Source organism: Phoenix dactylifera, unplaced genomic scaffold, assembly GCF_009389715.1.
Source record: "Phoenix dactylifera cultivar Barhee BC4 unplaced genomic scaffold, palm_55x_up_171113_PBpolish2nd_filt_p 001037F, whole genome shotgun sequence".
NCBI lineage: Eukaryota > Viridiplantae > Streptophyta > Magnoliopsida > Arecales > Arecaceae > Phoenix > Phoenix dactylifera.
In genome coordinates, this window is record NW_024068390.1 from 74,637 (window position 1) to 146,725 (window position 72,089).

Sequence of the window (72,089 nt, forward strand, 5' to 3'; positions counted from 1 at the left end):
ATCGATGCCAATCGGGCTCATCCCCCAAGCCCTAGCGCGTGCGCCAATCGGTATGAGCTCGGATCGAGGTCTAGGTCGATCTTCTCCTTGGTCCAGCCGCATCTCCTCCGGTGGGTTGGGAAGGAGAGGCTCACGAGGAGGGGGTCCCCTCCGTCCTGGTCGTCCACGGGTAGGGGCCGGAGATTCCACCCGGGTCCGACGCGGAGCTCCCCCCGATGGAGTTTCTTGCCGCTGATTTAGCAATAGTTGCAACATCATCTCGATATGGCGTTGCGTGGTATCCATCTTCTCCATCAATTGTTGTTGGCTCTGCTGCATAGTTGTTTGATTCCCACGCAAGAACTCCAAGAGACGATCGGTGGAATCAAGATCGGGTCTCAGGTCCGCCGAGGCCGCGGGTGATCGCGAGCCTTCTTGATGTGGGTCGACGCCCCTTGAAGATGCCGCTTCTTGCTGCTTCGAGGTTGTAGAGCGGGTGTTCACCATCTTCCAAGGCCAAGGATTGAACTGCTCTGATACCAAATTGATGCGATCCGATAGAATTTGATCTGTATCCCAAGATTCTTGACTCTTCTTGATTTCTGAAAGGGTAGTTTCGACCTAATTGCAGACACGATTTCTAAAGATCCGTCCGTTAGATCGATCTCAATTTTGGATATGTTGTAGATCTCCGCGTTAGCTTTCTAGCAGTAGTCGTGGGTCTAGAGAGGACATCAGGATCTTAAGATATCAGCCTCCGACTGATGACTGCGCAGGGAAGGACGGGCTGATAATTCAACGGGATGGAGTTGTTTGTAGAAGCTGGAAGGGATCAAGGAGGAGAGGAAGAAGAGGGAGGAGGTGGCTGGCCTCTCGGGACAGAGGTGGTGCAGCCGGATGAAGGAGGGGGCGGCGGCCTTGGACGGCGGCCTAGGGAGAGGGGGAAGGCGTCGCAAGAAGAGAATAGAGAACGGAAGAGAGCTAGGGCAAAAGCCTTTCAATTTTTGCATACTGAAATAGGTGCTCACCACATCTATTTATAGGTGGCTACCTGACCCCTTAACTTGACTTGATCTAATTGAATTGAAGAAACAACTAAACCCAAAGCGACTCTAATAAAGGCCAAGTCGGCTAACCCGAGCAAGGCTATGCTGAAATAAAATTAACATCAAGGACTCAAAAGCAAAAATAACCAAATGATTAAGTCCGAGGCGGTCTAGTGGATCCAACCGCATCAATCAAGTCGTGGAATGCCATGAGGAGTGCAGTCGATCGAGGAGTAGGCCCCCGCGGCGCATGAGAGGTCCTCCTCGACCTGGGAGCGAGGCTCGTCCAATGTCTCCCCTCCAAAAGTCTGGAAAATATATTTTCCTCCAAGGGTTTGGGAAGTACACTCTCCTCACATCCACCCGGGCAGAGATCCTCATAGAAATCGAGAGTCGCGGCTACCTCCAACCCCTATCAAGGATGCGACCATCAGGGTCGCGGGAGCTCTCGAACAAGTACTGTCGCTTCCATAAAGATCATAGTCATGACACGGAGGACTGCTACCATCTATGTGATATGATCGAGGCACTTATCTATCAGGGTTGGCTGGGTCAGTTTGTCCGTGATCAGGCTGACGGAAAAGAGCCCGAGGGGTAGAGCTCGGAGCCGTGTGACGGGTAGAACGACCACCGTCCCATTACGGGCACCATCAATGCCATAGCCGTGTATCCCACATGTTAGCGGCTCCTTGACCTCGGGGGTAGCGGAGAGGCCTCATCTCCATCAACCCGAGTCTGATGACCCAGGACTCAAGCTGCAACCCTCGGACGAGACTTTAGACCCTCCAAGTTAGGGTTTTAAATTCTAGAATCTGTTATCAATAAAATTATCCTCTGGGACTTCTTGGAAGCATCTATGAAATATCTTAATGGACTCGACATGCCCCGATTGTCTCCACGACATGAGTTACGTAGCGTCGAATCTACAAAGTCGTCCCTTGAGCTCGCCTCGGAACGTCTCGCAGTGTCGATTGCGAGCCAAAGGGCTCTGCAGACTGCAGGATCTAAATCTACAAAGTTATCCCTTGAGCTCGGCTCGGGACGCCTCGCAGTATCGATTGCGAGCTAAAGGGCTCCGCGGACTGCAAAATTTAAATCTACAAAGTCGTCCCTTAAGCTCGGCTCGAGACGCCCTGCAGTGTCGATTGCGATCCAAAGGGCTCTGCAAACTATGGGATCTAATCTACAAAGTCGTCCCTTGAGCTCTGCTCAAGATGCCCCGCAGTGTCGATTACGACCCAAAGAGCTCTGTGAACTGCAGAATCTAAATCTACAAAGTCATCTCTTGAGCTCGGCTCGAAATGCCCCACAGTGTCGATTGCGAGCTAAAGGGCTCTGTGGACTGCGGAATCTAAATCTACAAAGTCGTTCCTTGAGCTCGGCTCGGAACGCCCTACAGTGTCGACTGCAAGCCAAAGGGCTCTGCGAACTGCGAGATTTAAATCTACAAAGTCATCTCTTAAGCTCAGCTCGGGATGCCCCACAGTGTCGATTGCGAGCTAAAGGGCTCTGCGGACTGCGGGATCTAAATCTACAAAGTCGTTCCTTGAGCTCAGCTCGGGACGCCCTGCAGTGTCGAATGCGAGCCAAAGGGCTCTGGGGACTGCGGGATCTAAATCTATAAAGTTGCCCCTTGAGCTCGGATCGAGACATCCTGCAGTGTCGACTGCGAGTCAAAGGGCTATGCGAACTGCGGAATCTAAATCTACAAAGTCGTCCCTTGAGCTCGGCTCGGGATGCCTATAGTGTCGACTGCAAGCCAAAGGGCTCTCGGACTGCGGGATCTAAAGCTACAAAGTCATCTCTTGAGCTCGGCTCGGGACGCCCTGCAGTGTCAACTACGAGCCAAAGGGCTCTGCGAACTGCAGAATCTAAATCTACAAAGTCGTCCCTTGAGTTCGGCTCAAGATGCCCTGCAGTGTCAATTGCAAGCCAAAGGGCTCTGCGGACTGCGGGATCTAAATCTTCAACATTGTCCCTTGAGCTCGGCTCAGGACGCCCTACAGTGTCAACTACAAGCCCAAGGGCTCTGCAAACTGCGGGATCTAAATCTATAAAGTCGTTCCTTGAGCTCGGCTCGGGGCACTCTGCAGTATCGATTGTGAGCCAAAGGGCTCCGCGACTAACAACACCCCGATCTGAGTGGGGGGCGCCCTGCGGCATCAACGGAGAGCCGTTGAAGAGCTACCCCGACCGCAGTAATTTACAAGAATGCTCCTGATCTGAGTGGGAGGGCGCCCTGCGCTGTCAACGGGGAGCCGTTGAAGAGCTCCCCCGACAGTAGTAATTTACAACAACGCCCCTGATTTGAGTGGGGGGCACTCTACGGCATCAATGGGGAGCCGTTGAAAAGCTCCCCTAACTGCAGTAAGCTATGAGTACACCCCTGATCTGAGTGGGAGGCGTATTGCGGCATTGGCGGGGAGCCATTGCAGAGCCCCCCTCCCCCCCCCCCCCCCGACTGCATCAATCTACAAGCACGCCCCTGATCTGAGTAGGAGGCGCCTTAAAGTATCTACAATGACGTCCCTTAAGCTGGGCTCGGGGCACCCTACGTTATGTCGATCACGAGCCAAAGAGCTTCCGCGACTGCAGGTATCTACGATGACGTCCTGGCCTGAGATTGGGGCACCCTACAATGCCGACCAAGAGCCCAAGAGGTCCTATGGACCGTTCGTAGGTATGTTCGCCAACGCGGCCCAATCTGAGTTCGAGGCGCCAAATATCCTCGCCAACGTGCCCCGACCCAAGCTCGGGATGCCAAGTATCGTCAATGACACCCCTTTGAGCCAAGCTTGGGGCTCCAAGTATTCTTCGACAGCACACCCCGACCTAAGGTTGGGGTGCCCTACGTTATGACAATCGCGAGCCAAAAGAGCCCCCATAGCCATTTCTGCTTCGAGCGATATGACAGACATTTGAGCTCGGCTCAAAAAGTCCGTCCTAAAGCCAACCTTGAAGTCGGCACGAATATGAAGGTAAACTACGAAGAAACCTAAGTGACCGACTTTACAAGAATAGAGGATAAGGGGATAGTCGGAGGATGGCTCAGTCAGCTCGAGCGATCTCTGCCCCGACCTCACGAGCTCTTTGCCAACTCAACAGAGCCACATAGCAGCATGGAGGCCAAACTAATACCTAAACTATGTCGTTCGGGCCTTACTAGCTGAGCATAAAGCTCCAAGCTAAATGAGTTCAAACGCCATGCCAGATTTCAAGACACTAAGTGGTGAAGAAAATCCACTTCATTCATGTTGAAAAGCCAAAGGCCGAGTACAAAAATAGCCGACCCTAAGGTCGGGCTGAATACAAAAAGGCCTAAGTGGCCTGTTTAGCAAGAGCGAAAAAGAAAAAGAAAAACAAGTAGAAAAGAACTGTCAGCTTGAGCAATTTCTGATCCGACCACAACGACAATCTCTGCAACATCCCGGACTGTCACCTCGGCGATGAGCCCGCTCGCCCTGGACATCATCCACCCTGGCATCTGTGGGCGTAGACGAATGGAAGCCCTTCGTCATGCTGGTGATGAGGTTCTTCGACCTCTCCTCAGACCGAGCTCCATCCGACGCAACCACCTCGTTGTATCGAGCCATCGGGTTCTTATTACTGAAGACCATCCCTGCAATTTCTCACAGCAAAGATGGCAGCCAGGTAAGAAGATGAAAGTAAAATAAATCGAGTGAAGGCCCTAAGATCCCTTTCCCAAGGTCTTATATAGCCTACCTTGACGGCTCAGATTGGGTCAGCCAAATGCCCAAATAAACGGATCTCGCCATGTGGCATGACCAGAGGCTCCCTTGACGGATCTTCTTGAAGACCGAAATCGTTATGAAAGCTGCTCCGGAGAACGGGCCATTAATGACCGACTCCTCGCGTTCCACTTAGCGATGCCTTGAGAAGGAGCATACACATAACACTTCAAAGAACTCCTGCAGCCGCTTTCGCTTCAATTGACATGGCAGCCTGATTCATTCAAGCTCGGCTTGCAGGACTCGGTGCTTACCTTCGAGCTCATCCCCGAGCTGGTGCTTACCCTCGAGCTCGTCCCTATTTCCGAGTTGGTGCTTCACCTCGAGCTCATCCCTATCCTCGAGCTGGTGCTTACCCTTAAGCTCATCCTTATTCTCAACTGGATTCCATCCTCGAGCTGGTCTCTACCCTCGTGCTGGTTTCCTTTATTCTATGATGCTGCTCCCCGAGTTGACCTTGGGTTGCTCAAATGAAGAGCTACGAGCTCGTTCGGCTGCAAGGATATCTCTAGGTTGGAAGTAAACGCCGAGCACAGAGGCTTGGCAAGATCTTTACACAGGTCATACCATGAGAAGGCTAAGCCAGCACTTAAGCTATACAGCTTGGAGCTTAGTCGAACATAAGAGCCCGATACGAAGTACCAAGTTAGACAAGTCCAAATATTTCATCGGACTCCAAAATGCAAGGCATTGAAATAAAAAATGTGTGTGATTCATTGCTATCGAATAGGGCCAAAGGCCAAGGACAAAAGAAACCGACCTCGAGGTCGGGTTGAATACAAAAGGCCCGAGCGGGCGATTCTAAAAAAAGAAAAATAAAAGCTGGCTCAATCGACTTGCACAACCTCGGCATCGACCTCAGGGGCAGCTTCAGTTTTGACACCAGCCTAGGGAATGGCTTCTGATTCCTTCCCAGTGGCGACTTCGGGGATGATCACTGACCCAACTTCGGTAGTAGCCCTTGCAACACCCCCGTTCTCCATTTAGACAGCCTCACCCAGGTTCGGTTCAAAGCCACTGAGATCGACTCCAAGGCAGAGCCGTTGGGCCTGATCATGACAGTTCTCAAAGCCTCGAATCATAGCACCGGTAGCCCCCTCCGTCAGCTCGTCAAGGTACTCCTGAGATTGGCGAATGTTCTCGACAGCCTCCTGAACGGCCTCCCCCTTGAGTCCTTCAAGTCGATCGGCCTTCAACCTTAGGGCTTTGGCTTCGTCCCGCTAGCTGTTCAGTGCAGCTTCGAGCTCGGAGCTACGACCTTCAGCGGACGAACAAGCCTGGGCGTGCTCGACCTCATATCCTGGATCCGGGCAAGTCCGTGCTTAATCAGAGCTTCGGCCGCCCGTGTTTTCTTCCTAGCCCTTTGATACCACTGCTCAGCGGCCGCCGCCCTCTACTCAATTTCATGTTGCCGCTGCTCGGCGACTGCGGCCCTTTGATCGGCCTCGCGCTGCTGTTGCTCAGCAATCGTCGCCCATTCCTCGGCCTCTTGTTGCCGCTGCGCGGCAGTTATTGCTCGAGATTCAGCCTCCTATCTCCGAAGCACGACGTGCTCCATCCTCGGCAGGAGTACCCTCATCTGTCCTCGGTAGCTCAGCATGCCGGACACTAGCATGTCGATTACATTGAGGAATTGGCACAAAAGATAAAATGTTGGCCGAGGTGGAGCACTTACAAAGAAAATGAATGAGAAGCAGGAGGGCTATGTTACTCACCATGATGCTAGTTGAATAAGCTTGACTGGCGAAGTCGTCAAGGTCCTTCTTCTCCATTAGAGCTCGGTTGTGCGGAAGCATGACACTGCGCACGAGCTCGCGAGCGACGTTGCCAGACTCAAGGTCCATGTTACCCTCAAATACATGACACTGAGGCCGGAACCACCTCCTCTCGGGTTTGGAAGGAACGGAGTCAACCCCAGTGGAGGTCGGAACCTCAGGAGGAATCATAGCCCCAGTAGAGGTCGGAACCTTAGGAGCAATCATGGCCCCAACAGAGGTCAGAACCTCAGGAGGAGTCGTGGCCCCAGCGGAGGTTGGGACCTCGGAGAGAGTAGGGGTCTCAAGCCCACTCTCCGGCTCGAGACCCGACTTGTATAGCAGGGTGGCCTCACGCACCTCCCGGGTTCGGCCAACAGACATGGCCGCCACTTGTTCAGAAGGGCCCCCTCCTGCCGCTGACCCGAGCAAGGCCGACGGCCTCAATCTGAGCGAGCTCACCTCGCTCAATCCTAGAGTTGGGGGCAGCTCTGGCTTTCTTCGACTTCCTCTCGGTCGGAGCTCCGTCCGAGGTAGTCACCCTCTTCCTATACCTGGCCATCAAAGTTTCGGCGCTGAAGATCATCCCTGCGATTTCTGACAGTAAAAAAAAAAACCGTCAGAGTCCGTCATGGGAAAAAGAAAAGAGAACTAGTTGCGCCGCCCTTACTCTCGAGACAAGCCGAGCTCAAGCCGACATTCAATAAGGCCTCCTCGCTGAGCAGGTCGGGAAGCCATGGAGTTCCTTCCAACCCGAGCAAACTGTCTAGAATGCCCTACTCAGACTGTGATAACTGGGGGAGCTTGTTATTCACCGTGGCCCGCGGAAAACCCTAGGTCGGGTTGAACCCCCACGACCACTCGAAGAAATTTATCCTTCCACCCGTGAATGGAGGAAGGAACGCTCTGGAAGAGCTTGCGGCCTCCTCGAAAAGAGAAGTACCACCATCCCTTGTCTGCGGGGTTGCCTTTTAATATAAAGCAACTCCAAAAGATGCTCATCAAGGGGGTTAGACTATGTGCAAGGCAAAGAGCGAGGAAGTCGATTATCATTCTCTATGAGTTCAAAGCGAGCTGTGCGGAGACAAGATGGTAAGCCGTCAAGAGCTCATTCACAAACCCGTGCATAGGAAACCTTAGCCCTGCTCGGAGTGTTTCTATATATACCCTGATCCGACCTATAGGCGGGTCGGCGACTCGAATCCCGGGCTCCGGAAGCTCGAGGATGAACTCAATAGGGAAGAAGAACCGAGCCTGAACCAGGCCCAGCTCCTCTTCACTGATGCTCGAGCTGGTCCCGTACGGACCTTGGCTCACCTCGAGCCCAACCTCCTCCACATCTGAAGAAGCCCTGGTTCGAGATGAACCTGAGCCGAGCATCAGGGCCCTTGTAGGCGATCTTATTGCCTTGATCACAAAATCAGGAAAAATAAACAAGACTAGAAGTTTTCCGAGCGACCGAAAAGGGATAGAATACCTACCCAAGAGTTCGTCGAAGACAATGACCGAGAGAAGGAAGAAATTTTTCAGCAGTGCTACCAACAAAATTTTCAGATTGGGAGAAATTATAGCGTCCTGCCTAGCTAACGGAGGCTAATCAAGTGAAGCAGACACGATGAAAGTTCTCAATGGCAGAGCAATTTAGGAAGTAATATGAAGTTTGGTTTGCACACTTGCCCAAACATGTAATGTTGGGTTTATCTTTTGATGATACGAGATTATTCCAGTTGCTAAAGCGAGCAAGTATTTAGATCACTTCATATTTCAAAACAAGTTAAATCTTCAATAAGGGGACTTTCAAGAGGAAAACGTCACATCCCAATTCACTAAAATTAAAATATTCGTTACGAATAATGCCTCATGCCTGCCAACCCCAGTCTATATATTTAGAAGGATCCACATAAGAAAGGGGCAGAGATAAGATCTATGAAACAAGAAAACCCAAAGCTAGGATTCCAAATTTCAGAATGCATTAACTCCAAATATTCTTGAAGCTTATCTCTAGAGAGCCTATCAACAAGGGCATATCCACAGCTGCGGATACGATTACCGAAGGCTCTCAACCTCTTCATATTTCTAACATTTTGGAAAAAATTATTTGCAGAAGAAGAGAAAAACAATATGCTAACATAATCCAAGATACGGTGGAAAAATATCTCGGCTTTAACATGCGACCATCCGGCAGGAGGAATCCCATGACTCATACCTTACATAGAAATGATAGAATAAACTAAAGTTGTGATACTCGAGAACAAAAGATGGTTCAAGTCTAGGACTGTGGAAAAGAGGAGAGGAGAGAGACAAGAAGGCCCACCTCCTTGTTGCCTTCCCACAATGGAGAATTGAATCTTGCAATGCAAAAAGTGTGTCCAACTTTTTGATCATGTTTACTTTGAGAGCCAAATACTAAAAAAGTAGGTAATTAGTCGACGCTCAGCAAGTAAAACCTCCCTTGCAAAAAGTGCGTCCAACTTTTTGATCATGTTTACTTTGAGAGCCAAACACAAAAAAAGTGGGTAATTAGTCGACGCTCGGCAAGTAAAACCTCCCTTGCAGATATAACCCCCCCTCAATTAATCAAATATAATCCAAGAAGTATGTGGTTGGTCGCTACTTGGCAAGTAAAACCTCCCTGCAAATATAACCCTCCTCAGTTAATCAAAACACTTTCTCAACCAACTCTTGGGAAAATGTACTCCACTAGCCTTATCGTGGAAATGTGACAGATTCGTTGAGTCACCACGAAAAAAATGCCGTATTCATGATGACTCGGATAGTTGGGATCACACCACGGGATTTTCTACTGGGTCCCGGGAGAGGGACGAAATCACTTAGTGAGCTAAGATATCATTTTGATCAAGTCCATTGACCCCTTGCAAAAAACACACACAAACTCCCTCGAGAAAGCGAAATTTAGTGGACAAATATAAATCTACAATTGAGCATCAAGTTTACATGTTGCCGACGCAAACATGCAAAAAGGTTTCAAAAATGAAAGTGTTATCCCATTATAATGGACCTCCGCTGGAATAGTTAATAATTATTTGAAGTTTACGAAAGTTATTTTTTTCTCTGAAAATATCTCATATTGTTATAATCATTATTATAACAATTGCTATAACAGCATTAGAATGGAAGAAATGGAAGTGTTATTTATCTAATTATTGAATATTTTTCTAAATATCGATTTTTGCATGAATACCTTTTCAAAATTGATATTTACATATACATCCTTGTAAAATGCTTGTTTTGCTATTTTATTTTTTTATGCTTATTTTTGCATATGTACCCACGCTATCTAATGCCGTTAAAAAATTAACGGTATCAAACTAAAATGATTACTAAACTATCTTTAATAGATAGATGTGCAAAAAGAAATATTTATAAGGCGATTACAATAAAAGACAAAAAAATAATTTAAAATTTTAATTTTATTTTTAATTAAAATAAATATGATTTTTATTAGCAGTGTTAGAAGAGCTGTTATGTTAAAGGTATCTGTATAAAAACAGAATTTTATGGAAGCACAGAAATAAATATAAATTTTAAAAAAATATTTACATAAATTTAAATTTTTAGAAAGATATTTATATAAATATATTAATTTTGTTTTTTCATGCCATGCCATCTCTTTTGGAGGCAAGCGGGCCGAGATAAATTTTTCTTCCACACTTTCGGTGTTGTTCCCTCACATGACCCCACCTGAAATTGACAGGTGGTGGCAGTTAAGAAGCGGGAAAAAATGTGAAAGAGATGAGCGGCGAAAGAGCGCAAAGCGGAGGGAGGGAACCGAATGGATGAGGGCGTGCTAAATATTAGGAGAAACTAGAAAGAAAGGATTTCGGATTCGAATTCCTTCGCAGTTTTTGGGCTGCGGCTCCGACACGTAGCCCGGTTCACGCACCCAAAAATTATGGCCGAATCCATGAGAGGGATGACGAGTCGCGTTTTCTCAGCCCCACTTTCCTGTCCCTCCCGCAACGGAAGCGATCTGGATCCAATGCAAGACCCGGTCAAAATTGCTCCATCTCCGCTGTAACCTCCCAACTATATAAACAAGTTATATTTTCTCTTGAAAATCATATCAGCAACTTTTTTGGTGCTCATGACAGAGGATTAGGCCTTAGGGATGGGGTTGTATTTTTGGTGTACACAATGAATCGACTGTTGGATTCATCAGTCACCCGTCACTTCGAGATATTTGCAGGTGGATGAACGAGAAAGTTTGGATATTTGCTTTGAGAGTTGCATATTGGTGATCTAATAGTAAACTCGTGCGACAGAAGGTGATAAAATCCTTGTTCTAAGCTTATCATATATCATATATCATATCATGCACTGCATAACGTGCACAACTTTGAATCCACATTTGACATCCTATGAATTAAATCGCATTGCGTCAAAATCAGGCATCGCAATTTGGAGAGATCATGCGATCCACTTTGGATCCCATTTGACATGCATGGAGTAAATCATTTTTATGCAGATTAATTAGAGAATAAATTACATGGAATAAAGAATTTTTACAAAAATCAGAATGGATCCAAATATTTCAATTAAAGCTTCAGCAAGTTCTATTCTTTAGTCAAAACTATAGTACAATCCCAACAAAGGAGATGAATTTTGGCTATGAAGCTGACTTCGCCACCTACTCATCTCGGTTGATCAGCGAAGGCGGCCATGGCTGGCTGACACAACCAACGCATGACTTGGCGAAGCCGCGAAGGCGTCGTTTACCAAGGAAGGTTGGTTCTCGAAAAGAAGGCACCCTTTCTGTCCTACCTTGGTTAGGGTCAGAAGACCAGGTCAAAGGAAAATGTCAGCTTGGTAAGTTGAGGACGAAAGGATTTACATCAAGGATTAGCTGAATCCTCATAAAAGCTTGAACAGCACTACCTAATTGCAGTTTATGGATGCTGTGCCTTTTTGCACTATAGGGACATTTCAAACTGTAAGTCACCTCATATGAAAGAAAAACTAGCAATGAGTGCACTCCAAGATGTGGCACTTTTTGACTTTTTTTTGTTATATTCGTACATGTATGATATTTCCGTTTTTAGCCAAAAAAAAAAAAAAAAAAAAAAAAAAAAGCTGGCAATAAATACTATGCACATCCACCTATGTGATGGGGTAGAGTGCATGGCTCTCTTCATCTAAAGCTGAAAAAGAAGACCAGGCAATAAAAGGCATGATCATTATTAACTTCCGATAAATCCATTATATATATATAGCAACTGCCAGAAGCTACAGCAACACTAGTTGCAGCCAGCGTTCCCATGTTCAGAGGGGAATGCTTCAGAGGACTAAAAAGTTGAGCCAGAAATTAAATGTCATACAACCTAAGAAATATGACTGTCAGATGCTAAAATTGTGGATCACCATAGATGTAAATAGCATGCTAGAAGAGTTCGAGCCATGATAGTGGCACTGCTAGTCCCTTGAGACTCTCCGCAAGCATAGAACGTTTGTAAGACAAACCAAATTATGTTGGAAATTTTCTATTAAAGTTTTGTAAATCTCTTAATTTAATGTTATTATTTTGTCTCAATTATTTAATTAATGGCTTTCCGCGCACACTAATAAAATAAAATATAAGTTATAGACGTTATCCGGTTATATAAGAGAAATAAATATAAAATTAATATTTGTCTTATTTGAGTGTCTAAGATAAAGTTTGATATTTAAGTAGGTTTATATTTAGTTTAATATCTAATGCCGAACTATGCTAAAAATATAAAAAATTTGAATTACATGTTGTTATTAATAAATCAACAGATTACGCGTGAAATTGCTCAAGGAGAATCTTAGGGTTATTTAAGTATCTCATCAAAAAAGAGGTCTTTGAGTGTAGCAAGCATTGGCTCTATATAGTTGAATTCAGACGTCATACAAAGAAAAAGGACCCACCCCACACACAGGAACAGATGAGTTAGGAATCATTAACCTTTGCTCGAACCAATCCATTCAACAGCCACTTCTCTTGACCAAAAACATATGAGAAACGAGTTGTCAAGAACCGATAGAAAACTTATGCGATCGAGATGCTCTTAAGGGAAATGGAGGTGCTTTGTCCTGTTTTGGTAGAAACAAATGGCAAAGATGGAGCTGTAACGCCAATCCAAATAAGACGGAATGAAGCTGGTTCTTTCAAGTAAGTTACATTTCTTCCTTTTGCTACCCATATTGGTGGGTAAATAGCCTAAATGATCTACGGGAAAGAAATGGATTCACAATATATTCAACAAAACAGGAAAAAAAAATATACTGATCAAATTCTTGGCACCAATTTTCATGGGGCAAGTCCAAATATTCCTATGATTTTTTAAATAAGGGATAAATAACAAGATAAAATTGGAACAGAGGACGTGAGTGCCTATACTATTAATGCAATATACAAATTAATCTTTTTATGATTTGAAGTTCGTTGCTTCTGCACGCTGCACACAATTTTTTAATGTATGGAAAAGGTTATATGAAGCATACTTGGCCATAGTCCTGGTGGAGTAATGCATGGCATTATGCTGGAAATTAATTTCACCTGAATTTTAAAAACGGCATCCTACTTGACTTAACATACTTCTTCAAGAAAGGATGTCAGAAAACAAAAAAAAAAAATCTCTACCAAAATTTACAGGGCCATTTATCATGCAAGTAAATTCAGTCGACAAAATTGTGATTCTGGAAGTATATAGATCCCAAAATACACATCACAGCTGTACGCAGAATAAGATTTTTTTTGGTCTCACAGGAGAGACAAGACCATGTCTGTTCATCAGGCAGAAACACTGCAGTTACTGCAAGTCAGCAAAGAGTACTCTAGACCAAGCTTCACCATGTTCGGCAGCCTACTTGCAGAAACTTCCTGTGATTAATAGGTCACAGAAGAACTTGGCGAGGGTTGAAGACATCAATAGACAGCAATAAGTCATTTGCACAACAGGAACTATCAAACTGTAGACTGTCCGGATACTGAGCTCAGTTGATAGCATGAAATTGCCAGGCAAGGGCTTGAAATAAAGTCTCACATAGAGTTAGGCACTTCAGGGACTTGTCCATCACAGACTATAATGGCCATGATTACCAAGCTCCGAAGTCTGAACATCCATTATGCACCCACTCCTCCCCATCAAAGTCATTCACCAAATGAGCTAATTAATGAATCAGTCAAACAAAACCAGGACCAGTCATCTCCTAAAATCATTGCCAAGAGCTCCAAAGAGAACTTACAACAACAATAACTCTTGACGGACAACAGCCAAAAACCTGCATATATCATCATGAAGTTGCTCTTGCCTGCTTTTGCAAACACTAAATGACAGATGTATCTATAAAATTAATCCAACAAGACGGAACAAAGACCCTAATTTGTAATAGTGGCATTTTGGCATTTTGTTTACTTATATAGATGGTATATTGCCGACTCTGGTACACAAAAAGGTGAGTTCCTCAACTGCATGTGACCAACTACGATAGCATGCCAATTAAAAAACGACAAGCAAAATCCATTCATGCATTCAGCTATATTAAAAAGAAGGGACTAGCATAGCATACATGCTAGTTGACTTTTTCTATGAATTTTAATTGGGCCAAGCCCAAACATTCTTGTGAAATTTTCCCAATGGAAGGACAAGCGCAAGACCAAGTAAAAAAAACAAACATGATGCAACTTCTATAGTGTGGACTTGAACTTGTCCGTTTCTCCATAAATTGATGTTCAACGCCGTGAGAATATCCACTCCTGTCATGTACTTAATCATGATATGACATTGCCATGAACTTAAAAAAAAATGGAGAATTGGTTGGCTGTAAGAAAGCATGAAGCATAACTGTGCTCTTCCAAATTTGGTGTCAAACATCTGTCAAAAAAATATATTTCCCATTAGTCTCCTTCTTGCTATAGAAAATTTGGAAAAAAGGGGCAAAAAATACCACAAATATCTCCAAACAGACTGGATCACTTTGTAGGTGATCACAAAGACTAAATATGATATCATCTTACACAATGTAATACATTAGCTCTTGCTGCCAGCATGCTTCATTCTGAACCTGTTAATTAATCATTATTTGGTGGTTCTACAGACCAATCTTGTTCTATTATGTTTACAGTCAGATCAAAGATGTAAAATTATATAGCCAGCAATTCGGCAATTTATTTATAAGACTAAGGGCATGTTTGGTTGGAGAGAGTTGAGCTCCGGAATGGGAATGAGAATAAGCAACTCTCATTCCAGTTGTTTGGTTGGGGGAAGTCCCATTCCCATTCTGATTTCAGAAGGGATAGGAATGCCCCAATTTCCCAAAATCCAATCCAGACTCTCATCTAGTAATCAAATTCCATTCCAGTTCTGATTCCGATTCCAGTCACGAACCAAATGCATCGGGAAATATAACCATCCCGACTCCTGTTCCAACACATTCCCATCCCGATTTCAAGTTGCGAACCAAAAGCACCCTAAGTTCCCTCGAGAAACTATCATTCAACTCAATGGAAGGGGACGAATCAAATTTCCAGGCACAAAAACAAGCAGGACCTTAAAGCACATGCTGCATCAGCAATGGAGGGATGTTCTGACCTCATGCCCTAGATTCTTCCAAGCGTCTACTTAAAAAATCAAATTTCCTAACTGCATCCCGGTTGGTTGCCAGAAATTCATAATATCATTAAGCCTCAGTAACAAAATGATTTAGGAAACAAGATTACATGAAAGATGTGGTAGATGAATTTTTTACATATGGTGCCAGAATGGACCAGGGAATTAAAATACCAAGCTATAATTAACCACCTTCTTTCTATCATTGAAAAATGGAATGATGAAAGGAGAAATCTACCTACCAGACTGCTGAAGTCTATAAAGAATTGGAAAAACAGAATATATTGGGATTCAGAAAAGATCATTCAGACACTATCCGGACCTCTCCTCGGTTTCTGTCAGCAAAAACTGAAAAGATCTTAGGAATCATTATATAGAAGGAATCTAAAAGACAAGAACTTGTTGAACTTTCTATGCCTCTTCATGGTCTAGTGAATATCAAAGCAAGCCCTCTTGATAAAGAAGGTTGACATGGCAGAAGTTCGTCATTTTAGTGTCATCTCACACGCACTCTAACATGAACAAGTCCTGACAAATGATATATAGATAGCAGGAGAGTAATTGTACACTGGTAGCTAGATTTCCCCCCATCTCCCAAAGTTGGTGTATCATCTTCTACATAGCTGTCTAAGACAAGGCAATCTATAAAATAAACACCAGAAGTTTCCCCATAGGCAGCATAGCTACATCAATGCAAATGAAGGCATTTATGGGAAACAAAAGAAAAGCTGCAAGAAAATATTCATTAGCCATGCTATAGGTCTTTATGGATGATAACAAAAGAAACTTGATGGAAGAAATAAAGAATCATATTTGATGATCCGAGTACTATATTAAATTTAATTGTCCAAAAGAACTTTCTGTTTGGCATTCATCCAACAAGCTGCATATGCTGCTTAGAGCCTGGTTCTGTTTGGCATCCAACACTTTGTCGTAGTTATCTTTTCTGTCCTCTTCACTTTGTGTGTTTGAATTAAATAACATCGCAGTTTGTATGGATTTAGGTTTTCTACATAAAGTTCCCCGCCCCCACTTAGTTGTTACCAGAAGTTGCAATTTGAGACCATATTGTCTGCCTTCTTCGAATATTGAATTACACAAATAGAAATAAAAAAGCGAACAGAAAAAATGAAAAGTAGATTATTAAGACAAAAGAGGTAAAACTTGCAGGCAGAATCACTAGTCCAATAACCATAAATCATGATGATAGCAAATCAGCAGAAGTTTTCATGTTCTATGCAAGAATTTCAATATAAATAGTCAATGCAGCAAGCACAAGATGGCTTACTTGAACGAAGTCGTGAAATAGGAATCTCTCGCAATTCACGTCTGATACACAGCCATTCTCCAAGCAAAGACATCAATGCCAATCCGGTAATATTAACAACCCACCATGTGATGGAGGATGGCCACCCTCCATATATGATGCATATAAAGAGATGAACTATATAGAGGGTAGCCGCAAAATCTAAGCATTTTTTGGCTCTCTCGATCAAATAAAGCAAGTAACTTGCCCTGCTCAAGTGGAGGGAAAAGGAGTTTTAAAACATTACAATCTGTAGCCAATATTCACCAAGAACAACTGCTTCAACAGTATCATTCTTACAGGAGAAGACAAAATTAATAAAAACTATCATTAAAAACATGTAAGTGAGCTAACTCCTAGCATGAAAATCCAAATAATACTATGTCCACACTTAGGCCTCCTAAACCTCCACAAACGACATCCAAGATAAGATGAATCTCTTAAAACATGGTTTTTACTCTTCAGGCAGATCCTCTTCACTAACTGCAGTTTTTCTTCTTTTTTTTTTAAAGAACCATTTTTCTATGAAATAAATAAATATAATGAAGCCACAAGCAGCAGTTCTATTTGAGATCTTAGTCTGTAATTAAAAATAATGCATAAAAAAGAACTCAGAATGGTCGACTACTCTCAAATAGTCAAACTGATAAAGTCCAGAGCACTTAACAAGATAACAAGAAGTAATCAAAAATTGAACTCAGTCAAACTAACAAACAAACTCAACACAGTCAACCATGATGATCAATTTTGAATGCGAAGTTTGGCACCTACTCATTTGTACAGATAGGTACTTTCAAACTTGTGGAGAAATTTTTGGCTAAGGGACTTGCATTTGAGCATATTGCAAAAGGTATAGGCATCCATGTCCCCATGCATGCATCACTACAAGATACATAATGTATGTATGGATGCAGCTTATTGCCAAGAAACTTTGAATAATTACGTAGGCTCTCACTAGATGAGAACTCAAGAGGCTAGAGAATTAGGTTTCTTACTAAATAGGATAGGTCCAACACAAATATGTGAAGGAAGCACCATTTAGAGCTTATCAAGTGCTGATGATTCTTATTCATTGATGATGTTAATAACTCTTTTGCCACTGTAACAATAAACCACAGGATTTTCATATTCTATCAAGCAACGGAAATGGCCATAAGTCCAATAATTATTATTTGACACCCCTCCCCCAGAAGTGCAAGAATCTAATTCAAGAGGAAAAAAAAAGAGATTTTGCTAAAGTTTTTTTTTTGCGTAACATCATTTTTTTTTCAAAAAAGAGAAGAATATTTCCAAATTACTTTGCTGAATTTTGAAAATAAGTATGGCATGCATGCTAATGTTCTAATAAGAACATCAGACTTGATGTGGAAGATGAAGTAATTGAAGGCCTTCAAGCACACTGCATGCTTGAATATCCAAACAGTGTATGCAAACATTTGGCATTTGAAGGACTATTGGTTTGAACATCCTTAGTAAACATATCTGTAGTGATCACATAATTCACTCGAACAAGCGCAAAAAGTTTTAAAAACCAAGAACTGTATTTGCAAAGCTTGAAATATTTACATCATATATTAAGTTCCGCTTCCTAAACCTCTATGATGATAACATTTACAGCATTAAATTGTTCAAAAGGCTTTACAAGTTTATGGTGGTATTGCCTGAGTTTTTCAGGAAAAAATGAACTGATAAATTGACAAAATCAGGATATTGATAGGCATGATAAAAGAATATTCATGACAAGTACGGCTTACAAACATATTATCCTTTAGCAGCACATGAGCATGCAAGGGAAACTATGAACATGTGGGAGCGTCCACAGATCATTTCACATTGACAATTTAAGAATACTGAAATAAGAGGTCATAAAGACTACTGTAATATGATTCAACCATATGCTGTTAGAGGAAGGCATTAAGTGAATAAAATTTTGGTCCCAAGCTCATGAGCTACCTGGACGTTCTCATCAAGCTGCTCCAAATTTAGTTTATTCAAGTGCAGCTTCTATGTAGGCAAATAATATCTAGTTGCACTGTCTGTATATGTCAAGTGGGACCATGACGGGTGAAACCTGGACATGGCAAGACAATGCCTATGGTTCAAAAGTGGACTGAACACAATATATAGATCCACTAAACATTCAAAATAATGGCTGCTAGACACATGAGAGAAGACTATAGAGATGAGGAAATGAATGGTAATCCTCAAATTCTAATTGCTGTTACACTTTAGCTGTCACCACAAAGATGTAGATGCTTCAATTTTGAAACCCTTTGACCTCACCACAACCATTGTTTTCACTATTGATTCCCAGAGTAGCCATAGCCCAAGAACGCAAGGTGCAATGATGATCTGCTTTTTCTTCTATGATGGACTCAATTTTGAAAAACACACTTCTAGATGGGTCCACTAAAAGCTTTAACCACAAAACCTGCTTGATTTGATTAATGCAAAAAAGTATAGTGTATCTCCCTAATGTGCTACTTTGAAAAGCATATCAGTAACTACATCACTCACCTCCACTGAATCGCCTTATAAATCCTTCTATTGAATGGCCAAGCAAAGTCAGTCATCCACCAAAAAACACATATACCACTGGCTTGTTTTATAAAATTGTATCATTCTCATCCAATTTGTGAAAGATCTATCCAGTCTCCTAGCTCCAATAGTGGCAATCTAGAGAGTACAAAAAGTGCAAATAAAAAAGGTGGCATTTCAAATCTTTGGTAATTGAATAATATGTGTGCCACCAATCCATAATTGAGGGGCTATTTAGTTGTATGTCAGGTTTCTTAAAACAGATAGTTATAAAATCTGATTTTCTGTAAAACAAATTTTATAAAATGGTGAGAGGACCTGCTCTTTACAGAACTCCTTTGTCAGGTTTTATGATCTATCATAATTGCTTCATGAAAAGAACCACAAGCAAGTTAATCGAATAGCCATGCGGCTCCTCAGTCTCTAAAATACTATTAAACCTAGAAAAAGAAAGATAAGCCATTCACTTACAGCTATCATATCTTGGGTGGCCAATAATCCAATCCATAATTAAGACTCCAACATTCCCACCTCTTGCACTTTTTCGTTCTTAACTGATGAGATTGAAAAGGACATCAACGTTTTTCTAAGCAGAAAATTGTAATAACCAGCAATTTCCTTTTTTTTTTTTGGGCAGGGCGGGGAGATTAGCATGATGTGCTTGTGGATGTCAGCAATAAGGAGGATAGACATGTCACAACTGACAAAATGAGCTAAAGTAAAACTAGGAGGGCCAAAAGTAGAATAAACACAATGAAAGAAGATAGGTGATGGCACTAACTAATAATAGAATGCAGGGAAACCATTTAAGTTTGTTTGAACAAGAGAGTCAAGGGTCAAGCATCTCCTCAACAAGGAAGGTGCCCCTGTTCAAAGTCTCAAAGATTCAATGGTAAGGAAGGAGGTCTTGTCCAAACACAGCTGTATGGATGTAGTCATCATGATATAATGGCAGTTATCCACTCCAGTGACTTAATCTAGAATACGACAGAGACCACATAGCTGACTCCAAATTGATTCATTTGTGTTCGTTTTTATCTTCAAGTGATTGACATTGTTGAATTCGAGGATTTGAAAGGGTAACTCGCCACAATGTAACCATCTTGGTAGAAATTCCTGAAAAGCTCAAGAACAACCCTCAAAAGCACATGGCTGGTATGTATACCATCCCAATATGGAAACAAATGGGCACGAAAATTATGGTAACCTATTTGTGCATATGTAACTACTAACTAGCCATGCATTACATATATGAATTAATTTGAATGCTTAATACTAAATATACCACTATTGAAATTACAAATTTTTACAATCTTGTCAGACAGCGAAAACAAAAGCAAAACAGAAAAAAATCTCGTTAATTTGGGGGAAAATTTGCCATAAACCACTAACTAAACTAACAAATACAAAAGTCAGACATAGGAAATTCCAGTGATAAAGTATTAGCAGAAAAGATAGCGTCAGAGAGCGAAGAATTTTACAAATGAACAAGTAAGCCCAAGTGTTACCCGGCAAGCGAGCTGAGAAGAAATGAAACAATCGCGCACCATCCGGTGACCGTGGAAGCGGTAAGAGTTGAGAAATCGAAGAAATACATGAGGCTCAACCGGGACACGCGAGTGCCAACGAGAATGGCCATGAACAGTCCGAGGGTCAGGTAGTACAAACACTGAAGACAGACGATCTGAGACACGATAAGCCATGGATCCCATACCATCGCCCCGTAAAACATGACTTTTTCGACAGTACAAAAACAACCCACAAAGCCCTAGATTCTGCTCTTACGCCCTCTCTAATTGGAAGCAATTACTCAAAGATTTCGCAATCTGAATCAATCCAATCTATCAAACTAGATCTCCAATTTTTCATCCTGCTTCCAATCAATCATTGAATCAAAACGTCCTAAAGCTTCCAATTCTTCTGCCCAAACATCTAACTCCAAGCAACGGAATTCCAAGATCCCCACAATCTCTCAATTTTCTTGGACAATCGAAATTCGAACGATCCAAATTCGTGAGAAAAGAAAGCAAGCTCTACCAACAAAATTGTCAAAGAATTATCCCGAAAACAAGAAGAATTTAATGGAAACCCTAATCAAAACCTCCCAACCTCGATACTACTCTCTAAAGTGGAACTAAATCTGGCATCCGGGCGGCGGATCTAATCGCCCTCAGCGAAATAAGATCGGCGTTTGCTCTTCCGTCGATGCGAGATGAGAGCGAGATTTGGGATCGGCACAAGGAGAGCAAGCGCAAGGCGGCGATGGGGAGATCTCGAGTCGAACGCTTGGTTGTTGGAGAGATTCAATATCTAGTCTCCGCTTTCTCGCGAAGCGTTCGGCCCCCCCACCATCGCTTCCTGCGACGGCAGTAACACCTCTCTCTTCAGTTTGCAGGCGCCTGCGAACCTGCGAAAGCCTGAGTACCACACGATGGCGCCTCGATGGGATCAAACGGCACAGCGTGATTCTCATTTGCGTGCGCTGCACGCCAGTCGGAAGTCGGCGAGCGGAACGAGAGCCGTTGGGTCTGCAAGATAAGCAGCGTCCGGCGACTCGGACGCCCGTGATCTAAGAACTTGAATGGCGGGTTAAAGTATGTGTGTCTACCGGGCTCGAAGCTCTCCCGGCTGCGCTTAGGATAACGTATTTAGCCCAACGGCCCACGACGGACCAGCCCACGTCTGTTTAGGAATCATCTGGCCTGGAAAGGTATAAAATAAAGCACACAAATCAACCAATCTATCTATCCATATATCTATATTATATTTTTATATATATGAAAACCTATTAAAGTATATTTCTGATTCTTGGCTACTAGGGGTGGCAATTTACTCTATCCCGAGTACCCGACCCTAATGGGATGGATTTTACCCATCGCGCACGGGATCTAGGGCGGATACAAGTAAGGATAAAACCTACCCTGAATCCAATACAGATATATATAACTCTTCACAAATATTCTTTTTAAAATTAAAAAATTAATTTGTATGCTAAAAAATTAATTTCTGTAATTTTATTTGACCCATCCATCCAAGTTGCCTCACCTTGCTCAAAGACTCTACTCGACCCATCCTATCTCGAGGTAAATATGTAATGGGTATGGATAATGGCCTATCTGATTCGTTGCCATTCCTATGTTGGTACTGCTTTTTCACTCATTTTTATTTCATTTTTTTCCTTGGTCATCATTTGTACTATAAGGGGTTGTGGTAATACAAGATACTCATTATCATGGTTGTGTTTTTCTCCATCACATATAACATAATGGAGATCAAAACAATTAAGCCCCATTAATTCAGACTTGTTGTTTACATCAAAAAAAAAAAAAAAAAAAAAACAGACTTGTTGCTGGTTCTTAGTGATGGTATTTGTTGTGGTTCAAATCTGGCCTGAAGGTAACCACGCCGGAGGAGTCGAGGAAGCCACCGGAGTGTGGAGGAAGCAGATGAGAGCCACCTCCCGCAGTCGGCGATCTACCTGCACAAAACCTCACCAGTGTTTCCAGTGAGGGCCCTCCGACGATCAAGTTAGTGTGGAACTCAGTTAGTCCAGCCCAAAAGTCTCCTAGGCGTTACCTGTTGGGGTCCTTTATAGTCCTGATAGGAGCGCTTAGGTCGCGGAGGTATGGCCCGTTTCCATCATGAGTGGGAGTGGCGCGCAGCCTGAGCTTGCTTGTGGCGCGCGGTGGAATCCGTTCTTAGGAATGGTAAGACGTTAACAGCCAAAGCAGGGTATGGCCCATTTTCGTCACGAGCGGGAGTAGCGCACAGCCTGAGCTTGCTTGTGGCGCGCGGCGGAGTCCGTTCTTGGGAACGGTAAGGTATTGCCCTTGGTTGTCGTGGGCCAGCAAGCGAAGCATGGCATAGTGGCGTCGCAATGTATAGCCACGTAAGAGGGCATAGGCACGCACATAGGTGCGGCCGTTGGTGAGACTGCACTCGTCGAGAGGTCGTATCAGACATTTGGCAAGGTCGGCTAGACGGGTGCTGAGACTAGTCTAGCATCCCGGGTTCTGAGGTGTGCTCGGTGGAGCGCCCTGAGCTAGCGTAACGTAGTTACAATTATTACTCATCATGAAGAATCCTCCACGCACGCACACCAGCATGAACATGTGGAACATCTTTTAACAAATATATCACATCTCAGCCCATGGCCGACACACCAAATTTTATACATGTCTGACTAGTCCAAATGCCTTCCTTTTCCTCACTTATGATTATGCAATATTTAGTTCAATTATATAAAAGCTATGATTAAATACAGTTCATCATTTGGAGTTGACTTTCCAGCATTGGACTAGTTACAGTCATATTTCAGCCTGTGGTAGGCCAAACACAATGTTACCTTAGCCCAAGATAGACCTTGCACATACACCACATTTTTTGCATGGCCAACCCATCTAGATGCTGCCCATACCCTATCATATAATTATATCCAAATCTATTTTTTTAATTTATTTATAGTCTATATGAAATATATAATTAATCACAGTTTAATAAGTTTTATACAAAGCTAGACTAAGTAACATCATAATCCTTGCAATATCACATCAGCACATAATACATATAACAATATGTATGAAATATCCACAATCATATAAAATACATTTATATATAAAACTTTCATAATCATGTAAACAATTGTATTGAGGGATTCTTATCTCTATCGATGACAGGCTCAAATACTGGGTGCACCAATCTTTTTCTCGATCTACGAACTCGAGGGCAAAATGATCTGCTTAACACCTTTCTGCCCAGATGATAGATCATCTACAGAGCCAATTTTTATCATCAGAATAATCATAACCATCTATGGATTATGGTAGATGATTATAACAAAACAAAGCCGAAAACCCGGGACCTCTTTTACGATCCTATAATACTAACCTGAAACCCTCCTGCAACCGCATAATACTAATCCAGAATCCTCCTACGACCGCATAATGCTGACCTAGAACCTTCTTAAGGCAGCATAACGCCAATCTAAAGGTAGGGTTTTTATTTATTTATTTATTTCTCTCCTTAAGAAAGCTGGCCATGCTTGCATTGTTGACAGGTCCATCTTTTGCTTTCATATTTTACCATCAAATCTTTTATGTGACTCTATCATGGGTCCTGCTATACTAGGCATGTGCACGTGTGCGGGAAGCGAGCATAACATCACCGAGACAAGCACAATAGCTATATACATTGTATGGACCGACATGGCCATGAACCATGCCATCACGGTATCTCCTTACATTCAGATAAAACCCCAACCGAAATCATTGGTAGAGAGGGTTTCGAGGTGGCGGAGGGAGAGGGAAGGCCGAAGAAGGCACGAGGGATAAGAGAAGACCACCCTGCTTACGGCCTTGGCTGCTCGCCTTGCCCGCCCGGCCGTCTCCTCTCCGGCAGCATCACCTACAACGGCTGGCCCTTCTCCAACCCGCTCGGCGCAATATGGCCTTCTCCATCCTCTACCCCCACCTCACCGTCTCCGAGACCCTCCTCTACACCGCCCTCCGCCTCCCGCACACCCTTTCCTGCCCTGAGAAGGCCGCCCAGGCCGAGGAGGTCATGGCCGAGCTCGGCCTCCTCAGCTGCCTCATCAGCATGACTGGCGGGCCCCTCGTGTGTGGGATCACCGGCGGGGAGCGCAAGTGGGTCAACATCGGCCAGGAGCCGCTCATCAATCATAGCATACTGCGACTCGACGAGCCTACCTCCGGCCTCGACTCCACCATCGCTGGCCAGATCGTGAGCAGCATCGCCGACTTCACCTAGGGGGAGGACCGTGGTGATGACCATCCACCTGCCCTCCAGCCGGTTCTTCTACATGTTCCACAATATCCTGCTGCTCTCCGACGGCCACACCGTCTACTTCTTCAAGGGCTTCGATGCCATGAACTATTTCGCCAGCATCGGGTACACCTCTTCTCCGGCCGCCGCATTCTGATTCCCGCCCAGTCGAACCCTCCGACCCTGAAGGCCGACTTCGATGGCGGAAGGAGAACCAAGCAATCGATTCGTCCCCAAATCGAACTCCGACGTCCCCAAATCGATTCGTCGCCAAATCGATTCATCGCGTAACTCGCGTTCTCTCTCTCACGCAGGTGATGGGCTTAGGCCTCGGCCTGCTCGGTTTTGGGCTTTGAAACTGTGAGACGGGCCGCTCGCGTCTCAGGATTTCATCTCCCTAGACGGGCCGAGCCGTCCTCGCTCTTTGGAAATTTCCTTGATATTTTCCCAGTATGCTTGATTCCGAGTCTAACTCGGATTATCTAAAAGACCTTTCTGAATTCGGCAAAGGAGAGAGAAAGACTTCTGCTATAAATGAGAGCGAGCGGGAAAAAAAAACCAACGAATAGAAAAACACAAAGTGGGCAGAGATGGAGGAAGATGAAGGCATTGGAAACGTTGCGCCTAGCCACCACTTCAGGCCTTTTCCTAAGGAGCTGGTGGAATTCTACCTTCGGCCTAGATTGTTGAACCAACCCCTACCATGCCAGGCTATCAAAGAGTTGAACATCTACGATTTCCACCCCAGGGATATCTTAGGTTCGTTGAGCGCCTTCTCTTCTTAAAGTTTCCTTTTAAAAACATAATTTGAGTTACCATTATAGTAATATTATCCTTGGCTAGAATCTTAATAAACTAGTTTGGTCTAAATTTGTTTCTTAACTCTATCTAAAGCATGTAGAACAGAAAACGGTGTGCTTTATTTATTTTTTTAAGTTCAATTCCTGAAAGCAATGGATCGTTTTTCTTTTGAAACAGATACTTATTTCTTTCTGTGTTGAATTTTTGAAACTTTACTTCTAAATCGTAGTTTGGCTGAGTAATAATTTAGCCTTTGCTGCAAAGCTGGCCGTGATGATTTCAACACGACGATGAAAGAGTGTACAGAAAGAAACGGTTCGGATTTTTTTTTTTTTTAATAACAGTACAACAGTTTCTTCTAGCTGTGTTGTAAAAGGGAAAAAAAATACACATACAACGTAAAATATACCACTATACCACTTGTTGACTTAAAATTGCATATGTTTTTCTTTGTGTTTTTTCCAACCCAAACTCTGGAGGCAGGCAAGAATGGGCAATCTAGTTTGAATGTATGACCATGTTTTTGAGTGACCTTATTTTGGTGTATTTCATACACGCAAAGTGTCTGATGGAAATACCAGTCTGAGCGTGTTGACAGTCCTGAAAATACCGTACAAAGATCGTAGCAGCATTTCTCGACATGCCAACAAATATATATATATATACACACACACACACACGTCTCAAAGCAATCAAGGATCTATAGCGGCTAAAATATAAAATTTCTTAAACTGATGAACATGAAAAAAAAAAAATTGAAATGAAGGAGGAAGAGAAAAATGTGAGGAGATCAGAGAGGGGCAAATAAAAGTGATATTAGAGGGTGCACAGAATGGTAATGTGGTATATACTTAATGCCTTATAAAACAAATTCACCTGTCATTATCAATGAAGTCCTCATAATTATCCTGGGGGTTGAATTTTTCAGTTATGCGTCTCATGTCGGTATTTTAGGCCTGAGACCGAGTTACCGAAGCAGCAGATTTATTGGATTATTAAGTCCAGAACTTCATTATAGTGATAGGTGATATTCCTTGGTTATTTGCTTTTCAGTGATTTTGTTAGTTAAATGCATGGCTTCTTAAAGACTCGAAACTCTTTACTTATGCAAACAAAATATTACTGCAATCTTATGTGAATGTTGCTCATCAGTTGCTTATATGTAAGCTGTTATTTACAATCATCATAATATAACTTTTTTAATAAGAAGAATTAAGCCATGAGAATTTGGTGCAAATCAATTTAGAACTATAAAGTGTACGAGTACCTTTTAAGATACAGTTCTGGAATTCCTGTCCGTTTATTTGAACAAGTCAATTGCACTTGTCGCCTTAATTTGAAAAACTACATTTTCGGTTAGGAGGAAAAAAAAAACAAGGGAAGTCTTGAAACTTTGACATTATGGTTAATGGTCATTTGCTAAATGTACTTCTTCTGATATTTAAAAAAAAATAAAAATAAATATATTTGAACAAATAATAATTTTGGAGGAAGGACTTAAATTTTTTATTGTGTTTAAGGGATGGGAGAGAACCTTAATATGGCATCCACTTGACTGCATCTCAGTATTCACTATTCATGCATATTTGTTGGAGAGTTAGTGTAGATGTGAGACTCTAGTTAGAGTAGATTACAATCTAATTACAACCGTCATGCAGCTCAACATGTCACACAGTTAGAATAGATTTTATAATCTAATTTTTTTCATAAATAAAATAACTTAAAAAAATTATAAAATCTAGCATACATAACTATAATTTGGCCAAAAAAGTGAAGAAGACCATCCTACAGTTTCTTTCCCACCTAGGTAAATAAAAATACTCATCATATATAGTGAATTGCAAAGTTAGCTATTGTGAATGATTATATCTACCACTTCTATTGTATGCTGGAGGTATTGCTTTTAACTGCAGCAAGAATTTTGTGTTTTTCATAGGCAATACACCTGCCGGTAAGCATTTGTATTTCTTCACTCTAAGAAAAATGAAATATCCTAATGGAACAAGGCCTGCTCGTGGAACAAATGGGGGATATTGGAAGGCCTCGGAAAAAGATCAGATCATCAGAGATAAGGATGCAAAGGAGATTGGTTGCAAGAAGTTTCTTGTCTTCCATGAAGGGCACCAAGGTAATGGAACAAGAACAAGATGGCTGATGCAAGAGTACACAGTTAAGGAATTTTGGTTCTCTACCGACCAAAACAAGGATGAGGTAAATCTGATGAAAGCATTCATGCAACTCTTAATTTCTACAAAGATTAGATGACATTTCATTAATATGATTTCATGATGAACCTACGTAGAGGGAATACTAATGTTTATATTCATGCCCGTAGGGTCCATGTAATTATGTTGACAAAATATTTCAATTCTAAGATCATGAACTAGTTTATAGAAGAATCTATCGAATAATGCATTACACACCAATGAGAAAACAGTATTTTTATATCGTTAAAGTAATAATAGAAGGAAAAAAAAGATAATGACAGATTTTTAGTTCAAAATTTTATTTCTCTTAATCCTTTGGTTTTCTTAATTTCAAAGAAGATCATTCATGGTTTAAAAAAAAATAATCTTTTTTCTTTGCTTTTGTTGTGCTTCCAATAACCTACATGGTCAAGATAACCATAATTCTGTACTTATCAAAATCAACAACATCATATTTTAAACACCTAGCTAGCTTCTTTAGTATGCAATTAGCTGCATTCTTTATTTTATGATAAATGGGCAGTATAAGCAATAAACTAATATGAAGTAGTATCTTTATGAAATTAGTTACAAGATAATTATATTGGTAGATGCTAAATCTGAAAAGCCAAAAAGAGCGACAAAAATCTGCAGACTCTAAAAGGAAAAGACTTGTACAGTCAAGAACGTATTCAAGAAAAATTCTCCAGTTTTTCCACCGATTAAAACATAGGTGTCAATTTGTTTTGGTGAAAACAAGAGTCAAATTTTTGAATGACATATAATCATCTGGGGAAAGACTACATCAGTTGGCACCCGGACCTTTTCTTGGTTGAAATAAGCAATCTGCAGCAAACAGAGAACATAGAACATATGCATCATCCGTAGCCAGTTCTGCTCCGACAAAATTTTTGCCCACATTTACCTTCATACCATTTCTAACGCTATATTTTATTTTTAATCTTCTTTTTCTGTAGCTTGGCGCTCTGGCTTTGTGTGAAATATACTTAAAGCCAACACGAAATCAGTCCAGGGATGGCGAGCTTCAAGTGGATGAACAGGAAGTGGAGGAAGAAGGATCACCATCTCATTCTTCGGATAACATATTTGCTGATCGTCGAGTTGGGCCACGTCCACCTCCATGGAACAATGGCAAGGACGCCCCAGTCGCTTCTACGAGTGGGTGCCCATCAGCATTCGGCCCGGTCCATCCATGCCATCCATGGGCTACATTAATCTCGGCTGCCGCAACATTGTGTCAATTCCCCAATCCAGCCTCAGGCCCGGGGGTTCTCATGCTATGGGGGGTTATCGTAGCAATCATCAGATCAGGCTATTACCTGCTCATCACAAAACACCATGGGGCGTTTTCATTTTCAAATGCCACGCCGCCTGTTTTCATTTTCAAATGCGCTAAAGCGCCCGGCCATTTTCGTTCTCAAACGCGCACGCAGACCGAGACTCGGCGGCAAGCGCATTTAATTTTTCTTACAATCCCCAACAAAAATTATTTTTTAAAAATAATTTTAGAATCAAAATAAAATGCTGGATATCTTATATTATGTAATAGGTGTAGGTACCTTTCGGTTTGAACCTTCACTTAGTGACAATTGATTACATCTGTGGAGCCAAGGTGGTCTTAACCTTGAACCTCGGTCCATGGCTCAGATTAAATCAACAGCACACATAATATAATCCGATCGGGTTCTAAGCGGGTTGCACTATTATGGCCATGCGCAGGTATCTTTCATGTGCTTTTTAAAGAATTGCCCATTTTCCATAATCGCAGCCTCACGACTGCACATATAGGTGAGTCCTAATAAGGAAGCTCCTGCCTCTTAGGTCTTGGACTCATTAAGAGTTATACAAATGAACTCATCCTACCGCTTGCTTTTATGAGCACTAGTGCTATAGGGATGAGGAAAACATAAAACAATGCTCCTCTTAGTCACACTCCGGTTTGTTTCTACCCATTGAACCTTTTAAGATTGGGTTCCCACCGTGGTGATCTATCTTTATGCATCCCCCTCGATGACTCTAGAACCACTGTTCTAAATAAACATTTTGTAAGCTAATCAGCCAAATTGTTTTCTGATTTTACAAAATTTAAAGCAATAATGTTATTTTTCAATTTGTATCTTAATGATTTATGACGTACTTTTAAGTGCCTGTTCATTTTTACATTGGCATTTTTTTGGTTGCACTTATTTATTGCAGATTTACAGTCACAATGTAAGGAGATAAGTGGTAAAGGTGACTCAGCTATAGGGAGGTCTATTAGTAGATCTCTGAGCCACTCAGCCTCAGTGCTAATGGTGTCTAGAGCTAATCAGTTCAGACTGCATGGTACTCCTAGATATCAAGGTTTATTTGGTGGATTTTCAAGACACAGCAGCACCTCCTAGGAGAAAGACATATCATGTGGTGGATTTAACATCTAAGGTATCGCTGATCCAGTTGGCATCACTATAACTTTCTAGAATAGCAGAAAACCCACTAAAGTGCAAACTATAGGACTTGGTACCCTTAAGATACCTAAGGATCCTTTCTAATGCTGTCCAATGATCTCTATTTGGATTAACAATATATATACTAAGTCTATTTACAGCATTTGCTATGTCTGGCCTGGTGTAGTTTGCTAGAAATCCTAGTGAGCCTATGATTTGAGCATATAGGCTTTGAAGGATAGGAATTCCTAAGTTCTTTTTCGCACCCTCCTACTTTGTATTGTATTGTATTGGCCGTCAGCATGTGCCCCGGAGGGAGTCGGGAGTCCGTTTTCTCCCGGCCAACCCACTCCGGTTCTGGCGTTTTCTCCCTCCCTCCCTTTCATTATGTTGACAAGATACTCAATAAATTTAATTATTCCGATTGTCAGCCTGTCTCTACTCCCATTGATCCCTCTACACACCTTATTTATCCCTCTTAAGGTTTCATAGCGGGAATATATATATATATATATATATATATATATATATATATATATATATATATATATATATATATATATATATATTACTTTCATCTGCAGATTGATTGAAATACATAACTCAATACTATTTGCACTTCTAATTATAAACTTTCTACCCCAGGTCCATATAAATTTCTTCATTTAAGTCTCCATTTAGAAAAGCTGTCTTAACATCCATCTGATGAATCACTAAACTATGAATGGAGGCTAATGCTATAAGGACCCTAATAGTAGTAATCCTAGCTACATATGCATAAACATCAAAGAAATCTATCCCAGGTCTTTGAGTAAAATCCTTAGAAACTAATCTAGCCTTAAATTTATTTATAGAGCCATCAGGCCTAAGTTTCTTCTTAAAGATCTATTTGCACCCTATAGTTTTACAGCCAGGAGGAAGATCAATCAATTTCCAAGTATGATTTTGGATGATTGACTGCATCTCATTGTCCACAGCTTCTCTCCAAAAAGGTGAATCCAAGGATTTCATTGCATCCTCAAAGGTAGTTAGAGAGTCTTCTATAAGAAAGGTATAGAAGTCATCTCCAAATGTTTTCTCTACCCTGGATCTTTTACTCCTCCTAGGTTCTACTTCTATTTCTATTTCACTTGTCCTTATTCTACTAGAGCTACTAGCCATACCGTTATCTACTTTTGTCCTAAGTGGAAAGGTGTCTTCAAAATATATTGCATATTTGGCTTCTATGATGGTGTTGTTACTAATATATCTTTCTTCTGAATTAATCACCAGAAATCTATTGGGATTACTATTAGCTGCATAACCTACGAATATAGTATCTACTATTTTAGGTCCTATTTTCTTTCTTTTAAAATTAGGTATTTTCACTTTTGCTAAGCACCCCCATACTTTCAAATAGCTAAGATTCGGTTTTCTATGTTTCCAAACTTCATATGGAATTAGATCATTATTTTTAGAGGGAATCCTATTAAGAATATAACAGGCTGAAACTAAAGCTTCCCCCCACAAATTTTTTGGTACTCCTAAGCTTATAAGCATGGAGTTAACCATATCTATTAAAGTCCTATTCTTCCTTTCTGCTACTCTATTTGATTGGGGAGAATAGGGTGCAGTCATTTCATAAATGATTCTATGATCTTCACAAAATTGAGTTATATCATTGGATGTATATTCACCTCCTCGATCTGATCTAAGGATTTTAATTTTCTTTTCCTGTTGGTTCTCAGCTCCGATCTTAAAAATCTTAAATTTATTGAGCACCTCATAATTGGTTTTAATTAGGTAGATGTAACAAAATTTGGATAAATCATCTATAAATGTTACAAAGTATCTGTTACCTCTCCTAGAAGTTCTACCCGAGTCATAAACATCACTATGATCCGAATCCCTATTAACAAATTTAAAAGGCTTCTTAAGGAGTTTGGCTTCTACACAAGTTTGACATTTCTCATGGTTCTTGAGATCATTTTTTGGTATTAGATTTAGGTTCATAAGTTGCTTAATTGAATTATAATTTGTTAGAAAACCCCGATCATGCCGCTGAAATTTAAAAAAATTCAGATGCAGCGGAAGAGGCATGCGCGGGATCAACCGTTCATCGCATGAACGTTGTTCAAAAACCGTTCGTAGATAGATAAGGATTAAAATTTTTAAAACCTTTAGAAGATCAGATCTTCACCTTACGCGGGTAGATGATCACCGCAAACTGAAGTTCGTGGTTTAGGATGAAGGTTCGCTTGAAGCCGTTCAAGTGCCCGGTCTCTACGGGTATCCACACGAAGCAGAGGACCAATCCAAACGCTCTAATCTCCCCGGGGTGCTAGCTCCCTTGCAGAGATATGTTTTGATGGCTGATCTCCTTTCTTTCAATCAATCCTTGATTGTGCTAGAGAGGAGGAAGAAGAAGAAGGGATGATGAAGAAGAATCAAAGCATCTTGCTGCCCTAGTCTTTCCTTGCGTTGGATGAAGCAAAGGAGGAGGGAGGAGGCCGCCAAGCTTCCTTTTTCCTTTTTTCTTACTTGCGGCTGAAACAAGGGAAGGGGAGAGGGTGGCCACGGCACAAGAGGAAGAGGGCTTCTTCTATTAGGTCAGCCTCCAAAAAACTCCTCTTAAATAGCATCTAGGGCTCCTACAAATTAGGAGCCCTTGATCCATTACCAAGAGGGGCGCCGGCCCCTCTTGTGTTGCCGCACCAAAGAATCAAAGGAGGAGGGGCGTGAGCCCCTCCCTCTCATGTTGCCCTAGTCCTCCTCTAAGGAGGATTAGGTGGCCCCTATTTGGTTTAGTCTTAATCTAATTAGGGTTTAACTAAATCATGAATCAATCGGGTTCAATCTATATTAGTTCTAATCCAATTAGAACTTGAATGAACCATGACTCAATTGAACTCTTCAATCCTAACCCAATTAGGAGTCATGTTGATTCATGAGATTAATAATTAATTAGGACTTAAGAAATTCTAATCCAATTAGGATTTATTTAATTTTAGTCCTAATCCAATTAGGACTCTAATTTGAATCCGAAGTCCTAATCCGATTAGGACTCTAGGAATCCTACTTCAAGTAGGAATCCAATTTTAATTCAAAACTCCTAATCTAATTAGGATTGTAGGAATCCTACTCCAAGTAGGAATCCCAGTCCTACTCCAACTAGGATTCCCAGTCCTAATCCAATTAGGACTCTAGGAATCCTACTCGAAGTAGGATTTGTGTTTAAGTCCAATTAATTAATTCCATTGTTCCTTCTTCAACTGAATATCAATCGAATTGATTACTTGTGATTCCTAATCACGATTCAACCATCAGATCGGTCAATACTTCTAGTGTGTGTGACCCTATAGGTTCTACTCTGACTGGTAGTGAGATATATTATGATCTCTATCACAATATCATTGAAAACTCCTTTCAATGGATTGGAACGATTCAAACTCTACTCTTTAGGATTTATCGATCATCGAGATAATCCCTGTGAGTCCCACCATCCACCAGTGACACCTAGCAGCATGTAGGTGGCTACCCAGTAGAATAGAATGATGAACCTCTAGGTGCAGTTATCGTGTGATACAGTCCTACTATCGTGGATCCCTACAGGATGGAGGTCATGGATAACTCGTCAAACTCCTTCGTCTGTCATATGTCAAGATTTATTCGACTCGAGTTCGTTAGTGAAAAACTCTTTCTCCACTTTATATTAGTGCCCTGGCCAAGGTCTTAGAACTCAGTCTAACAAATCACATAGGATCACTCCTCTTCTATCAAGGTCGATAGATTCTATGTGAGTGCATACCCTACTCCTACAGTGAACTTACTGCAGCCAATCTACACTACAAGGACCCATATGACTAGAGACCATGTATACGTGTAGTCAAACTACAATAACCTCACTATGAGTAGCTGAAGCACCGCAGGTCAAAGGACCAGTCATACTACTGCAACATCAAGCAAGTCACTGACGAATGGATAGACATCCAAGTGACTTCTTGTCTTGGTCACGCTCAGTACCCTTGTTCTCTAACAAGCACCTGCACTATCACTTCAGTGTCCCTACACTGTGGACTCAAGTCTCGTCCATCCAGAAGGAAAGTGATCTGTGCACTGATCGGATCGATCACCGTCCTCGTGATGATCCATTGATCAGGAGCATTTAGAAATCAATCACCAATGATACATGGCTCAAATTCTCAACTCTTGAGAATATGCATCATCATCTTATTAATTTCTTGGACGATTCATAGACACATAAATAATATGAATGAAAAGATGCCTTTTATTTATTCAATAATAAATAGTCAAGTACAAAATTATGTCCCTAGAATTAACAATGTGTCAGCCAGATTGGCTTTTAGGGCATACATCTAACAATCTCCCACTTGCACTAAAGCCAATCAGTCATATATCTAAGCCCCATCTTCTCAAGGTGGGCTTTAGTCTTTTGCTGACTTAGCTGCTTAGTGAACGGGTCTGCCACGTTATCCGCGGAGTCTACTCTCTGCACCTCTGCATATTTCTTCTCAACATAGTCGCGTATGAGGTGGAAGCGCCGCTCTATGTGCTTGGACTTCTGATGAGACCTTGGCTCCATAGCTAGTGCTATGGTGCCAATGTTATCGCAGTAAAGTGTTATGGCATCTAATGACATTACACCTAACTCTGCAATGAAGAAGGTTTCCACTGCACCCTTAGATACGCTTAACATTCAGTTTCTAAGGTAGAATCTATAATGATCGGTTGTTTGGAACTCTTCCAATTTACTGAACCACCATTGCACATATTCTGATGTAGACTTTCTATCATCAATATGTGTGCATCCTTCTACCTTCAACTCTGATCTTCTCCCAAAGACCAAGAACATGTCCTTAGTTCTTCTCAAGTACTTAAGACTGTTTTTCACAGCTATCCAGTGCTTTTTGCCTGGATCTGATTGACATATGATCGTGACATTCACAGCATGTACTATATCAAGTTATGTACATAGCATGACATACATGAGGCTCCCTATTGCCGATGCATAGGGTATCTTGCTCATGCATTGAATCTCTTCAGATGTGTTGGGGCACATCTTCTTGGAGAGATGAATTTCATGCCTTAGGGGTAAGAGACCCCTCTTGGAGTTTTTCATGCTGAACCTCTTCAGCACCTCCCTATGTACATCTTCTGTGAAAGGTCAAGCATCCTTTTAGATCTATCTCTATAGACCTTTATTCCCAAAATATAGGATGCTTCCCCAAGGTCTTGCATGGAGAATTCTTTTGACAACCAGACCTTGACCGAGGTTAGCATGAGAATATCATTCCCTATCAGGAGGATGTCGTCCACGTACAGTACGAGAAATACGACAGCGCTCCTACTAACCTTTTGTAAACACACGGTTCCTCTTCATTTTTGATGAAATCAAACGTTTTGATTGCGTCATCGAAACGAGTGTTCCAACTCCGAGATGCTTGCTTTAGTCCATAGATGGACCTTTGCAGCTTGCAGACCTTGTGATCTCCATCACTGGAAGTGAAACCCAAAGGCTGTTCCATATAGATATCTTCATCAAGATATCCATTCAGGAAAGCAGTTTTCACATCCATCTGCCAGATTTCATAATCATGAAATGCTGCAATGGCAAGCAATATTCGGATGGATTTTAGCATGGCTACAGGTGAAAAGGTCTCCTGATAGTCAATGCCTTCGCACTGACTATACCCTTTCGCCACAAGCCTTGCCTTATAGGTTTCTACCTCTCCATCCGAACCTATTTTCCTTTTGTAGATCCATTTGCATCCAATAGGTACAATACCTTCTGGTGGGTCTACTAAGGTCCAGACTTGGTTGGAATGCATGGAGTCTAACTCTGACTTCATGGCTTCCAACCATTTCTCGGAATCGATATCAGATATCGTCTCGTCGTAGGTTTTGGGATCTTATGTATGATCCCTATCTCCCACTAGGAATATTTCTTCGGTATCCTCTTCTAGTATACCTAAGTATCTATCGGGAGGATGGGAGACCCTACTAGATCTACGAGGTGGTCGAGGGACATCGTGTACTGGCTCTGTATGAATGGGTTCGATAGGATCCATGACTTGTTGCTTTTCAGAGACTTTCTCTTCAAGCTCAATTTTCCTCCCACTGCCTCTATCAAGGATAAACTGGTTTTCCAAGAAGATGGCATGACGGCTCACAAACACATTGTGATCCTCTGAGACATAAAAACTGTATCCTAATGACTCTTTAGGATATCCTATAAAACGAGTACTTATGGTCCTAGCCTCTAACTTGTCTACCTGTAGTCTCTTGACGTGGGCCGGACATCCCCAAATCTTGGTTTCTTACCATGTCATATCTCATATGGTGCGGTAGGAATGGACTTTAGAGGGAACTCTATTCAACAAGTAAATAGCTGAAAATAGGGCATCCATCTAAAGAAACAAGGGTAAATCAGTAAGCTCATCATGGATTGGACCATATCAATAGAGTCCGATTCCTCCTCTCTGACACTCTATTGAGCTGAGGTGTACCAGGAGGAGTCCATTATGAAACTATACCATTCTCCTTGAGATAATCACGGAACTCTCCATTAAGGTATTCACTTCCTCGATCTGATCGAAGAACCTTAATGAGTTTTTGTGCTTATTTTTCTACTTCATATCTAAGCTTTTTGAACCTTTCAAAAGTTTCATATTTGTGTCTCATACACATATCCATACCGTGAGTAATCATCGGTAAAATGAAGTAAAAAATTACAACCCCTAGCCTGCACATCGAATGGGCCACACACATCAGTGTGTACTAGGGTAAGTATTTCAGTGGACCTCCCTGTGTCCTACAAAGGATAATTTGGCCATCTTTCCTTGAAGGCAGAATTCACAAATCAAATATGACTCGAAAGTCAATGAGCCCAAAAGCTCATGTTTCTCCAATTTGTTTATTTTGTCTTCTCCTATATGGCCAAGCCTGAGGTGCCATAAATACTTTAGATTTATCTCATTTTTGGATCTATTAGATCTTATGGTATTCACTGTTTGCTCAGATATATTCACAGATACATCCATATGTATGTGATAGAGACTGTCAATCATAAAACCATTTTGAATCAATTTAATTTTCAAATAAATAAAAATCTTTCTGTGCTAAATAAAATACAGAAATCAAATTTCTGCTAGCAATAGGTAACAGTCCCTAAGTATCCTGAGTATATCTGACAAACCTTCTGAAGGTCTGTCACCCTTCATGTTCTTTATGCTTCCCATGTATGTAGGACAGTTCCTCTTCCAATGGTCGTCCATTATGCAATGGAAACACTTTTCCTTGCAATTGGCCTTTTTCTTGGAACTTCCTTACTTGGTGTTTTCTTAGTCTTCTGCTTCTTCGCAGGCTTCTTCTTCTTCCAAATAGACTCTCTCTTGAAAGTAGAAACCAACTTGACAGCAAAAATGATGCCCCTTGAACTTCTTCAAGGTCCCTAAGGTAGTTACCAATTTATTTAATAATTCTATTTTAGTGCATACAACCTTATTCATATGGTAGTTTACTATAAACTATTCATATGAAGCTGGAAGGGATTGCGAGATCAAATCCGTTTGCAATTCCTTGTGCATGGTCATGCTAAGCTTCTCAAGCTTCTCTAAGTCCTTTATCATGGTCAAATCATGATCATGGACAGACTGCCCATCGTGCATCTTGGCTTTAAAGAGCCTCTTGGACACTTCAAAATATGCTGCGCGACTCAGATCACCATACAACTCTTGTAGGTGATTTAATATGCCCCTGGCAGTCTTATGTTCTCATGCTAGCATTGTAATTCATTGGACATGGATGCCATTGTACAGCACCTAACTTTATTGTCATTGTTCGTCCACTTAACAAGCGTCTTACGCTGATCAGTGATCGGACGGATTGGTAACACGGGGATTCCATAGTCTAGCATATACCCGAATTTCTCACAATTCAAAACTATTTTTGAAATTTGCTGAGCCAATCTTTATAATTGAGTTTGGTCAAGCGGTTGTTCTATAGGATATGAGTTAAGAGTCTAGAAGCTGACTTTATAATCCTCAGAGAGTAAAGATTCTAGTTAGACTTTTGTACTTGATCCTAATCTGTTCTAAGGTCTTTTAGAATAAATATAACTCCCACAATTTTTTCGAATTCCTCACACTCCCCTGGTAGGAAAACGGAAATCCCACACGACTAGGGTTTCTAGTGGGTACTGCGGTCCCATCGATTTACATGCCACCTCACCTAATAGTTATTGGTGACATATAGATTGATGAATGTACAACTCTAGTACAATGCTTCTCAAGCATGTTGCAGTGTAGCTTGGTCTCTAAGCCATGAAGACCTCACCTAACAGTTATTGGTCCCATTTCTTAGTTAAGTCAGACCCACCGTATAACCATAGAAATAAAGTTGTCATTGGGTCCTCACCTAACAGTTATTGGTGCCCACCCCACCTTTACCCTATAACATCTCATGTCTATAGAGAGGTCCAGCCCCCCGATGCAACTTGACCACTGTATCCAGCCGAGACAAATCAACATCAGAAAGACCTTAGCAGCTCTACTACAATGGAAGACCTATTGACTTAATATTGGTTAATCAGGTCTTAGTGTTTGCAACTTGAGCTCTTTATCAGAGGTAATCGAACAATTGGCCAGGTAAGTAGGTGGGAGGCTCCCCTCACTCAGAGAGTAAGGTCCTAATTAAGTAACCACCTTTCATGCTTTCCTAGACACCAATTAGATCAATTAATCTAATATGACTTGCTCATGTCGGTTCACTCTCGACTTGATTGAGGAGATTTTAATTTAGGTCTCAATTGGGTTTGCTACATCACATGTAAACCTATCTACCCGACTCTCATTCACATCACATGCAAACGGCACATTGCAGGCAGTTATAATCGCAGCAATAATTAAAGCTAAACTTTAAATGGGTGATGATCATGGATTCTAATTAGGTCGTATTACAAGCACATGCACGTCAATCGATCAATTAGTCTTCAATTCTTGAATTGGTTCCAAGCCTCCTTGATTCGATCCTTGACCAACTCTTGATCCAATCGCTATCAACCGCTTAGACCCCTGCTCATCTCATGCCTTGTCTTCAACTTGATCGTTGACGTACATCACATCACAGAAATACAACCAGATGTAAAATAAAAATAATAATAAATTACATCTCCTTTTAGGAGGCACGCAGGCCTCTCAAAACATCAAATAAGATGCATGCAAGCATCTGAAAAATTACATGACATCACAGATCACATCGCAGGTCATTACATTTGATACCAAAAGGATTTGAATCCTATGATCATCACCACATGCAGCAATTATAATTTTCAGATCTGAAAACTAACTGATTATCTCATGACATAGGTTGCTGATCATGCTAATCATGATTCTAAACTTTGTAATCTCATTAACAATGCAATTAGAATCATCATCTTATCACATAAAAATCAGCATGCAAAAATCAGCACCCTAGAAAAATCTGCATGCAGAAAATTTTCAGCATGCATGATCATTTAATTTTCGGATCTAATAAGCCTATTAATAATTAATCCTTACCTAAATCTACGATTCCTAGGCTCTGATACCACTGTTAGAAAACCCCGATCATGCCGCTGAAATTTAAAAAAATTCAGATGCAGCAGAAGAGGCATGCGCGGGATCAACCGTTCATCGCATGAACGTTGTTCAAAAACCGTTCGTAGATAGATAAGGATTAAAAACTTTTAAAACCTTTAGAAGATCAGATCTTCACCTTGTGCGGGTAGATGATCACCGCAAACTGAAGTTCGTGGTTTAGGATGAAGGTTCGCTTGAAGCCGTTCAAGTGCCCGGCCTCTACGGGTATCCACACGAAGCAGAGGACCAATCCAAACGCTCTAATCTCCCCGGGGTGCTAGCTCCCTTGCAGAGATATGTTTTGATGGCTGATCTCCTCTCTTTCAATCAACCCTTGATTGTGCTAGAGAGGAGGAAGAAGAAGAAGGGATGATGAAGAAGAATCAAAGCATCTTGCTGCCCTAGTCTTTCCTTGCGTTGGATGAAGCAAAGGAGGAGGGAGGAGGCCGCCAAGCTTCCTTTTTCCTTTCTTCTTGCTTGCGGCTGAAACAAGGGAAGGGGAGAGGGTGGCCACGGCACAAGAGGAAGAGGGCTTCTTCTATTAGGTCAGCCTCCAAAAAACTCCTCTTAAATAGCATCTAGGGCTCCTACAAATTAGGAGCCCTTGATCCATTACCAAGAGGGGCGCCGGCCCCTCTTGTGTTGCCGCACCAAAGAATCAAAGGAGGAGGGGCGTGAGCCCCTCCCTCTCATGTTGCCCTAGTCCTCCTCTAAGGAGGATTAGGTGGCCCCTATTTGGTTTAGTCCTAATCTAATTAGGGTTTAACCAAATCATGAATCAATCGGGTTCAATCTATACTAGTTCTAATCCAATTAGAACTTGAATGAACCATGACTCAATTGAACTCTTCAATCCTAACCCAATTAGGAGTCATGTTGATTCATGAGATTAATAATTAATTAGGACTTAAGAAACCCTAATCCAATTAGGACTTATTTAATTTTAGTCCTAATCCAATTAGGACTCTAATTTGAATCCGAAGTCCTAATCCGATTAGGACTCTAGGAATCCTACTCCAAGTAGGAATCCAATTTTAATTCAAAACTCCTAATCTAATTAGGATTGTAGGAATCCTACTCCAAGTAGGAATCCCAGTCCTACTCCAACTAGGATTCCCAGTCCTAATCCAATTAGGACTCTAGGAATCCTACTCGAAGTAGGATTTGTGTTTAAGTCCAATTAATTAATTCCATTGTTCCTTCTTCAACTGAATATCAATCGAATTGATTACTTGTGATTCCTAATCACGATTCAACCATCGGATCGGTCAATACTTCTAGTGTGTGTGACCCCATAGGTTCTACTCTGACTGGTAGTGAGATATATTATGATCTCTATCACAATATCATTGAAAACTCCTTTCAATGGATTGGAACGATTCCAACTCTACTCTTTAGGGTTTATCGATCATCGAGATAATCCCTGTGAGTCCTACCATCCACCAGTGACACCTAGCAGCATGTAGTGGCTACCCAATAGAATAGAATGATGAACCTCTAGGTGCAGTGATCGTGTGATACAGTTCTACTATCGTGGATCCCTACAGGATGGAGGTCATGGATAACTCGTCAAACCCCTTCGTCTGTCATATGTCAAGATTTATTCGACTCGAGTTCGTTAGTGAAAAACTCTTTCTCCACTTTATATTAGTGCCCTGGCCAAGGTCTTAGAACTCAGTCTAACAAATTACATAGGATCACTCCTCTTCTATCAAGGTCGATAGATTCTATGTGAGTGTATACCCTACTCCTACAGTGAACTTACTGCAGCCAACCTACACTACAAGGACCCATATGACTAGAGACCATGTATACGTGTAGTCAAACTACAATAACCTCACTATGAGTAGCTGAAGCACCACAGGTCAAAGGACCAGTCATACTACTGCAACATCAAGCAAGTCACTGACGAATGGATAGACATCCAATTGACTTCTTGTCTTGGTCACGCTCAGTACCCTTGTTCTCTAACAAGCACCTGCACTATCACTTCAGTGTCCCTACACTGTGGACTCAAGTCTCGTCCATCCAGAAGGAAAGTGATCTGTGTACTGATCGGATCGATCACCGTCCTCGTGATGATCCATTGATCAGGAGCATTTAGAAATCAATCACCAATGATACATGGCTCAAATTCTCAACTATTGAGAATATGCATCATCATCTTATTAATTTCTTGGACGATTCATAGACACATAAATAATATGAATGAAAAGATGCCTTTTATTTATTCAATAATAAATAGTCAAGTACAAAATTATGTCCCTAGAATTAACAATGTGTCAGCCAGATTGGCTTCTAGGGCATACATCTAACATAATTTACATGACCTAATCTACCATGCCAAATAGAAGGAGGTTCTTTATTCATAATCAAAGGATTTTCATTTATTGAAGGAGCTATTACATTCAACTTGAACAATCCTTCACTAAGGAATCCTTTTTCAATAAACATTACACCATGAGAAATTACAACCTTATTGGACTCAAAAACAAGACAAAAGCCTTGCTGGACAAGCAAGGAACCACTAATGAGATTTCTCCTAACAATTGGAACATGTTAGATGCCGTGCAGGGACAGGACTTTTTCAGAGATAAGCTTTAAGTCCACATGTCCTACTCCTAACAAACGCGCCTCCAAGCTGTTTGCCATGATCACAGCTCCTCCACTTGAGATCTGGTAAGAAGAAAACCAGGAGCGATTCGAATAAATATGAATACCAGCTCCGGTATCAATCCACCAATCAAGTGCTTGTAAAATCATGTTAATTTCAGGAGTGAAGGAAACAGACCTGAAAGCTGTCTCAGAGGAGCCAGCGCCGGAAGTCACCATATTGACTTGAGCACTGGTTGTGTGTGGACCCTTCTTCTTAGATTAAAGAGGTGCAGTCTTCTTATAGAAGCACTGGGGAGACAAATGGTTGGTCGACCACACACATAACAGAAACGAGCACCACCTTCCTCTTTCTTCTTCTTCTGCTCCTGGGATTGAATAGGTTTTCCATTGTAGTGGTGGTTAGGGTTTCTAGGGTTATAGGGTTTCTTTTTGAAATTCTTACGGAAGGATCGGTTCTGATTTTTCTTAGGAGGGGCCTCTACATTATATGCATTATTCTTGGGTCTAGTAGAGGTATTATTCCTGAGCCTGTGCTGCTCTTCAATCCTAATGGAGTTCAAGACTTGGGTTAGGGTGAGAACTCCTTGGGTATGGCTCAGGATCTTAGCAAAATCAGATCAGGAAGTAGGTAGTTTATCTATCAGACAGGCTACCTGGAATGATTCATCCAAATTGGTTCCATTAGCCCTAAGCTGGTGGATCAGAGTTTCAAAATCATAAATTTGATCATTCATAGGCTTTGAGTCCACCATTCTAAAATTATTCAAATCGGAGGCCTTGAACCTCTTTACCCCAGCATCATTAAGACCATATTTGCTATCTACGGTGTCCTAAAGTTTTTTGGCATTCTTGGCTGTGTAATAGATATCATACAGCCTCTCAGAAAGAGCACCTAGGATTCTATGGATACAGTGATAATCTATCTCATCATGTGTTCTAGAGGGTGTGCTAGTGGAGGCAGAAGGTTCAGTGTTGGAAGAAGTTGAATTTTAGTAAGTAGCATATCGTGAAGTAGTTGGGTTGGACCCATTATCAACTTCAGTAGTACTTTCACCTATGACTGAGATTAATCCTAATGTGGTGAGCCAGAACCGCATTTGGTTCTGTCACCTCCTAAAGTTATGACCATTAAGTTTTTTAGGTTTAGCACTAAGGTGGTCACTAGTGTTTGAGGCCATAGGATCAGGATACAGAATAGAGACAGAAACCTGAAATGAAGGCAAAAAAACTATATCAAAAGATTGCACTAATATTTATATTAAACTTTGGATGTCTAATTGATATATCCAAAAAACTAATAGCCAGATCAGCTCCAGATCGGTGGTGGAGCACTAAACTCACTTAAGTACCAGCCTTTCTTAGACATATATGCCTTTTTGATAAGCTTTTTTTAGACACTATTAGTTAGTGGATATAGTCACTAAAAATCACACAAATTCAATTTTTAGAATAATCTAAGTGCAAACTTAAATTTGTTTTTATGGATTAACTAACTTTTAAATTTTCCGTTTGACTTTTTCGAATTAGCAATGACTGATTACTAATTTAGTAGTAGCAAATCAATTATTTTAATTGAGACCTAAAATGTCAATTTAATGAATTATATGTTAGAATTGATTTATTACCTTATTAGAATAATTGATTACTAATTTTATGGCAAATCAATTATTGTAATTAAGATCTAAAATGTCAATTCAACGAATTAAAAGATTTATTCCTTTATTAAAATAATTGATTGAGATTTAATAAGTCAATTCATTGAATTAATTATTATGTATTAACCAATTTCCGAATTTTTTGTTTGAATAGGATCTGGAAATTACTCCTTGAGAAGTCCAAATAGAGGTATAATAAACCTCTTTGAGGTTAAACAAATTATTACCTCTTTAGAATAATTTATTATTAATTATATGCTAGCAAAAATAATTATTGTAATTAAAATCTAATATGCCATAATTGTAATAAAGGATTTAATAAATTATATATTACTAACAAAAAATAAATAAATACTTCTTGATTGTTAGCAATATATTATCTAAATAAACAAATAAATCTATAAATGCAATTAATAGAAAATCTTAAAAGGAGTAATATATATATACACCAATCGGCATCCAAATAATTCTATTTTAATGCAAAATAAATCGATTCTAGCACAAGATAAATCTATGTATTTAATAAATTTATATCATAGAATTTCAAATCCTATATTGTTGCCCAGATAGACAACCCAAGAGGGGGGGAGGGGTGAATTGGGTTTTAAAATAATTTTGCAATTAAAACGTTGTGGATGACTAATTAATGCATTACCAAGATGATTAATTAATTGCTATGTGCTGTGAATGAAATGAGAGTAAAAGAAAGAGACAAACAATCACAAACACAAGGCTTTTATAGTGGTTCGGAGCTAACCCTTGCTCCTACGTCCACTCCCCAAGTCTCACCTGGGAATTCACTATAACCCCTTGGATTACAGCCGGTTGTTTTACAAGCTCACAACCAAACTTGTTGTTTTACGAGCTCACAACGAACTCGGTCGGTTTTCCCTGGCTCACCGACTAGAACCACCCCGATTGTTTTTCCGGGATCACAATCGAACCCTTACACGTTGGTTTTACACTCGGCTCACCAACCAACCTCTACACCCTTGATTCAATCCCCCGATTGAATCAAGCAAAGACAATATGGAAAGAATAAGAAACAAACAGAAAAACTGAGCTTCTTAAAAAGCAGATTTGCTACAATATAAACTAGAGAGAAGTTAAGAGCCCTCAAACACTTTTGAGTTGGAGTAGAGTAGGGCTTCTTGAACTTTGAGTCTCCTCTGGAATGTCTGGTCGACTTGAATGCAGGAGGAGGCTTCTTTAAATGCTGGAAAGAGGAAGTTGGATGGAGTTAATGGCGCTCTTCCTTCTTTTCGTTGAAGACAAGTATGCAGAGAATGAATGCTTGATTTCTTTGAATGGAATGGTGCTTCTCTTCCTTGCTACAGTCCTCTGTGGCTATTTAAGCCATCCCCCATGGAAACTAGCCGTTAGACACCTTTTTCTACCCGTTCTGCACACTCTGCACAACCTGACAATATGTCCGTTGGGGGTCGGAGTCGACTCGCGCGATCAGGAGTCGACTCGGCTGTAGCGGGAGTCGACTCATGCTTTTCTGGAGTCGACTCGGCAACTGTTCCGGATTTGAATTAAAGTGGCCTCTTCGACTGGGAGTCGACTCGACTTGACCCGGAGTCGACTCGCCAACTTCTGGAGCTGACTTGGCATTTTCGGAGTCGGCTCATCCCATGAATTCCACGGAGCCAATTTTCAACCTGGCCCACTCGAGTCGACTCGACAATCCTGGGAGTCGACTCGGCGCTCAGAGCCCGAACTCCCGATTTTCTGTCTTTTGGCTCGTCCAGTCTTGGAGTCGACTCGGACTGTTCTGGAGTCGACTCGGCTCTCAGTTTCCGAAACATGGCCTTCTGCCTTTTTTGGTGTAGCGCTGCCTTGGGGTCGACTCGAGCTGTCTGAGAGTCGACTCGGCTCTCAGAGACAATAATTTGGTCTTTTGTCTTTTTGGGGTCGCGCTGTCTCGGAGTCGACTCGCGCATTGCGGGAGTCGACTCGAATCTCAGAGTCCGAAAACTGCTCTCAGACTTTTGCCTTGTGAACCACTGAGAGTCGACTCTCGCTTTTTTTGGAGTCGACCTACCAACCATCGGAGTTGACTCGCGTTCCACAGGAGTCGACTCGAATCTCAGGGTCGAAATTCGCTCTCTGACTTTTCTGTTTGTAACTCCTTGGAGTCGACTCATACTACTCCGGAGTCGACTCGGTAAACATCGGAGTCGACTCGCGCATTTCAGGAGTCGACTCGCTGACAGGTTTTGAGTTGATGCTTTCTGCTCGTCTGTCTGTTCTCAGTCGGAGTCGACTCGTAATGATCCGGAGTCGACTCGAGCCCGTGCCAGTGATTCTGATACGCTTGGAGTCGACTCGAGTCTCAGACTTTGGTTCAAACTGACTTCTTAACTTATCCAAAATATTATGAACCAAGTCTAGAAACACTTTAGACAAGATTTTCACTGAAACACTCAATTGAATTCATTAGTAAACAAGAGATATACTCAGATGCTTTGAGCTCATCAAAATCAAATAGGGTTATGATCAATCACTCCACAATCTCCCCCTTTTTGATGATGACAAAACATTGAGTATATGTAAAGTGAATTGCTCAATAAACAAGGAAATAAAATCCATAAATGAATTCAAGTGTCTGGTTATTTAATTTATCCAAGCTTGAAAGGTGTGAAACAATAAATTTTGGAATTAAAGCTCTCCCTTTCATTTGGAATTATATAAACCTTTATATCATGCAATCAATTGTTTGGCTTATATATATTTAATGATTTAGCTTTCTTAAAAATTCAGATTCTCCCCCTCAACATATGCATTCAACTTTGTTTTGATTCTCTGAATTTCCTTTTAATGCATTGAAGTTTTTGAACTGAAATTTTTGGTTTTTAGAGGAAAAATCTGTCAATTTGTTCTTGAGTAGGATTCAGCTAATCTCCAAATATCCCTTGAATAGATTCTGGAGATTACTCCATTAGGAGCCCCAACAGAGAGATAATGAGCCTCGAGGTACCAAATCCACTAAGAACAAATTATGTTTTAATTTTTGATTCTCATTTTGATTTCTTTTATGTTGATTCCATTTACATATCTACTAAATATTTCTCCCCCTTTTTGTCATCCTATCAAAAAGGAGGTAAGCAGAACAAACAATCAATTAGAGATCAAATTGCACGCAATTGAAGAGAATACGTCTACTCATTGTATTGATTTGTATGTAAATACATTTGAGAATACAATAAGTAAAGCAAAAAGGAATACATGTCAAAATAAAGCAAAAAGCAGCTAAGGTCTCCTCGAGGATGTGGCTCCTCCTCTCGAGGATGTGGCTCCTCCTCTCAATCTGTTCTGCTCCATGAGGAGAGTGACCGCATCTGTAACATGCCCGAGCTGAGAGATAATGGATGAGGTGGCCCTGCTATGTGTAGTGGAGAGCTCAGTCAGGGTCTCCTGCAGTGTGTCCAGCTTGGTGATCAGTACATTCGCCAAGCGCTCTGCCCCCTGAGTAGTGGTGCGCATGTCATGTCCTATGTCATCGCGCATCTTCCGAGTGGTGCTCGTGACCTCACTCATACTGGAGAACTGGGCCTGGATCAAGCTCCTCATGTTGTAGATCTCTTCCCGTACATGGGCCGTCATGTCAGTCACGGCTGTCAAGGAAGGGACCAACGCTGACGAAGGTGCAGGAGTGGGAGCAGGCATTGAACCCCGGAGCTCCCGAAGTAGATCATCTCGCAGATCTCGGACAATCTCCTGCCGCAACTCCCGGAGCTGCTCAGGAGCGATCCGGACCTCCATGACCTGAGGAGCTGAGGAGGAGGGTCCAGCTGAGGTGGTAGGAGCAGAAGTGGAGGGAAAGTCAGGATAATCTGAGTCTGGCTCAGGACTAGGGGAATGTCTGGTGGTATGTGTGGAGGTGGAAGACTTCCTAACCCAGGTCCCCTCTACCTTCCGAAACCCCATCCTGTGTAGGGTCCCCGGACGCATGCGATCTGTCCATCGCAATGTGCGAGAGGGTTCCCCCTCAGGAATGGGAATCTCGGCCTCCCTAAACAAAAGGGTGAACATCATGCCGTAGGGAGGGTGAGCCTAGGTCTATCTAGTGGCTCACATAGATATCTATAAATAAGTTTTGGGAAGTTGACTGGGGTGTCCTGGAGAATATAGAACATAAGGGCGAGGTCCCTCTCAGAAACAAAGTCGAAGCGCCCAGTCTTCGGGAAGAGGGACCTAGACAGGATGCTCAGGAGGATCCGCACCTCAACTGGAAGTGAGCTAGTGGATACCTCATCCAAGGGGGACTGGGGTGGATGCCCTATGTTGCCCAAGGTGACAAGCCAAGAGGGGGGGTGAATTGGTTTCTTTTAAATTTTGGTGTTTTAAAAGTTTTCTTAATTAAGTGCGGTGGATGCTTTCTTAAATTATTTGAATGAGTTAAACTAGAACAAAGATGGAAGATAATGCAAGAATAAATGTAAGCACATGCACAACACAAACACAACAATATATAGTGGTTCGGTGCTCTCCTTAGCACCTACGTCCACTCCCCAAGCGACCCCTTGGGAATTCACTATAATCTCGCGGATTACAGTTGGATTGTTTTCCGGGCTCACAATCCAAAAATCTTTGTTGGTTTTACGGGCTCACCAACGAACCTATACACTTTGGTTTTCCGGGTTCACCAAAAACCTTTGTTGGTTTTGCGGGCTCACCAACGAACCTTTACACTTTGGTTTTCCGGGTTCACCAAAAACCTTTGTTGGTTTTGCAGGCTCACCAACGAACCTTTGCACTTTGGTTTTCCGGGTTCACCAAAAACCTTTGTTGGTTTTGCGGGCTTACCAACGAACCTTTACAAAGTGTTTAACAAATGAAAAGAAAAGATTCAAACTCCTAAATGAGCATATGAAACAATATAAACTACAAAGAAGAGTTAGAAAGTATTTATCGCTTTGAAGTGGCTTTGCTCTTCTTTGTCAAGGATGCTTCACTCTTCAAGGAAGGATGGAGCTCTTGATGCCTCTTTGAATCTGCTCAATCCCTTTCTTTGATTCTTGAATGAAGCACTTGGATGAAGCTTGCCTTGCTAGGGTTCTCTCTTGAATGCACTTAATGTATTTTTCCAAAAGCTTGCTTCCTCTGATGAATACTCCCTCTTAAATACTTCTCCAACCTCCAAATAGTCCTTTCTGACCGTTGGATTGAAGAAACTAGCCGTTTATAGCCGTTGGGAGTCCAAAAAGCATTTCTGCACAACTAGCCGTTATGTTCAGCCCGTGTTTGGGTCGGCTCAACCTGTCCTTGGGTCGACCCAACCTTCACTTGGGTCGACTCAAACATTCCTTGGGTCGACCCTCTCAGAAACCACAGAAACTTCAATTTCAGCCTTCCTTCCCATGGGTCGACCCAACCATTCTTTGGGTCGACTCAAAGTCCACTTGGGTCGACTCAACTTCTTCTTGGGTCGACCCTCTCAGTAATTCCAGAGAACCAATTTCTGTCTGTCTTTCTGTCTTGCCTTTGGGTCGACCCTCTCAGGGTTTGGGTCGACTCAAGCTTGGGTCGACCCTGGGTCGACTCAACCACTGTGTGGGTCGACCCTCTCAGTGAATCCAGAGAGCATTCTTCCTTTGCGTTTTGAGGTTCTTTGGAGGTTGGGTCGACTCATGCTTACCTTGGGTCGACCCAACTCACTGTTCATTTGTGCTGTTTTTGCAGGAGTGTGCCAGATGATTCCTAGATGTGCCGGGGTCGACCCAATCAACCTATGGGTCGACTCAATCCACACTTTGCTGCATTCTCAAGGTTAGATTCATCCAAATGAACAAGACCATATATATATTTTCAATTAAAACAAATGTACTGAGAGTAATGAACTTATAAATGAAGTATCAATTTAACTTATAGCATGCTCTAGATAATTACTTGTTAATCATCAAAATAACACTATCATCCTCAATCTCCCCCTTTTTGATGATTACAAAATAAAGAGTATAAGCCTATTGATACTTGTCTTTAAAATCAGTTTATAAAAGGGATTAAATTGCTGAATTTCAGCTTTTCATATATACTTGTAAAATCTCCCCCTATATCATTCAAATGTTGCCAATTTGACTTTTTGAATTGCTCCCCCTTTCATTTATAATTCATTAGCAATGAAACTTCAAAAATTTGAGATATCATATGAGTTTCAGGTTATGTATCGGGGTGCGAGAGGAGCGTGCTAAGTTCTGAATTATGATAGAAATTTTTGATCTGATGATTTTCATTGTTACAAATTGCTCCCCCTTAGATATATAAGCTTTCTTATATGATTTTCAATTTGTTTGCCCATTTATTTCTCTTTTCGTTTCATAACTTCTTTACTCACTCTTTCTCACAAAGTTAATACTCTTTCTTTAAACACTATCTTTACTTCTCCCAAAATTAATACTCTTTCTTAACTTCTCAAATGAAATACTCTTTCTTTTCTTAAAGTGAATATTCTATCTTTTCTTCTCCCCCTTTATATACTCTTTTCTCCTCTTCTCCTTTATATACTCTTTCCTTCTCTTCTCCCCCTTTTTGTTATCATCAAAAACATATATATGGGAAAAGATGCAATTAAGAACAAACTTCAGACTTCATTGATCACAATTAATGCCCAAAATAAAGATAAGTACAATGTTCCTCAATCAAAGTTTAAAGATGCATGATAAACATAAAATACATATGAGAACTAGATACATATCCTAGGCTCTAAACAAGATCATGAGACTCTCCCGGATCGCTTGGCTACGACTCTCTTGGGTCCGATTTCTCCAAGATCTTGAAGTAATCTACTGTTTGGAGATGATTGGAGAAGATTTGAGAGTGGGGAATAGGGTTTTCAGAAGATAGCTCACGGGTCCCCCTATTAACAGTGGGATCCCGACGTTGGGTCGACTCAAGAAACTTCTTGGGTCGACTCAACGTTGGGTCGACCCTATTCTGGGTTGGGTTGACCCAAGTGCAGTATTTTTCTTTTCTCTTCCTTTTTGCTTCTAAAAATTTTTCTTGCTTCCAATCCTTATAAATTCTTTCTGGGACAATGATACATGAGTAAGGAATCTATAGATAACAAGTTTGACTCATGTTTCATGGATTTTTAGAAATTGGAGGAATGTATCATGAGACTACTGGCTCTCTTTTATATTTCTTCAATAAAAAGGATCACATATACCCAATTCTCTCCTTAGCGTGCAGAATCTATCTTCACTCAAGGGTTTTGTGAATATGTCGGCTAATTGTTTTTCAGTGCATATATGCTCAATACATATGTTTCCATTTTGCACATGATCCCTAATAAAATCATATCTTATTTCTATGTGTTTGGCTTTAGGAATGAGATATTTAGGATATAAGCCAGAAGTGATCTCTAAATGTAGATTCCAAAGATATTTTTCAAATCAAGTGTAGATGGAATCTTTTTCAAGTTATTTCAAGGAGTATCAAGAATAATATTCAAAGAAGGCACGAATGAAAACTCAACATCTTTATATATATATATATATATATTAAGTATATAACAAGATGAGAGCAATCTAATTAATTTTCAGAGTATAGTATAAGAGCAAATAAAGATCAAAACTTATATACTCGAAAAAACATAAGATTATGTTGAATCCTTAATTCTTAATGACTTCAAAGTTCTTTCATGATATAAAAGTATTGGGGCATATATACCAAAACATGAATTTATGCAGTGTAGGATATAAAATTCAAGGCTTTGAAAGTTCTTTTAGAGCTCTCTTAAAAACTTTCTTTTACTCCTTTAAAGATCATAGCATCAAAATCAATTAAAATGAATTGGCTCAGGATTGAAACACCAAAGTGCAAGCCAATAAGAACTCATAAGTAGATTCCAAGATAAATTTTCAAAACTAAGACAGATGGAATCCTTTTCAATTAAATTTTCAGAAATAAATGATTTACCGATGAATACAGATGGAAATCCAACTTTCAAAAGATATTCAATGAAGCACAAAGTTTAATACCACTTTACATTTAGTATTCTTTGTCTCATCTTTAGATGCGAATTTATACGATTAAGTTCTATATGATCTCTCACTCTGAAATTTTCTTTCTCCTCCTTAATTAATCATTCCATTTGAGAGTTTAGAGTTTGAAGATAATTTTCAATAAAGAGATTGAGTATTTAAAGCTCCCCCTCAAAAGATGCATTTTCTTTCAAACCTTTTTTTTTTGTTCTTCTATAATATCAAGAATGTAGAGTGATCTAGAATTTTTCAAAATTTATATCAATAACTCTTTTTAATCTTTCAAGAATAAATTATATTTCCTCTTTTTTTTTGAATATGTATGGAAATATTAATCAGAAAATAATTCTTTTGAAGCTCAAATTTCTTTCAAAAGTAATTACATTTTCTTTCCTATAAGAATTATTGAAGTGAGTTGAAATATTCTAAGCTTTAGGATCATTAACTCTCTTCTTAAAAATAGCTTTTCTTTTTAATGATCGAAGCATTTAATTATGTAGGAGTGTATATTCAAAATATTAATTTCTTAGTCATAGTTTTTCAGCAATGTATATATGAAGCACCATAAATCTTTTTAATATCAAAATAATATCATATGTTTAGAACCATTTATTTGCAATCAAGATCATTGAAAAACGCATCATTTAGACTAATTTTAATAAACTTATAAGATAGAAAATGATATGTTTCAGATGCATATCGGAGCAAACAATCAAGGCATCAAAATTAATTCTATTTTTCTTAGACCGTAGTTTTCATCTAGGAATCATATTGAGTTATTCCTCAAAATGATGCAATCATTGAAGCATATAATGAAAGTTACAAAAAGGCAATGATAGAAGCATTTTTTAAATTAAGTTTAAGCTTTTATACAAAATCAGATTCTGAATTTCATAAAAATTTTTAAGGAGGCTTTCAGGATTATAATTTGAGATATGCATCTTCTACATTGTAGCTCATCTTAAATTATTAAGATTGAAAACACATATTTCAAGAACATTGGAGCACATCCAGAATCTTTGTAATTCATATTGAATTTTGGTACAAATTGGAGGACATGATGTTCTAATGTTAGGCAAGATAAAAGATAAATCAGAATCAATTCATTTTGCCTAATTTGCAAATTCAAATTATGCTTTTCTTTTATTTTTCAAAATATATTCATTAAAACAGAATGATGTTGTTGTTGGTAATACCATGTTTCAATCAAATTTTATAGGCCTGAAGCATTACCAGTTATATTTAGGAAAGATCTTTGTTATTTGAATATTGAAGACACATAATTCAAAATATCATGTCACATGCAAAACATAATATGCATTAAGTCATAACATCATGTATTAAAACATTAAGAGCAAGCATGTCAAAGATCAAAATTTATTCTTTTCAAATAAACTCTCTCTATTTATATATAATTCTACACTGATCTTATCCTTAAGGTGTGTTTTCAAGTGATCGAAACTTCATTTGGCTTTTCACAAGCTTTTTATATACTTTCATTTATCTTGTCATTCATTTCCTTATTTTTGAATTTCTTCCTTTAACCATTTAGTGAACATTCTAATCTTCATTTCTTTTAGTATTACTTTTCTATGCTCTATACTCTATTTGCTCCCTATCCGGTGGAGTTGGAAGGGGCACGAGGTACTACCACTAGCCTCCCTCTTGTGCCGTCCCTAATATGCCCTACACCGAATAGTTGGGTCAAATAGTGTCGGGTACTACCACTAGCCTCCCCATTGACACCATCCCTATGATGAGCAATATAGAAAGTTTAAAATGTTCACTTCAAACTTTTCTTGTAATTAATTACGGATTTTATCTCTTCCAAAGGAATGTTCATATTAGTCTCACAATTGTGCCGAATGTATTATGCTTGTTTTGCTTTTTCTTAAGATTGAAGTATTTGTCTTTACTTAGATTTTACTTCTCTTGAATAATATCCATTCTCTTTTCTTTATCTCTCTCTCTTTTTGTTATTCTCAAGTAATTTACATGAAAGAGCAGAATAAAGAAATAATCTTATATGCTGCATATGCATGTATATCATGCAAACAGCATTTTCATTATGCCCAATGATTCATAGCTTATCACAAGTTATTTTGAATTAGAGATTTGAGGCATAAACTTGTGTATTTCATGGTTATGCATTATATAGGAAAAAGTAAACTTCAATTTAATCACACCATGAAACAATCATCACTAGCATGAGAATGAAGCATGATATCAAGATGATCAGCAATTAAGGGTTTAATCATGCTACCATATAATTTCAGACTATTGATTTTGCTCAACTAACTCACAAGAGAAGAGTTTAGATTACCAGTGCATTTAGCATTCTTCAAGCCAAATACCTTTTAGATTCTTTACACCCTTGGCTGAAGAAAATCTTCCTCTTTTTTTGTTTCCAAGAGAATGTTTATTGTATCTTTCATCGAGGTGTCCTTCAAGTTGAAATTTCTTGCTCACAAATCCTGTATCATTAGCAAAATCTTTTTCTTTTCTTGAAGGCAATTTATTAGGTTCTCTAGGATACAAAAACATTCATACAACATATTTCTTAACTAGATGACTCAACATAAGATATGACAATAATTGAATATTAAGTCACTTCACTCAAGAGATTGTCTAAATATAAGCAAGCACAAGTCACTTGAACTAAAGAGATAACTTCATTAAGTAAAATGGTTCAAGGACAAGCATGTGAGGTAATAGAAGGATTCATCAAGGTCAAATCAATTTTTTTTTATTTTAGAATTAATTTAGCTTAGATTCTATTTGCTTAAGATAATTATCAATAAGATATACAAGTTGAGTTTTAATCAAATTATCTTAAACAATTGTTTCTATCAAAATTCAGATTGTTACATAGAATCAAAGTGATAAACTATATTCTCAATAAAAGATCTAGTTTTAATAAGAATAATATAAATTGATCTTTCTACAACTAGTATCTTTTCATTGAATATTCTATATGCATTGCTTCAAAGAGTAATATCCAAAGAAATACTTGTTTTATCAGATTTGGCATATATTTCATTCTTGAGAACATAATATGTATAACTGAAAAACATGAAGGTATGCAACATTTGATTCTCTGTTTTTCATGAGTTCACATGGGGTTTTCTTTAAAAATAGATTTAATAGAAATCTTATAATATGACAAGCTGTGATGATAGTATTAATCAACTGCTATCACAAAGCATTGTCCTTACACAACAAAGGTTCTATATTTTTTTTTTTATATATTTTATAACCCCTATATGCAATAGTGTTCTTGGTGCAAGCACAATTGTATTCAATACCATTTTATCAACAAATTGGTTTTCAAGGCTGTGCCATGAATTTTCACAGTTTGCAAACCTTTTTCATTTGAAACCTTTTGTAAGTTTGTGCCAAAAGCAGAAAATATTTCAATTTAAGTGCCAAGAATAAAACCAACATTAGCTTTGAGAAATCATCCATAATTACAAAATTAGAGAGCTTATCTCCTAGGTTCACAATCCTAGAGATCCAAATAAGTTCTTATGAAGAGTTTTCAAAGGCTAAAAGGTGAAAACAATATTTTCAGATTTAGAAATGATTCTAGTTTGTTTTTCTAGATGACATACATAGCAAACTTTGACCTTGCAAAGAATAATCTAAGTGAACCAATGACAAGGTCTTTTGAGATCAAGTCCATACTAGTATGAGTTGATTTTATATGCCAAAACTAGACTCTTTAATCTTGGTATTCTTAATGCATATATTTAAAAAAAAATTATACCAAGTAGACATTCTTATGTTTGTGATCAATAGAAGATAATGTCATGGATAAGACCTTTCAATCAAGCATATAGAGAATTTAAAGAGTTATTCTAAGAGTATTGATTAAGCAAGTTATCCATCAATAACTGAAGCATAATATAGAAAGATGGAGTGATTTGGATATATTTTCTTTTCATGCCAAAAGTATCACTTATATTACAGAAATGATTAATACCTGCAATTTATGTTTTAATTGGATATTAAGGCAAAGAGAATGATGATATGCAAGGATTACTAATTTCATTATTCTTTTCATTTCAATTACTTTTCTTAAGTATATTTTAAGTTTCATTCTTTAATATATGTCTAGAGCACCCAATGTCTAAATTAACATCTTTTGGTTGGAGCCTTGAGTGCTAGATACACTTACAGAAAATATTCAGATTTTCAACTTAGGAACCCAAGCTCTTTTGGGTCCTTGTAGGTTAGCTATTATTGTTCCTTTTGGAACCCATATTTTCTTAATAGCTATTTTGTCCATAGACTTGCAAATTTTAGGATTACAAGGAGTGAATTTCTGCATCATCTTGTTAAATTTAACAAACATAGATTTAACATGAGTAGTAGATAAACTTACAATTTTCTGTTTTTGCCTATTAGGTTCATCAGATAAATTAGAATCTGTTTTAGGACAGATAGTAGAGGATTTAACACACATGTCATTAAGGGAATTTTTGTGTGTACCAAGATTGATATCTTAATCCATCCTTTTCAAACTCAGCTCTTTGATTATTTATCATTAAGTTCAGCTTTTCAGAGCTGATAGTAAATTTTTCAACTATAGGCTTAAATTTGTTAACTTCTTTAGTTAACCTTTCATTGTCTTCTGAAAGCAATTTATTATTTTTCTTAAGTTTATCATAGCTTTCAGTGAGAAGTTGGTTTTTCTGATTTAGTTCTTTATTTTTCTCAATTAAGATTTTAGTTTCATTAGTATGTTTCTTAATTAGTGTTTCATAATGATTAGACAGTTTCATTTTTTCATTTACTAGGATTTTCTTTTCATTCTTCAGGTTCTTATTTTTACAAATGAGTTTCTTATGTTCTTTCATTAGATCAAGAAATGCATCATGTAACTCATTAAGTGTAAAATCATCTTCAGTTTTATCATATACTTCATATTCAGAAGAGGAGACACTTTGTGTTTCAACACATACCTCGTTCTTGTGTGCCACAAGGCATAGGTTTTCAATAGCTGCTTGCCTCTCATCTTCTTCAAAGCTAATTTTTGATTTGCTAAAAATGTTAGTGCTTTCATATTTAACCTCAAGCATATTCCATATTTCCTTAGCAGTTATGCAAGAAGATATGCTAATTAAGTTCACTATCATCCAATGCACAATATAGAATATTCATGGCTTTTTGCATTTTGCTGAGCCATTTTCTTATCATGATTAGCATTTGTATGTAGCCCATTGACTATGATACTCCATAAATCGTAGTCATGTGCTTGAATGAAAATGCGCATGCGTGCTTTCCAATATGTGTAGTTTATACCATCAAATAGTGGAGGTCTATCAATTAATTGTCCCTCACTCATAGAACATCCCACTTGGGTTGTCATGATCTTTAACTCTTGATTGTGAGATCAATGAGTACTATTAGAGCACCTTGCTCTGATACCACTTGTTGCCCAAGGTGACAATCCAAGAGGGGGGGGGTGAATTGGTTTCTTCTAATTTTGGTGTTTTAAAAGCTTTCTTAATTAAATGCGGTGGTTGCTTTCTTAGATTATTTGAATGAGTTAAACTAGAACAAAGATGGAAGATAATGCAAGAATAAATGTAAGCACATGCACAACACAAACACAACAATATATAGTGGTTCGGTGCTCTCCTTAGCACCTACGTCCACTCCCCAAGCGACCCCTTGGGAATTCACTATAATCTCGCGGATTACAGTTGGATTGTTTTCCGGGCTCACAATCCAAAAACCTTTGTTGGTTTTACGGGCTCACCAACGAACCTATACACTTTGGTTTTCCGGGTTCACCAAAAACCTTTGTTGGTTTTGCGGGCTCACCAACGAACCTTTACACTTTGGTTTTCCGGATTCACCAAAAACCTTTGTTGGTTTTGCGGGCTCACCAACGAACCTTTGCACTTTGGTTTTCCGGGTTCACCAAAAATCTTTGTTGGTTTTGCGGGCTTACCAACGAACCTTTACAAAGTGTTTAACAAATGAAAAGAAAAGATTCAAACTCCTAAATGAGCATATGAAACAATATAAACTACAAAGAAGAGTTAGAAAGTATTTATCGCTTTGAAGTGGCTTTGCTCTTCTTTGTCAAGGATGCTTCACTCTTCAAGGGAGGATGGAGCTCTTGATGCCTCTTTGAATCTGCTCAATCCCTTTCTTTGATTCTTGAATGAAGCACTTGGATGAAGCTTGCCTTGCTAGGGTTCTCTCTTGAATGCACTTAATGTATTTTCCCAAAAGCTTGCTTCCTCTGATGAATACTCCCTCTTAAATACTTCTCCAACCTCCAAATAGTCCTTTCTGACCGTTGGATTGAAGAAACTAGCCGTTTATAGCCGTTGGGAGTCCAAAAAGCATTTCTGCACAACTAGCCGTTATGTTCAGCCCGTGTTTGGGTTGGCTCAACCTGTCCTTGGGTCGACCCAACCTTCACTTGGGTCGACTCAAACATTCCTTGGGTCGACCCTCTCAGAAACCACAGAAAACTTCAATTTCAGCCTTCCTTCCCATGGGTCGACCCAACCATTCTTTGGGTCGACTCAAAGTCCACTTGGGTCGACTCAACTTCCTCTTGGGTCGACCCTCTCAGTAATTCCAGAGAACCAATTTCTGTCTGTCTTTCTGTCTTGCCTTTGGGTCGACCCTCTCAGGGTTTGGGTCGACTCAAGCTTGGGTCGACTCCACCACTGTTTGGGTCGACCCTCTCAGTAAATCCAGAGAACATATTTCTTTCATGTTTTGAGGTTCTTGAAGTTTGGGTCGACTCATGCTTATCTTGGGTCGACCCAACTCACTGTTCATCTGTGCCAATTTTGCAGAAGTGTGCCAAATGACTTCTTGATGTGCCGAGGTCGACCCAATCAACCTTTGGGTCGACTCAATCTACACTTTGCTGCATCTCAAGGTTAGATTCATTCAAATGAACAAAGACATGTATCTATATCAATTCATACAAATATACTGAGAGTAATGAACTTATAAATGAAGTATCAATTTAACTTATAATATACTCTAGATAATTGCTTGTTAATCATCAAAATAACACTATCATCCTCATAAGATGATGATGCATATTCTTAAGAGTCAAGAATTTGAGCCATGCATCATTGGTGATTAATTTCTGAATGCTCCTGATCGATGGATCATCACGAGGGCGGTGATCGATCCGATGAGATCAGTGCACACATTACTTTTCTTATGGATGGACGAGACTCGAGTCAACAGTATGGCGACACTGAAGTAATAGTGCAGGTGCTTGTTAAGAACAAGGGTACTGAGCGTGACCAATACAAGAAGTCACTTGGATGTCTATCCACTCGTCAGTGACTTGCTTGATGTTGCAGTAGTGTGACTGGTCCTTTGATCTGCGGTGCTTCGGCTACTCACAGTGAGGTTATTGTAGTTTGACTGCACACATACATGGTCTCTAGCCATATGGGTCCATGCAGTGTAGATTGGCTGCAGTAAGTTCACTGTAGGAGTAGGGTATGCACCTATAAGAAATCTATCGACCTTGATAGATAAGGAGAGATCCTATGTGATTTATAAGACTGAGTTCGTAAGACCTCGACCGGGGCAGTATGCACAGTGGAGAAAGAGTTTTCCACTCTCGAACTTAAGTCAAATAAATCTTCACATATGACAGACGATGGGGTTTGACGAGTTGTCCATGACCTCCGTCCTGTAGGGATCCCCGATAGTAGGACTATATCACATGATAACTGCACCTAGAGGTTCACCATTCTATTCTGCTGGGTAGCCACTACATGCTGCTAGGTGTCACTGGTGGATGGTGGGACTCATAGGGATTATCTTGATGATCGATAAACCCTAATGAGTTTGAGTTGGAATCGTTCCAACCCATTGAAAGAAGTTTTTAATGATATTGTGATAGAGATCGCAATATATATCTCACTACCAGTCAGAATAGAACCTATGGGGTCACACACACTAGAAGTATTGACCGATCCGATGGTTGAAAAGTGATTATGAATCACGAGTAATCAATTCGATTGATAATAAGTTGAAGAAGGAACAATGGGAATTGATTAATTGGACTTAAAACACAAATCCTACTTAGAGTAGGATTCCTAGAGTCCTAATTGGATTAGGATTGGAAATCCTATTTGGAGTAGGACTGGGATTCCTACTTGGAGTAGGATTCCTACAATCCTAATTAGATTAGGATTTTGAATTCATCTTTGGATTCCTACTTAGAATAGGATTCCTAGAAATCCTAATTGGATTAGGACTTCGGATTCAAATAAGAGTCCTAATTAGATTAGGACTAAAATTAAATATGTCCTAATTTGGATTAGGGTTTCTTAAGTCACAATTAATTATTAATCTAATAAATCAATAAGACTCCTAATTGGATTAGGATTGAAGAGTTCTATTGAGTCAAAATTGATTTAAGTTCTAATTGGATTAGGACTTACCTAGATTGGATCCAAATTGATTCACCCTTGGGCTAAGCCTAATTGGATTAGGGCTTGACCAAATTAGGGCATTCCAAACCCTACTTAATGTGGATTAGGGTTTACCAAGAGGGAGGAGCGCAAGCCCCTCCCCTTTTGCTTCCTTGGTGCGGCATGAAGAGAGGGGACCGGCGCCCCCTCTTAGGAAACTAGTCTAGGGCTCCTAATTTGTAGGAGCCCTAGATGGCTATAAAAAGAGGGCAAAGGGGGCCGGCGCCCTAAGTTTTTTTTCTTAACCTTGCAGCTGTGGCCTCCCTCTCCTCCTTCTCCATCTTCAGCCGCAAGCAAGGGATCAAAAGAAAGTGATTGGCGGGCCTCCTCCTTCCTTGTTTTTCTTCTTCCAACACAAGGAAAACAAAAGGGCTGCAGTCAGGCTTTGGTTCTTCTTCAAGATCCCTTCTTCTTCTTCCTCCTCCCAAGCACAATCAAGGGTTGATTGAAAGGGAGGAAATCAGCCAACAAAAGTTATCTCTGCAAGGGAGCTAGCACCCCGGGGAGATAGAGAGCATAGATCGGTTCCTGCTTCGTATGGATACCCGTAGAGGCCGGGCACTTGAACGGCTTCAAGCGAACCTTCATCCTAAAACCACGAACTCCAGTTTGCGGTGATCATCTACCCGCACAAGGTGAAGATCTGATCTTCTAATTAGATTAAAAGTTTTTAATCCTTATCTATCTACGAACGGTTTTTGAACAACGTTCATGCGATGAACGGTTGATCCCGCACATGCCCCTTCCGCTGCCATCTGATTTTGTTTTTGAAATATCAGCGGCATGGGCGGGTCCCAACAGTGGTATCAGAGCCTAGGCATCGTAGATTAAGGTGAGGATTAATTATTAATAGGCTTATTAGATCTGAAAATTGAATGATCATGCATGCTGAAAATTTTCTGCATGCAGATTTTTTCTAGGGTGCTGATTTTTGCATGCTGATTTTTATGTGATAAAAAGATGATTCTAATTGCATTGTTAATGGGATTACAAAGTTTAGAATCATGATTAGCATGATCAGCAACCTATGTCATAAGATAATCAATTAGTTTTCAGATCTGAAAATTATAATTGCTGCATGTGGTGATGATCATAGGATTCAAACCCTTTTGGTATCAAATGTAATGACCTGCGATGTGATCTGTAATGTCATGTAATTTTTCAGATGCTTGCATGCATCTTATTTAATGTTTTGAGAGGCCTGCGTGCCTCCTAAAAGGGAGATGTAATTTATTTTTGTTTTTATTTTATATCTGGTTGTATTTCTGTGATGTGATATACGTCAACGATCAAGTCGAAGATGATGCATGAGATGAGCAGGGGTCTAAGCGGTTGATGGCGATTGGATCAAGAGTTGGTTAAGGATCGAATCAAGGAGGCTTGGAACCAATTCAAGAGTTGAAGACCAGTTGATCGATTGACGTGCATGTGCTTGTAACACGACCTAACTAGAATCCATGATTATCACCTATTTAAAGTTTAGCTTTAATTATTGCTGCGATTATAACTGCCTGCAATGTGTCGTTTGCATGTGATGTGAATGAGAGTCGGGTAGATAGGTTTACATGTGATGTAGCAAACCCAATTGAGACCTAAATTAAAACCTCCTCAATCAAGTCGAGAGTGAACCGACATGAGCAAGTCATATTAGATTAATTGATCTAATTGGTGTCTAGAAAAGCATGAAAGGTGGTTACTTAATTAGGACCTTACTCTCTGAGTAAGGGGAGCCTCCCACCTGCTTACCTGGCCAATTGTTCGATTACCTCTTATGAAGAGCTCAAGTTGCAAACACTAAGACCTGATTAACCAATATTAAGTCAATAGGTCTTTCACTGTAGTAGAGCTGTTAAGGTCTTTCTGATGTTGATTTGTCTCGGCTGGATACAGTGGTCAAGTTGCATCGGAGGGCTGGACCTCTCTATAGACATGAGATGTTGTAGGGTAAAGGTAGGGTTGGGCACCAATAACTATTAGGTGAGGGCCCAATGACGACTTTATTCCTACGGTTGTACGGTCGGTCTGACTTAACTAAGAAATGGGACCAATAACTGTTAGGTGAGGTTTTCATGGCTTAGAGACCAAGTTGCACTGCAACATGCTTGAGAAGCATTGTACAAGAGTTGTACATTCATCAATCTATGTGTCACCAATAACTGTTAGGTGAGGTGGCATGTAAATCGGTGGGACCGCAGTACCCACTAGAAATCCTAGTCGTGTGGGATTTCCATTTTTCTACCAGGAGAGTGTGAGGAATTCGAGAAAATAGTGGGAGTTACATTTGTTCTAAAAGACCTTAGAACATATTAGGATCAAGTACAAAAGTCTAACTAGAATCTTTACTCTCTGCAGATCATAATGTCAGCCTCAAACCCTTTGACCCGTATTCTTGAGACCAACCGATTGACCGGTACCAATTACAGAGACTGGCTTAGGAATCTCAAAATTGTTCTGAGTTGCGAGAAAATAGGCTATGTGCTCGACAATGACATCCCCGCATTACCAGGACGTCCGACCGCTGATCAGCGTACGACGCATGAGAAGTGGACAGACGATGACACTAGGGTCAAGTGCTATATCATGGCATCCATGTCCAATGAACTACAATGCCAGCATGAAAATATGAAGACTGCTAGGGACATACTGGCACACCTGCAAGAGTTGTATGGTGAGCAGAGTCGCACAGCTCGTTTTGAAGTATCCAAGAGGCTCTTCAAAGCAAAGATGCGCGAGGGGCAGTCCATCCATGATCACGGTCTGACTATGATCAAGGACCTAGAGGAGCTTGAGAAGCTCGGTATGAACATGCACAAGGAATTGCAAGTTGATCTGATCCTTCAATCCCTTCCTAATTCATTTGGTCAGTTTATAGTAAACTACCACATGAATAAGATTGAATGCACTAAGACTGAACTGATAAATATGTTGGTAACTGCTGAGGGAGCCTTGAAAGGTTCAAGAGGCAATGTCCTTGCCGCTGAGTTGACTTCTGGTTCCAAGAAAAAGTCTGCTTGGAAGAAAAAGAAGCCTGCTAAGAAGCAGAAGAAAGATAAGAAGCCAAAGAAGGAAGTTCAAAAGAAAAGAGCCAATGACAAAGGAAAATATTTCCACTGCAATGTCGACGGCCACTGGAAGAGGAACTGTCCTTCATACCTCGAGAGCCTGAAGAACAAGAAAGGTGACATACCTTCAGAAGGTATAGACTTGCTCATAATTGAAACTAATCTAACGGTTTCTTCTACTTCTAGTTGGGTTATAGATTCTGGTTCTAGTGTTCATCTGTGCACTACCATGCAGGGTCTAAAGGAAAGTAGAAGGCTGGCGGAAGGTGCAGTAACCCTTCGGGTTGGCAACGGGGCAAAAGTTGCTGCTGTGGCTGTGGGCACCTACCATCTGCGACTACCGTCTGGTTTTAGTTTATCACTTAGAGACTGCTATTATGTACCTGCTGCTAGCAGAAATTTGATTTCTGTTTCATGTCTAGCACAGAAAGGTCATGTTTTTACATTTGACAAAGACTGCTGTTCTATTTATTTCAGAAATAAAATAGTCGCACGTGGTTTTATGATTGACAGTCTCTATTATTTGCATATGGATGTATCTATAAATGTGTCTGAGCAAGAAGTGAGTGCCAAAGGATCCAAAAGATCCAAGGATGAGAAAAACCAAAAATATTTGTGGCACCTCAGGCTTGGCCATATTGGAGAGGACAGAATGAACAAAATGGATAAAAATGGGCTTCTCGACTCATTGACTTCCGAGTCATATCCAATTTGCGAGTCCTGTCTTCAAGAAAAAATGGCCAGATTGCCCTTTGTAGGACATGGGGAGAGGACCACTGAAATACTTACCCTGGTACATACAGATGTATGTGGCCCATTCGATGTGCTAGCCAGGGGACGTTATTCGTACTTCATTACCTTTACCGATGATTATTCACGGTATGGGTATGTGTATCTTATGAGACACAAATATGAATCTTTCGAAAAGTTCAAAGAGTTCAAAAATGAAGTAGAAAAACAAACTGGAAAACCCCTTAAGGCTCTTCGATCAGATCGAGGAGGAGAATACCTTAGTGGAGAATTCCGGGACTATCTCAAGGACAATGGCATAGTCTCACAATGGACTCCTTCGGGTACACCTCAACTTAACGGGGTGTCAGAGAGGAGAAATCGGACTCTATTGGATATGGTCCGGTCCATGATGAGCTTCACTGATCTACCGATGTTTCTTTAGGGAGATGCCTTACTTACCGCAGTATATCTACTTAATAGAGTTCCCTCTAAATCCGTTCCTATGACACTGTATGAGATATGGCATGGTAAGCAACCAAGTCTTGGTCATCTCAAGATTTGGGGATGTCCGGCCCACGTCAAAAGACTACAGGCGGACAAACTAGAGGCTAGGACCATAAGTGCTCGTTTTATAGGATATCCTAAAGAGTCATTAGGATACAATTTTTACGTCTCAGAGGATCACAATGTGTTTGTGAGCCGTCATGCCATCTTCTTGGAAAACCAGTTTATCCTTGATAGAGGCAGTGGGAGAAAAATTGAGCTTGAAGAGAAAGTCTCTGAAAAGCAACGAGTCATGGATCCTATCGAACCCATTAATACAGAGCCAGTACACGATGTCCCTCAACCACCTCGCAGATCTAGTAGGGTCTCCCATCCTCCCGATAGATACTTAGGTATACTAGAAGAGGATACCGAGGAAATGTTCCTAGTGGGAGATAGGGATCACATACAGGATTCCAAAACCTACAATGAGGCGATATCTGATATCGATTCCGAGAAATGGTTGGAAGCTATGAAATCAGAGTTAGACTCCATGCATTCCAACCAAGTCTGAACCTTAGTAGATCCACCAGAAGGTATTGTACCTATTGGATGCAAATGGATCTACAAAAGGAAGATAGGTTCGGATGGAAAGGTAGAGACCTATAAAGCAAGGCTGGTGGCGAAAGGATATAGTCAACGCGAAGGCATTGACTATCAGGAGACCTTTTCACCTGTAGCCATGCTGAAATCCATCCGAACATTGCTTGCCATTGCAGCATTTCATGATTATGTAATCTGGCAGATGGATGTGAAAACTGCTTTCCTAAATGGATATCTTGAAGAAGATATCTATATGGAACAGCCTTTGGGTTTCACTTCCAGTGATGGAGATCACAAGGTCTGCAAGCTGCAAAGGTCCATTTATGGACTAAAACAAGCATCTCAGAGTTGGAACACTCGTTTCGATGACGCAATCAAAACATTTGATTTCATCAAAAACGAAGAGGAACCGTGTGTTTACAAAAAGGTTAGTGGGAGCACTGTCGTATTTCTCGTACTGTACGTGGACGACATCCTCCTGATAGGGAATGATATTCCCATGCTAACCTCGGTCAAAGTCTGGTTGTCAAAAGAGTTCTCCATGAAAGACCTTGGGGAAGCATCCTATATTTTGGGAATAAAGGTCTATAGAGATAGATATAAAAGGATGCTTGGCCTATCACAGAAAATGTATATAGAGGAAGTGCTGAAAAGGTTCAGCATGGAAAACTCCAAAAGGGGTCTCTTACCCCTTAGGCATGGAATTCATCTCTCCAAGAAGATGTGCCCCAACACATCTGAAGAGATTCAACGCATGAGCAAGATTCCCTATGCATCGGCAATAGGGAGCCTCATGTATGCCATGCTATGTACACGACCTGATATAGCTCTTGCTGTGAGTGTCACAAGCAGATATCAGTCAAATCCAGGTAAAGAACACTGGACAGCTGTGAAGAATATTCTTAAGTACTTGAGAAGAACTAAAGATTTATTCTTGGTCTTTGGAGGATCATCAGAATTGAAGGTAGAAGGATACACAGATTCAGACTTCATGACTGATGTCGATGATAGGAAGTCAACATCTGGATATGTGTTCTTGTGCAATGGTGGTACGGTAAATTGGAAGAGTTCTAAACAACCGATCATTGCTGATTCTACTATGGAAGCTGAATACATCGCCGCCTCTGAAGCTGCTAAGGAAGGCTTCTGGTTCAAGAAATTCATTGCGGAATTGGATGTAATGTCATCAGATGCCATAACACTCTACTGCGATAATAATGGTGCCATAGCTCTTGCTAAGGAGCCAAGGTCTCATCAGAAGTCCAAGCATATAGAGCGGTGCTTCCATCTCATACGCGACTATGTTGAGAAGAAGTATGTTGAAGTGCAGAGAGTAGACTCCGCGGACAACGTGGCAGACCCGTTCACTAAACAGCTAAGTCAGCAAAAGACTGAAGTCCACCTTGAGAAGATGGGACTAAAAAATATGACTGATTGGCTTTAGAGCAAGTGGGAGATTGTTAGATGAATTCCCTAGAAGCCAATTTTGGCTGACACATTATTAATTCTGGGACAATTTGTATTTGACTTTATTATTATTGAATAAATAAAAGGCATCTTTTTCATTCATATTGTTTATGTGTCTATGAATCGTCCAAGAATTAATAAGATGATGATGCATATTCTTAAGAGTCAAGAATTTGAGCCATGCATCATTGGTGATTAATTTCTGAATGCTCCTGATCGATGGATCATCATGAGGACGGTGATCGATCCGATGAGATCAGTGCACACATTACTTTCCTTATGGATGGACGAGACTCGAGTCCACAGTGTGGCGACACTGAAGTAATAGTGCAGGTGCTTGTTAAGAACAAGGGTACTGAGCGTGACCAATACAAGAAGTCACTTGGATGTCTATCCACTCCTCAGTGACTTGCTTGATGTTGCAGTAGTGTGACTGGTGCTTTGACCTGCGGTGCTTCGGCTACTCACAGTGAGGTTATTGTAGTTTGACTGCACACATACATGGTCTCTAGCCATATGGGTCCATGCAGTGTAGATTGGCTGCAGTAAGTTCACTGTAGGAGTAGGGTATGCACCTATAAGGAATCTATCGACCTTGATAGATAAGGAGAGATCCTATGTGATTTATAAGACTGTGTTCGTAAGACCTCGGCCGGGGCAGTATGCACAGTGGAGAAAGAGTTTTCCACTCTCGAACTTAAGTCGAATAAATCTTCACATATGACAGACGATGGGGTTTGACGAGTTGTCCATGACCTCCGTCCTGTAGGGATCCACGATAGTAGGACTGTATCACATGATAACTGCACCTAGAGGTTCACCATTCTATTCTGCTGAGTAGCCACTACATGCTGCTAGGTGTCACTGGTGGATGGTGGGACTCATAGGGATTATCTTGATGATCGATAAATCCTAATGAGTTGAGTTGGAATCGTTCCAACCCATTGAAAGAAGTTTTCAATGATATTGTGATAGAGATCGCAATATATATATCTCACTACCAGTCAGAATAGAACCTATGGGGTCACACATACTAGAAGTATTGACTGATCCGATGGTTGAAAAGTGATTATGAATCACGAGTAATCAATTCGATTGATAATAAGTTGAAGAAGGAACAATGAGAATTGATTAATTGGACTTAAAACACAAATCCTACTTAGAGTAGGATTCCTAGAGTCCTAATTGGATTAGGACTGGGAATCCTATTTGGAGTAGGACTGGGATTTCCTACTTGTAGTAGGATTCCTACAATCCTAATTAGATTAGGATTTTGAATTCATCTTTGGATTCCTACTTAGAATAGGATTCCTAGAAATCCTAATTGGATTAGGACTTCGGATTCAAATAAGAGTCCTAATTAGATTAGGACTAAAATTAAATATGTCCTAATTTGGATTAGGATTTCTTAAGTCATAATTAATTATTAATCTAATAAATCAATAAGACTCCTAATTGGATTAGGATTGAAGAGTTCTATTGAGTCAAAATTGATTTAAGTTCTAATTGGATTAGGACTTACCCAGATTGGATCCAAATTGGTTCACCCTTAGGCTAAGCCTAATTGGATTAGGGCTTGACCACATTAGGGCATTTCAAACCCTACTTAATGTGGATTAGGGTTTACCAAGAGGGAGGGGCGCAAGCCCCTCCCCTTTTGCTTCCTTGGTGCGGCATGAAGAGAGGGGGCCGGCGCCCCCTCTTAGGAAACTAGTCTAGGGCTCCTAATTTGTAGGAGCCCTAGATGGCTATAAAAAGAGGGCAAAGGGGGCCGGCGCCCTAAGTTTTTTTTCTTAACCTTGCAGCCGTGGCCTCCCTCTCCTCCTTCTCCATCTTCAGCCGCAAGCAAGGGATCAAAAGAAAGTGATTGGCGGGCCTCCTCCTTCCTTGTTTTTCTTCTTCCAACGCAAGGAAAACAAAAGGGCTGCAGTCAGGCTTTGGTTCTTCTTCAAGATCCCTTCTTCTTCTTCCTCCTCCCAAGCACAATCAAGGGTTGATTGAAAGGGAGGAAATCAGCCAACAAAAGTTATCTCTGCAAGGGAGCTAGCACCCCGGGAAGATAGAGAGCTTGGATCGGTTCCTGCTTCGTGTGGATACCCGTAGAGGCCGGGCACTTGAACGGCTTCAAGCGAACCTTCATCCTAAAACCACGAACTCCAGTTTGCGGTGATCATCTACCCGCACAAGGTGAAGATCTGATCTTCTAATTCGATTAAAAGTTTTTAATCCTTATCTATCTACGAACGGTTTTTGAACAACGTTCATGCGATGAACGGTTGATCCCGCACATGCCCCTTCCACTGCCATCTGATTTTGTTTTTGAAATATCAGCGGCATGGGCGGGTCGCAACAGATCAAGCCTTTTATATGATAAAGCACATGTTCCTTAGAGGCTGTGGAGCAACAATCTGTAAGCTCTAACAAGACTAAGGCCAGCATCCTAATGACGAGATTAGTCTCCATAAGATATACAAACAAGATTGGTATATGCAAGCACATTATGCAAATGAAGGATATTATAGCATAGTTAAATGATATTAAGATTTTCATATAAGATGCATTTTTGGTCCATTTTATTCTCACTTCTCTCCCATCTGAGTACAATCTCTTTAAGCTCTCCTATAATATACATAATGAGGATTGGACAGCTAATGAATATTATTGACTAAGTGTGTGTAAGAGGAGGAGAGATTGAGTGCGAGGAAGATAGAAAAGATGAATTTTACTTCACATCATGTTAGTGGAAGTGTAGTTAAAGGAAAAGGTGCACCCATAGTAAAAGAGAAGAAAGCATTAGTTGTGGCAATAGATGAATAAGGTTATCAAATACTTCTTCTGTAGAAAGAAGGAACATCTAAAGAAAAATTGTGTAAAATATGAAAAATAACTACAAAAGAAAGGTACCTTTTACTCTTATGTATATTTTGAATCCAATTTAGCAAATATTCCAAATTTTACCGAGTAGATTAACTCTGGTACATCTGTACACATTGCCAACAATTTTCATGGCTTTGTATCAAGTAGGCCTTTGACTGAAAATGAATGATCTATTGTCATTGGAAATCAAGCACATTCACAACTCAAGGCATTTGGATGTTAGGATAGTTGTGGATGCTGTATTTGTCTTAGATTTAGAATGGACCATCCATATTCTTTCTTATTCCAAAAATTTAGTTTCTGTTTCTGCTTTGGACAAAGTTAGTTTTCATATCTTTTTTGGAAACTCCATATTTGATTTAATAAAGGACTCTATAGTTGTTGGTTCTGGTTTGTTGTGTGATGAACTTTACAAGCTTTGCTTGAGTCATTTCTTTGAGCAATCTTTTTTTTTGCAAACTCTTCTTTTGGCAATAAAAGAGATAAAATTAATGAAAACTCCTATATATTATAGATCAATGATTGAGAAATATCTCCGAAGAAATGGTTAAAAGGTTAGTGAGGGATGGGGTCTTAGGTTCATTAAACTTCATTGATTTTGTGACCTATGTTAACTGCATAAAGGCGAAGCAAACATACACATCTAGGAAAGGTGCCAGAAGGAGTGAAGGAACTTTGAAAATCATTCACATAGATGTATGTGGACCGTTTTCCCCATACCTAGTAGATGAAATGGATATAGATTCTATTGTCCATCTCATACACCACAAATAGTAGAAATTAATAAATCTAGATTGTAGAGGATGACATTTTAAGTGGGAGTGGAGAACCTCAAGACATCAATTTTAAGAAAATACACGAAACAATATCTACACCTATAAAGCAGACTGAAGTTTATTTCTCAAGATAATATTCAGAAGAGAACACCGCTTCATTAAGTTTCACCCATAAGGTTTCTATTGTTGAAGAAGCAATTGTCTAACCACCGCCACAAGCAGATCAAGGGACAGCTCTCTGAAGACTACAAGAATAAGAAAATCTGTTATACCTCTAGATTGTGGTATACTTGACTAATATGGGTGAAAAGGATAATGACCCTGAGACATGCTTACAAGCCATGAAAGATGAGAACTCTTTACAATAGTTGGATGGCATGAATGAAGAGCTAAGTTCTATGGATAACAACCATGTTTGGGATTTAATTGGCCTACTTGAAGTGGTGTGACCAGTATGTTGCAAATTAATCTATAAGACCAAAAAGAACCTTGATAGTAAGGTTGAAAGGTATTAAGTCAGACTTGTGGAGAGGGGTTCATATAAAAGGAAGGCATTGACGTTAAAGAGACCTATTCTCCAATTTCATCGAAAGACTCTTTTAGGATTGTCATGGCCTTGGTGGCTCAGTTTCATTTAGAGCTGCATCAGATGGATGTGAGAATGGCCTTCTTCAATAGTAATCTAGAGGAAGAGGTTTTACATAGAACAACTCAAGGGTTTTATTATTAGTAGACAAGAACATATGGTTTGAAGAAAATATTATTGATCAATGTATATGATTGAAGTCCAGTGGGATTAAATTCATAATTTTGGTACAATATGTGGGTGATATTTTGTTAGCTAATAGTGATCTTAGTCTACTTAAGAAACCAAACAGTATCAATCCTAAAATTTTGAGATGAAAGATATGGATGAAGTCGCTTATGTTATTGGCATTCATATTCATAGAGATAGATCCTTAAGGTTACTTGGACTATTGCAAAGGAGTTAAATCTCTATAATACTAAAAGAATTTGGGATGGAAGAATGTTCTCCTAGGGTTGCTCCTATTGTAAAGGGTAATCAACTTAATAAATTGCAATGTCCAAGATATGGATTGAGAGAGAGCAGAAATAAGATCTGTACCCTATGCATCTAGTGTTAGGAGTTTGAACTATGCCTCAATTTATGCACAATGAGACATTGCTTTTGCTATATCAATGCTTGGCCGTTATCAACATAATCTAAGAATGAAGTATTGGAAAGCTGCAAGAAAAGTTATGCGTTACCTACAAGACATAGAAGACTACATGCTCATATACAGAAAGTCTGATCATCTTGAAGTTATTGGCTATTTAGATTCAAACTTTGTTGGATGCACTGATAGTAAAAAACCTACCACCGGATGTATTTTTTCTACTTGCAGGTGTTATATCATAGATGAGTGCAAACAAAGTCTTAGCACTATATACACCTACTGTGGAAGCAGAGCACGTAGCCTATTATGAGACTTTCTCACAAGCCATTTGGTTGTGGAATTTTATCACAGACTTAGAATTATTAACTCTATTAGCAGACCGT

General features: G+C 40.3%; 2 protein-coding genes across 2 annotated transcripts; one reads left to right on the forward strand and one right to left on the reverse strand.

The window, feature by feature from the left end:
• Window positions 1-13,825: 13,825 nt before the first annotated feature.
• On the reverse strand, window positions 13,826-21,481 carry LOC103695722 (protein SYS1 homolog). The gene is made up of 3 exons (XM_008777113.4): window positions 20,472-21,481; window positions 16,408-16,634; window positions 13,826-14,384 (listed from the first exon to the last, which is right to left on the reverse strand). Exons 1-3 carry the CDS (start codon window positions 20,693-20,695, stop codon window positions 14,377-14,379), a joined length of 459 nt encoding a protein of 152 aa, XP_008775335.1. The 5' UTR covers window positions 20,696-21,481; the 3' UTR covers window positions 13,826-14,376.
• A 2,686-nt stretch (window positions 21,482-24,167) lies between these two features.
• LOC113461132 (NAC domain-containing protein 83-like) lies at window positions 24,168-29,296 on the forward strand. The gene is made up of 3 exons (XM_026800627.2): window positions 24,168-25,503; window positions 27,482-27,756; window positions 28,709-29,296. The coding sequence occupies exons 1-3, from the start codon at window positions 25,335-25,337 to the stop codon at window positions 29,270-29,272; spliced, it is 1,008 nt and encodes a 335-aa protein (XP_026656428.1). The 5' UTR covers window positions 24,168-25,334; the 3' UTR covers window positions 29,273-29,296.
• The last annotated feature ends 42,793 nt before the right edge of the window (window positions 29,297-72,089 follow it).

Coding starts and splice junctions, on each gene's coding strand:
- LOC103695722 (XM_008777113.4), bottom strand. CDS start 20,695: ATGTTTTACGGGGCGATGGTATGGGATCCATGGCTTATCGTGTCTCAG. Junction 16,635..20,471: donor CTTCTCAGCTCGCTTGCCGG/GTAACACTTGGG, acceptor CCACTTGAGCAG/GGCAAGTTACTTGCTTTATT.
- LOC113461132 (XM_026800627.2), top strand. CDS start 25,335: ATGGAGGAAGATGAAGGCATTGGAAACGTTGCGCCTAGCCACCACTTC. Junction 25,504..27,481: donor CCACCCCAGGGATATCTTAG/GTTCGTTGAGCG, acceptor TGTTTTTCATAG/GCAATACACCTGCCGGTAAG. Junction 27,757..28,708: donor CCGACCAAAACAAGGATGAG/GTAAATCTGATG, acceptor CTTTTTCTGTAG/CTTGGCGCTCTGGCTTTGTG.